General features: G+C 48.7%; 1 protein-coding gene across 1 annotated transcript; it reads left to right on the forward strand.

Annotated features, from left to right (window-relative positions):
• The first annotated feature begins 24,436 nt into the window (after positions 1–24,436).
• OPRD1 (opioid receptor delta 1) lies at positions 24,437–60,738 on the forward strand. Its single transcript, XM_065898188.1, has 3 exons — positions 24,437–24,787; positions 57,375–57,724; positions 60,197–60,738. Exons 1-3 carry the CDS (start codon positions 24,573–24,575, stop codon positions 60,736–60,738), a joined length of 1,107 nt encoding a protein of 368 aa, XP_065754260.1. The 5' UTR covers positions 24,437–24,572.
• Positions 60,739–60,948: the final 210 nt, after the last annotated feature.

A 60,948-nucleotide genomic window follows, 5' to 3' on the forward strand; every position in this document is an offset into this window, starting at 1 on the left:
GACCCAACGCAGCCAAAAATAAAATAAATACATACTAAAAAAAAAAAAAAAGACTTCGCCTTCCAATGCAGAGGGTGTGGGTTCGATCCCTGGTTGGGGAGCTAAGATCCCACGTGCCTCATGGCCAAAAACCCAAAACATAAAACAGAAGCATTATTGTAACAAATTCAATAGAGACTTTAAAAATGGTCCACGTGAAAAAAATCTTAAAAAAAAAGGAAAGCTTTCATGTGCAAAGTGATAAAAGTTATTAAAAAAAAAATCAAAAAAAAAAAAATCGAGACTCAAAAACTTGTTGAATGAAAGAAGCTAGGAGCAAAAGAGTCCATACCACATGATTCTATTTTTGTGAAGTTCTAGAACTGGTGATGGAGAGCAGAAGCATGATTCCCACTGGGGTACTGGCTGGGAAAGGCATGAGGGAGCTTTCTGGAAATGTTCTGTCTTGATCTGGGTAGTGGATGCCTGGGCGTATGCAAAATATGTAAAAATTCATCCAACAGTACACTTAAGATTTGTGGAAATCTCTTTTTTTAAAAAAAATTATTTATTTTATTTATTTATTTGGCTGCCCCAGGTCTTAGCTGAGGCATGCGGGCTCCTCGTTGCCGTGTGCGGGATCTTCAGTTGCGGCACGCGGGATCTAGTTCCCTGACCAGGGATCGAACCCGGGCCTGCTGCACTGAGAGCGTGGAGTCTTAACCACTGGACCACCAGGGAAGTCCCAAGATTTGTGGAAATCTTACATACAGTAAACTGTATGTAAATTATATTTTTAAAAATTGCACCAGAGGAGTTTAGAGGAGGGAGCGATTTCTTCCAGCTAAGTGGACAAGGCAGGCTGCATGGCCTGGAGAAGGAACTGCAAGGGGGGAAACGGCCACTTTCTCTCTCGGTGGCTCAATAACAGAGCATCTAAACAAAGCACTTAAATGGAGTCCAGAATCGTCAGTAAGTAGTTGTGGAGATTATATACTCTCTGTTTACTCTGAAAAAAAACAGTTTGGGATTATATATTGCAAAAGTCATAGGGAGGTAATTATCAAGTGTAACATGAGTGTTCGATCTATTTTTGGCCTCATTGCTAGCTCTTCTGGCTCTTCATTCCCTTTGGCTAATGTGATTGAGAGTTGTTTTGCTGGTTCTCTTCTATCAGAGGTGGCTGGATGGTGGGAGGGAACAGACAGGGGAACACAGAGGGGAATGATAAATCACATCTCTGCTGGGCTTCCCTGTTCACAAAGCACCTGTGTGCACAGCGTCTCACTTGATGACAGCAGTCTAGGAGGGAGGTAGGGTATCAGTCACGATTATTGATGGCAAGCAACAGAAACCAATTCTGGGCAGCTTAAGCAGAGGACCAGCGTATTGGAAGGTTATCAAATAGCTCACAGAATCAAAGGAGAACTGGAGAACTAGGGTCAGAAAACAGGCGGGAATCAAGGGAGGCTCATTCAAGCCTGTGTATTTGAGGGTGTCTTTGTTTCAGCAGTTTAACTATCACAGTTACATTTGGGAATGATTGAGACAGATTTTCAAGGAAGCGGTAGTGTGGACATGGTAAGTAATTTGACCAGCAGAGGAGGGAGTTTCCAGGAGGGAATCACTGGATGAGCAAAGGCAGGGTAGTAGGAAAGAATGGTGAAGGTATGCTTGGGGGACGCAGTTTGTTGCAAGGGAGCAGTGAGTTAAAGCTGGGAAGGGAGGTGGAAGGTGTGCCGTGGAGAGCCTTGCATGTCTGGGAGATGAGCTGGTACTTGAACCAGCAGACAGTAAGGATCCTTGGAGGTTTTTGAGCAAGGGAACAAGGGGTTCTCTTTCCACTTTAGGAAGAATAACCCAGTACCCACAAGAGGACTGTGTGAAATGAAGCAGGAAGTCTGGACCTAGGCCAGCTGACATAGTAAGTAACACTGTCACCTCCTCCCAAGAGACAGAGGATGAGGACCCAGAGAGGGCTCTGGTACCTGGATCATTGGGAACCACGGAGAAGGCAGTTTCAGGAGTGTGGTCAGGCCAGTGTCGGGGACTGAGTGAGCATGAGGATGTGGGGTTTCAGGCGGATGAGAGCACAGGCCCCAAGTCCAAGCTCTCTACCGCCTGCCCCAGCCCACCACTGGCCTCGGCTCCGCTGGGCGTCCCACTCCTCCTAACTTCCCCTGCCTCAGAGCTGAGTCCTTCTGGATTTTGCTCTTCTCTTCTGTTCCCCCAGCTTGACAGAGAATCTTAGCATCTGAAGAGACCTTAGATGGACAAGCAGAGGCTTGGGGAAGGGAAGGGACTAGACAAGACATGGCCAGGAATAGGCAGAGCCAGTAGTGAAACTCCATCTCCTCTGCCCTGTTCAGGGCCCTGACTAGACACGTCTCTACTGAGATGCCGTCCCTGACTGAGCCCCGTCATTCGGTTATTTCATAGCCTTGTGGTGGCATGTATTCAGTTTGCATTGCGTATTCTGTGGGTGATTTAAAACTCCTCCTTTCGTGTGTCTTCCAGTGAGACCCTACAGAGGCCTATTTCCTCGTCCTTGGCATCTCCTCCAGAACAAGTCCAGGACTCTTCATGAGGTGCTCCTGGCCCCTGGGGTTGAGGCCTTCTTTGCCTCTCAAGCTGGGGAGATTGCTGAGCACAGACCCTGCAGCCTTCAGTCTGATCCCCAAAGACAGTGCCCAGTGTGAGACCATTAAATTAGCAGGAGGCCCTGACGGAAGGCTTGAGCCATCCTTCTGCTCCTTGGAAGTCCCTCTAGGGACCCCTTCACCCTCCAGGGGAAGTCTAGCACTGCCCCCAGGCTGTACAGGCCTGGGATGAAGGAGTGTCCCTCCAGAGTATCCTTAGGGGCCCAGGACACATTTTATGTTAATTCTTCAGCTTGTGATTCCAAGATCATGTGGGTAGTGTAAAGTCAAACTATAAACATGGGTTTGGGGAATTCTCTGGCGGTCTAGTGATTAGGGCTCCGCGCTTTCACTGCCGAGGGCCCAGGTTCAATCCCTCGTTGGAGAACTAAGATCCCACAAGTCACGTGGTGCGTCCAAAAAAACCGAAAACCAAACAAACCAACCTACGCTTGGATTATAAATTCTCAGGGAAATACCCACCTTCCTACTCTAACGCAGGCCGAGACATACACATTTCCTTGTTTTCCTGTGCCAGAGGAGAGATTTTTCCTCATCTCCTCTTCCACCGAGGGTGTAGTCCTTGGAGGGTCCTCCTTATCCTGTATCATTAGAACCTGGACCCAGCTATCCCTTGCTATCTCTTAACTCATCTCCCCACCCTGGCAATCTTTTTTTTTTCCCCTAATATTTATTTGGCTGCACCAGGTCTTAGTTGTGGCATGCAGGATCTTCATTGCGGCACGCATGCTCCTTTAGTTGCGGCATGCAGGATCTAGTTCCCTGACCAGGGATCAAACCTGGGCCCCCTGCATTGTGAACGTGCAGTCTTAACCGCTGGACCACCAGGGAAGTCCCCCTACCCTGGGAATCCTCCCCTGCTATTCTTCAACTTCACCCTGAATGAACCTTAGTAAAGCGTGGTTCTGATCATGCCCAAGAACCTTCAGTGGCTCCCCATGGATTAGAAATGTAACATGTCATTAACTAAGTAGCATTTCAGGCCTCGATAGCAGGGCCTCAACCCACCTTCACAGTCTCATCCCCGGTTACTCCCAACAGAGAGGCCACCAGGCAGGCAGAGCAGTAACTCAGGGGGCACCAGGGAAAAGTGCCTGCCACTTGTGGCTGGGCACTTGGGGCCACTTGCCTGGCAAAACGATGCCCCCTTCCCACCCTCTGTCACTCACATTCTCCTCAGACTTTGCCCACTTTATTCATAACATAGCAGGGATGGGGAAAATTGCTATTTTTAAAAAGCTGCCTGGAATGGTAAATTTTATGTTATGTATATTCAACAAGAAAAAAAAAAAAGCTGCCAGATTTCATTTCTTCTTGGTGGAAGACTACCTTATATATTTATTCATTTATTTAACGTTTCAGTCACATTCACATTTACTTTTCGCTTTTAGTGTGCTCACAGAAAATTAGGATACCTTAAGCAGTTTAACAGCAATTTTCATAAGCAAAGTTGCATTCCATCTCTAAGTCAAATTGGTCAAAGCTCCGGTATTTACAAAACATGACAGACAAGATGCTACACAAAACCATTGCATCTGAAGATCTTTTCTTTTGTTCTCAAAGATCACTGGAAAAGAAAGCATGGTCTGCTGAAGACTACCTTTTCTGGGACAATATTCCTACTTGGCCTCCCATGGTGCCAAGCGGGCCTCAGGATGAATGGGGAGAGAGAAGCTGAGACCAAAAGGGCTAAATACTTTGCACCAGGAGATAAAAGGCGAGTCTTCTGGCTGGTTGTTTTGTTGTTGCTGTTGTTTGCTTTTGTGTGGTTATAGATGCTGTTCTGGTTCTTTCTCTGGAGGACCCAAGAAATGGGTGTGGGGCACAGTTTGGACACAGAAAAGAAAGGGCAGGGACGGAAGGGCTTAATATGAGCAGGGAAGGCCCCACTAACGTGGCAGGGGCTGGAGGGGAGGCTGAGGGACCAGAGGGGCATGGCTGAGAAGCCTGAAGATGCCCCTCCTTTGAGTTTTCTGGTAGGACATCAGTCTCCAGTTTTCATTGACTGAATTGCTATTTCCTTATGACTTATACAAGCCGTCAGCAAGACTTGTTAGCGCCACAACTAGCCTGGGGCTGGTGTTCCCTTGCAGGATGAAGGGAAGAACAGAGGCTCTCTCTGGGTGGAGGCGATTGGGAGGGTGGCAGCAGCCTGAAAAAGTGATTACAAGGCAGCCTGGAATGATTAGGAAGCAACCAGAGCTGCTGGGCTGATTACGCGGAAACAAGACCTGTGACTATGGTTTGGTTTCAGAGAGCCGGGTTTTGATTCCTGGGTGTACCTTACAAGCTGTGTGACCTTGAGCAATTTAACTAACCTCCTTGAGCCTCCATTTTACTCTTTGTTAAATGAGAAAAACAGTCCCTACCTCACAGGACTGTCATGGGGATTAAATGAGATACAGCAGTCCCCCCTCAACCGTGGTTTCATTTTCTGAGGTTTCAGTTACCCATGGTCAATCATGGTCTGAAAATATTAAATGGAAAATTCCAGAATAAACAATTCATAAGTCGTAAATTGTGCACTGTTCTGAGTTGCATGATGAAATCTCGTGCGGTCCAGCTCCGTCCTACTCGTGAATCATCCCTCTGTCCAGCGCATCCTGCCCGTTACTCACTCGGTAGCTGCCTCGGTTATCAGATTGACTGTCGAGGTGTCCCAGTGCTTGTGTTAAGTAACCCTTATTTTACTTAATAATGGCCCCAAAGCTCAAGAGTTGTGATGCTGGCACTTCAGATATGCTAAAGAGAAGCCATAAAGTGCTTCTTTTAAGTGAAAGTTGAAAGTTCTAAACTTAAGGAAAGAAAAAAAAATCGTATGCTGAGGTTGCTAAGACCTACAGTAAGAACGAATCTTCTATCCATGAAATTGTGAAGAAGGAAAAAGGAATTTGTGCTACCTTTATTTATTTATTTATTTTATTTTTTTGCGGTACGCGGGCCTCTCACTGTTGTGGCCTCTCCTGTTGCGGAGCACAGGTTCCGGACGTGCAGGCTCAGCGGCCATGGCTCACGGGCCCAGCCGCTCCGCGGCATGTGGGATCCTCCTGGACCGGGGCACGAACCCATGTCCCCTGCATCAGAAGGAGGACTCTCAACCACTGTGCCACCAGGGAAGCCCATGTGCTGCTACCTTTTAAAAAATATATATATATATATTTATTTATTTGGCTGAGTCGGGTGTTAGATGCAGCACGCGGGATCTTCGTTGCCGCATGTGGCATGCTGGCTCTTTTAGTTGCGGCATGCTTGCGGGCTCTAGTTCCCTGACCAGGGATCATATCCGGCCCCCCTGCATTGGGAGCGTGGAGTCTTAACCACTGGACCACCAGGAAAGTCCCCAAATTTGTGCTACCTTTGCTGTTGCACCTCAAACTGCAAAAGTTGTGGTCACAATGTATGATAAGTGTTTAGTTAAGATGAAAAAAAGCATTAAATTTGTACAATAAGATATTTTGAGAGAGATAGACCACATTCACCTAACTTTTATTGCAAAATGTCATCATAATTGTTCTATTATTGTTGTTAATTTTTTTTTGTTGGTTTGTGTTTTGAATTTTATTTTGTTATTTTATACAGCACGTTCTTCTTAGTCATCAATTTTATACACATCAGTGTATACCTGTCAATCCCAGTCTCCCAGTTCATCACATCACCATCCCCTCCCCCCGCCCCCCCTGCCCCGCGGCTTTCCCCGCTTGGTGTCCATACGTTTGTTCTCTACATCTGTGTCTCAATTTCTGCCCTGCAAATTGGTTCATCTGTATCATTTTTCTAGGTTCCACATACATGCGTTAATTTTTTTAAAAAAATATTTATTTATTTAATTTATTTTCCTTATTTTTTTTGGCTGCGTCGGGTCTTAGTTGCGGCACACAGGATCTTTGTTGAGGCATGCGGGATCTTTTTTTCCTTATGGCACGCAGTCTCTTTGCGGCGTGCTGGCTTCCCTCTAGTTGCAGTGCTTGGGCTTCTCTCTAGTTGTGGCGTGCGGGTTTTCTCTCTCTAGTTGTGGCGCGCAGGCACCAGGGCGTGTGGGCTCTGTAGTTTGCGGCATGCGGGCTCTAGTTGAGGTGTGCCAGCTCAGTAGTTGTGGCGTGTGGGCTTAGTTGCCCCGCAGAGTGTGGGATCTTAGTTCCCTGACCAGGGATTGAACCTGCGTCCCTTGCATTGGAAGGTGGATACTTTACCACTGTTAATTTCTTACTATGCCTAATTTGTTTACTTTTTTGTTTGTTTGTTTTGGCTGCACGAGCTCTTTTTTGCGGGCTTCTCTCTAATTGCGGTGGGCGGGCTTCTCTAGTTATGGCCTGAGGGTTTCTCTGTAGTTGCGGCAGGCGGGTTCAGTTGCCCCGCGGCATGTGGGATCTTAGTTCCCTGACCTGGGATTGAATCTGCGTCCCCTGCACTGGAAGGCAGACTTTTAACCACTGGACCACCTGGGAAGTCCCACTATGCCTAATTCATAAATTAAACTTTATCATAAGTATGTATATATAGGAGAAAACATAGTATATATCTGGTTTGGTACTATCCTCAGTTTCAAGCATCCACTAGGGGTATTGGAACGTACCTCCCAAGGACAAGCGGGGACTGCTGTGCCGTATGTATAACGCGTGTCATGTAGACTTCAATTCAACCATATGAAATTGCTGTTTTGTGTTCAAATATGGTTGAGAGGTAAATTCATATGGTTTGACCTAATAAGGACCCAACAAACACAGGACATTGTTTTTATTGTTGTTGGTATTATTATTATTAAGTACCTCCTCTACAGAAATATCGGCGAGAAGACTGGAGTTCTTGCAGTTGTTCAGAAGGAGAGATGGAACAATTTGGATGTGATATTAAAGGGAAGGGGAGGGCTTCCCTGCTGACGCAGTGGTTAAGAGTCCACATGCCAATGCAGGGGACACGGGTTCGAGCCCTGATCCTGGAAGATCCCACATGCCACGGAGCAGCTAAGCCCGTGCACCACAACTACTGAGCCTGTGAGCCACAACTACTGAGCCCACACGCCTACAGCCCCCGCTCCGCAGCAAGAGAAGCCACCACAATGAGAAACCTGCACACCGCAATGAAGAGTAGCCCCTGCTCACTGCAACTAGAGAAACCCCGCGTGCAGCAACCAAGACCCAACACAGCCAGAAATAAATAAATAAAATATATTAAAAAAAAAAAAAGTGAAGGGGAGCCAGGCATATGGGAAAACGGGACTCTCAGGTGACAACTGTTACCATCTTGATAACAATTTCTCTCACTTGGACCATTCACTAAATGTACCTTGGCCTTTAGGTTCTTCTAACCTGTGTTTCCCTTTCAAATCCCTAGCCCCTCTGCAGATTCTACCTGGACCATAATCTGATGAGGGGGCTAGTGGAAGCAGGTGAGGAAGAGTCTGGGCTGTAGAGAGGAACCAGGGCGGGGTCCGGGTGGGGTCTCCAGGAGACAGGTGGGAGACGCCTGGCTTCCTCTGGCCGCAGCTCTCCCTGACAGCAGGGCCGGTGGGTGTAAAGGGCTGGGGGCTTCAGGAGGGCACTGGAGGCTGCAGAGGGAGGAGGCCTTTTCCGGGATGCAGGCAAAGGGCCAGGAGCCAGCCCTCTGGAGAGCAGCACGGTCAGGTCCCTCTCACTCTCACTGTGGAAAGAGAGAAGAGAGAGATGGCAACTTGCGAGGCTCCTTGGGAGCTCTGTGTTCGTTTTCGCAGACACTTGAAGAGCAAGATGAGTCTCGTTTCCAAGTGCAGTGGAGGAAGGGCACCCAGCCTACATCCTCCCAGCCCCTCTCCATGTCCCCTACTGGTGTCTCGGCTGATTTCTAAGAAAAGGAAAATAGCTTTGTTGGATTTTTTCTGCTTATTATAAAAGATTTAGACAGCTGCATAAAGATTATCTATCTATCTATCTATCATCTATCTATCTATCATCATTTATCTATAAAGTAAACAAGATCATGGCATCATTCCATCATCCAGATATAGCCCCCGTTAGCATTTTGGTGGCAAGATTTTCACACTTTGTTTTCTTATGCTTTCATATCCAGGTGACCCAGAAGTCAGCTGGGGTCTTAAGATGAAGATAAGGTGGGCTTGAACCCTTCCTCCCATGCCCATGGGAAATTCCAATTCCCTCCTCAGAACTGAGTTACCCCAGGGAGCCTACACGAGCCCAGTCACATCTGGATCCTACCTTGCCAACTCCACCGAAATTCTTTTATTATTATTATTATTTTTAATGTATTTATTTATTTTTGGCTGCGTTGGGTCTTCGTTGCTGCGCCCGGGCTTTCTCTAGTTGCGGCGAGCGGGGGCTATTCTTCGTTGCGGTGCATGGGCTTCTCATTGCGGTGGCTTCTCTTGTTGCGGAGCACGGGCTCTAGGCGCACCGGCTCAGTAGCTGTGGCTTGCGGGTTTAGTTGCTCCCCTGCATGTGGGATATTCCTGGACCAGGGCTTGAACCCGTGTCGCCTGCATTGGCAGGTGGATCCTTAACCACTGCGCCACGAGGGAAGCCCTCCACCGGAAATCTTAGTCTCTGCTCTGTATCCTTTTGGCTGTTCTCGTGTGTAACTCCTGGGGCAACAGGACCAGATGGTGACTGAGACCTGGAATTTAGCTCCTTTCCTCCATTTCCAGAAACACTCCCTTCATAAGAAGCCAGGTATATACATATGGCAAACATTACTAAGGTAGGAAGGACAATCATGGGGAATACAACCATTTAAAATTGAATGTTGGGAACTTCCCTGGTGTCCAGTGGCTAGGACTCTGTGCTCCCAATGCAGGGGTCCTGGGTTCAATCCCTGGTCAGGGAACTAGATCCCACATGCATACCACAACTAAGAGTTCACATGTCGCAACTTAAGATCCTGCATGCTGCAACCAAAGATTCCGCATAGCTCCCACATGCCGCAATGAAGATCCCACACGTGGTAACGAAGATTCTGCGTGCTGTAGCTAAGACCCAGTGCAGCCAAATAAATAAATATTTAAAAAAATACAAATAAAATCGAGTGTTGACAAGCTGTTAAGAAAAGTCCTTGGATCCTCTCTCAGGGCGCCCATCCCACCCTCCTTCCTTTCCTTGTTCCTTCCACAGTTCATGTTGTTCTTGTTTTTTTTAAAATAAATTTGTTTATTTATTTATTAATTTAATTTTTGGCTGTGTTGGGTCTTTGTTGCTGCGCGTGGGCTTTCTCTAGTTGTGGCGAGTGGGGGCTACTCTTCGTTGCGGTGCATGGGCTTCTCATTGTGGTGGCTTCTCTTGTTGCGGAGCACGGGCTCCAGGCGCGCAAGCTCAGTAGTTGCAGCATGCGGGCCCTAGAGCGCAGGCTCAGGAGTTGTGGCGCATGGGCTTAGTTGCTCCGCGACATGTGGGATATTCCTGAACCAGGGCTTGAACCCGTGTCCCCTGCACTGGCAGGTGGATTCTTAACCACTGCGCCACCAGGGAAGTCCCTCCCTCATGTTGTTCTTAATGCATCTCTCTCACAGGCTGGTCTGAGAGTTAATGCCCTTGGGTGCACACTTTCCTCCTCAAGTGGTTTATCAAAGTGTGATCTTAAAGAGAGACAATTCTCTCCCCAAGGAACCTGCTGCCATCTGTTAAGATGACAATTCTTTCCATCCTGCTAGACACATCTCTTTTTTTTTTTTTTTTTTTTAACAAAAATGAGCTCATTCTATACATCCTCTATGACAACGGAACTGATAGTTTTTCCTCCATTTTACAAAAGAGGAAACTGAAATGAGTCTTGCCTGTTGCCTAAAAGCTGCTCTACCCAGCTCTTCACCTGGGCAGGGAGAGCTATGCCCTGGGGTTGTACACACTTGTAAACATCTCTAATTAATGTGCTTAATATTGCATTTCTTTTTTAAAATATTTATTTATTTATTTATATTTGGTTGCATCGGGTCCTAGTTGCGGCAGGCGGGGCTCCTTAGTTGCGGCTTGTGGGCTCCTTAATTGTGGCATGTGAACTCTTAGTTGTGGCAGGCATGTAGGATCTAGTTTCCTGACCAGGGATTGAACCCAGGCCCCGTGCATTGGGAGTGTGGAGTCTTAACCACTGTGCCACCAGGGAAGTCCCTTTTGTTTCTCATTAGTTTCATCTTCCCTTCAGAATGTAAACTCAGTGAGGTCACAGGCTGTGCATTTTGCTCACTGCTCTATCTTCAGAACTAAGCACAGAATAGGCTGTTTCTTCAGAGAAATGGAGTCAACAGGATGTGTATATGTAGAGAGAAATAGTTATTTTAAGGAATTAGCTCAGGTGATTATGAGGGCTGGCAAGTCGAAACCCTTGGGTTGGGCTGGCAGGCTGGAGACCCAGGGGAGAGCAGTTCGAGTCTGAAGTCTGCCAAGTTGGAGAATTCCTTTTTTGCTTAGGGGAGGTTAGTCTTCTGTTCAGTTCAGTCCTTCAACTGATTGGATGAGACCCACTCACATTATGGAGGGCAATCTACTTTACCCAAAGTCTGCCAACTTAAATGTTAATCTCATCCAAAAACACCCTCAGAGAAACATCTGGAATAAAGTTTGACCAAATATCTTTGAACTGTGCCCCGCCTAGTTGACACATAAAATTAACCATCACGATATACACATGATAACTATTTGTTGAATGAGTGGCAGAGTGAATGGTTGAATGAACGAATGAACTTCAGGAGGGTGAGAGTCTTGCCAGGGTCACACAGCTGGCAAAAAGAAGACCCGGGTCTTCAGAACTCAATGCAGGCAGCTGTTCTTTCCACCCTACCACAAGGCGTCTTGGAATGGTGACCAGAGCCAGCCTTGTGTGGTTCCTAGGGCTGTTGTCAGAGCACAGAAGACATTCTCCTGCAAGCATTTTACATTCCACAAAGGTCTTTGCTCATGTCTGGCATCATTACAAAATGCTCCTGTCTGACATTATTACAAAATGTCTCTTTTGATAGAAATTGCCACTACCTACGTGACCTGAAGCAACCAAGAACTTATTCTTTTACACAAAGGAGAGCCTCACCTAAAATCTTCTCCTGCAGGCATGAATAAGCTAAGAGCTGAACACTCTGGTGTGAAGATCTGACCCTAACCCACTAACCTACTCATCAAATCCTTGCATGCTTCCCTTTGCGCTCCCTACTCTCCAGCCAGACTAAGCTACTTCCTGTTCAAGGTACAGAACCTGCAGTTAATTCTCTCTGTTGTGTTTCACCTGGTGCTGTTATCACACCTGGAATGTACCTCCCCCTCCTCTACATTTTATCCATCTATTTATTCAACAAAAATTTCTTAAGCACCTACAACAGGGCATGTAGTGGGACTTAGCACTGGGGACACAGTGATGAACGGAGAGATAAGGTGTCTGCCCTTCTGGAGTGCACATGCTAGTATTGGGAAAAAACTCCAGCCAGCAAATTGAAGAAGATAATTTCAGGTGGTGATAAGCTCTGGGAAGAAAACCAGGAAGTAATAACTGTTTGCAAGAGGCTGACGTGAAAGATAGTGATGTGGGGGAGGAATGTAATTTAGATTGGAGCTCAGGGCTGCTGTTTGAGGTGAGACCCCAGCCACGTGGGGAGTGGGGGAAGAACATTCTAGGTAGAAGGAACAGTTAAGTGTAAAGAAAAATCTTGTACCTATTATGTAGTTTCTGTCAGACATGTGCTAGGCTCTGGGAATACAAAGATAAATAGGGTATGGTCCTTTTCCCTAAAGAGTTCCTTATTTGGAGGGAAGACAGAAATGACAGCTGACACCCTCCGGGAGATCTATCCGGACCAGCAACCAATGACCTCACCCCTGGCAGCCATATCTGTACTCTGCGGTTATGGCTGATTGATTGGGGGGGGAGGTCACCTGACTTAAGCAGGACCAATCAGGTTTCCTTCCCTCAGGACCACTGAATAGGGGTTCAGACACTTCCCTTGCTTGTAGCTGGCACTAGAACCTTTATGAACTTAGTATGTCTTGAGCAGCTATCGTCAGGGTGACTAACCCTCCTGATTTTCCCAGGACTGAGAGGTTGCCGTGGAAAAACTAAGAGAGTCCCGGGATGGTTGGTTGCCCTATTTGCTGGGTTCCAGGCTGAGTGTTAAACCTGAGAATTTAGGAGCTGCGGGTGGTCAGACCCATCACTTTGGCTGGAGCTGCAGAAGAAGCTGGTCTGTAGATAGAGAAGAATGGGGCGAGGTGAGAAACAGAGATTGAGTTCCTGGGATTCTATTCTTGGTCCCAGGACTTTGCAGAGCCAGTCTACATCCCTGACGATGTATTCTCTGACACCCCGTTCCCGTACAATAAATCTCCTTTGTCGGCTTAAGTTAGCTGCAGTGGGTTTCTGTTACTTGCAACCAGAGAGACAATGGCTGTAAACAACTATAACTCAGGAGGCGTATGCTTAACAGAGGTGTCTGCAGTCCGGGGTACAGTGAGGATGCGGCCTCCCTACTTGGCTACATCCCCAGGAAAGCCTTTCCCAACTCAAGCTATGGTCTCTGTCTCTCAACTCCCAACACCTCCATCTGACCCTTGCTCATAACACTTACTCCTCCCTTATAATGTCACCTTCTAGGCTGTAAAGATTCAGGTACTTTGAGAAGTCTTTGTACTTCTCCCCAAACATAGTGTCTAATGTGGCTTTTATATGGAAAGTGCTTGGTTCAGTTATTATATGCAATAAAGGGTCCTACACAGCCAGGGGAGTGTGAATATTCTTACTGGGTAATAATAGTATCTTGTACTTGTGCAGTGCTGCCCTATATAAAGCTTTTTTTTTTTTTTTGGCCGAGCTGTGTGTCATGCGGGATCTTAGTTATGTGAACCTGGGCCCTCTGCAGTGAGGGCACAGAGTCTTATCACTGGACCACCAGGAGATTCTCTATAAAGCATTTTCAAGTTCATTAGCTGATGGGCATCCAACTCTTCAAAATTTGAATATTAGTATTAATAATAGTAGCTGCTATTTATTTTGTGCATACTCTATGTGCTAGGTGGGAAAAAAACTTGAGGCTTAGAGAGAATAAGTGATTTGCCCAAGAGCCCCAAATTTATATGTCACGGATCTGGCCATAGAACCTGATTTTCAGGCTACAAATCCATGCGCTCTCTGCCCTGGCAGGATCTCTGGGGCAGAATGTAGGCTGCTGACCCCTCCCCTGGACAACCTGTGGTCTGACTCAAGTCCTTTGGGCTAGCCATGCCTCTGCCTTGACCCTCTCCAGTAGGGCAGGCCTCAGGTCACTCAGTTTGCCAGTCTGGCCAAGTCAGGTGAATTCGGCTCCCTGGAGCCGCTGTGGTTGCCATGGCACCATCCCTGGGCTCCTCTCAGTGTAAGCCTGGGGGCTAGCTGTTTTGAAGCAAATTCTCCCACGAATGTGGGCAACTAGCAAACAGCCTGCCTCTCCTTGGAGTTCTGTTTGATGCCTCGCAGGTGGGTCTTAGGGCCATGAAGTTCAACTCATCCATTTAACAGGTGAGGAAACTGAGGCCCAGGGTGCTTAGTGTTTCACAAAGAGGTTTTGTGCCGTGGCCAGGAGGGTCTCTGGAGTCAGAGAGACCTGGGTTGCAATCCAGCCCCTGCATGACATTGGGCAAGTTCCTGAACTGCTCTGAGCCTTGGATTCCTCGTCTGTAAACTGAGGATCATGACACTTCTTCCCTGAAAGAGTTAGGTGAAGGGTTAAACCACATCATATACATAAAAGTGCTTCCAAAGTGCCTGGTATGTGAAGAGATGCAGTTGCCCAAGGTCACCCTGCCTGGTGTGGGAGAAAGCACATTGTTACATGATTCAGGAGACATAGGTTCTGGTCTTGACTTTGCTACTAATTTGCTGCGTGTAAGTCCCTTCACCACTCTGGACCTCAGCATCTTTCTTTTTTTTTTTTAATTAATAAATTAATTAATTCCTGTGTTGGGTCTTCGTTTCTGTGTGAGGACTTTCTCTAGTTGCCGCGAGTGGGGGCCACTCTTCATCGCGGCGCGTGGGCCTCTCACTATCGCAGCCTCTCTTGTTGCGGGGCACAGGCTCCAGACGTGCAGGCTCAGTAGTTGTGGCTCACGGGCGCAGTCGCTCCGCGGCATGTGGGATCTTCCCAGACCAGGGCTTGAACCCGTGTCCCCTGCATCGGCAGGCAGACTCTCAACCACTGTGCCACCAGGGAAGCCCCTGGACCTCAGCATCTCTTTCTGTAAACGAAGGGAGGGTTGGATGAGACGATGCCTAAGTTTTTCTTCCCCAGTCCTACAGTTCTGTACATCTGGTGACAGAATGCTAGTCCCAGGGCTCCTAATGTTGTGTTTGTTCACCACACCACCCTGCCTCACCGCCAAAATGGCCCTGGGAGGCCAGCACCCTGAGCCCCAGGGCCCTTTGCAGGAGAGATGCCCCTGAAGGCAGGATCTCTCCACAAGGGCTGAGACTGTCGGCACTCAGTCTAGTCCCCCAGTGTCCTCCTCTGGTTCAGAATCCTGCCCAGGCTTTGGGGGGAGGACAGGGATGGGTGGAAAGGGGACGAAGGAGGCCAGGGACTTGCCGGTGGGGAATACCCATCTGATGAGGTCAACCAAAAGCAATTTCTAATACCGTCAAGTGTGGAGTGTGGAGGTGAGAGAAGCGCAACGTCAGTGCTACTGGAGAGTAATTACTGAGGTTAGACAAGGAGGAGAGATGGGAGTGGGTGGCATCAGGGATCCAGTGGAGGGAATGGGAATCCAAATTCGGGGCAGGAGGAGGTGAGTGGTGGGAAGGGGAACTGAAGGGAATGAGTGGAGAAGAAAGAGTAGAGAAAGGAAAGGGAAGAACTACTTTTTGTAGAAGGAAAATGACAGCCTGATAGAAAAAAACAGGAGACAGATGGAGCACGTTCACTTCCACCATCCTGTGGAGGCAGGCGGGGAGGTAGTGTGCACTGTCCTTGAGGGTAAGTCCGCGGAAGGCCCTTCTCCCCACTGTGCAACGCTTGCTGGGCTGGGCTGCTGGGGCCCCGGGCCTCCGAGGCCCCTCGCCTTCTGCCTGTAGCACCGAGGCCTCTATTCACGCAGAGGTAGTTGGCACTGAGCTGGGGAGCTCTGAGCCTGTCCCGTACTCTCCTCCCAGCCACTGTTCCTTCCCTGCTGCCGCTCACATATCTTTCAAGCCCAACCCCCCTTTTCTTTTAAAGATTGTTTTTTGACGTGGACCATTTTTAAAGTCTTTATTGAATTTGTTACAATATTGCTTCTGTTTATGTTTTGGTGTTTTGGCTGAGAGGCGCGTGGGATCTCAGCTCCCCGACCAGGGATGGCACCCCTTGCATTGGAAGGCAAAGTCTTTTTTTTTTTTCGCCACACTGCCCAGCATGCGGGATCTTAGTTCCCAGACCAGGGATCGAACCCATGCCCCTTGCATTGGGAGTGTGGAGTCTTAACCACTGGACCACCAGGGAAGTCCCTCAAGTCCCTTCTAATCCCTCCCCTCATCACCCCCCACTCTAAACAAACACATCCTGCAATTTGACACTTGGGGATGAACTCCAGGCAGGCCCCAGCACACTTACCCAACACTGGCTAAATGCCAGGGATGGATCCATCTAAATCTGGGACCACTTTGCCTCACAAGATTGAGAAAGGAAGTTTGATACAAACATGGGTTCTTGTTATTAATATTAGGCATGATTATTATAAGAATGGCACTACCTAAGACAAGAGCTTATTGAGGACCTCCCTGGTGGCACAGTGGTTAAGAATCCGCCTGCCATGGCAGGGCACACGGGTTCAATCCCTGGTCTGGGAAGATCCCACATGCCGCGGAACAACTAAGCCCACATGCCACAACTACTGAGCCTGTGCTCTAGAGTCCACGAGCCACAACTACTGAAGCCTGCGCACCTAGAGCCCGTGCTCCACAAGAGAAGCCACTGCAGTGAGAAACCCGTGCACTGCAACGAAGAGTAGACCCCGCTCACTGAAACTAGAGAAAGCCCATGCACAGCAACAAAGACCCAATGCAGCCAAAAATAAATAAATAAAATAAAATAAAATAAAAATTAAAAAAGAGCTTATTGAATGTGTCAGGCACTGCAACAAGTTCTGTGTTTGTATTACCTCATTTATCTCCTTCATAATCCTATAAAATATGTATTATTATCATTTCCTCTTAATAGATGAGGAAAGTGAGGCTTTGTGAAGTTGAGAACTTATCCAGAATCACATAACGAGCATGTGGCCAACCCAGTTTCAAACCATACTCTTAGAGAGTCCCACCTCCCAGTCTCCAAACAGAGTTGTAGTCATGCCAATAAACCGTGTCTACTTATTCTTGTGTCATTCTTCTTGGATGTTACCCACACACTGGTACCTCCTTTAGGAATGCTTTAAGCTACAAGTAACCAAAAAACCATGATTAGGAGTGGCTTAAACAAAAGGTCTTGGAGTCCAGAGCCGGGATACTTAGAGTTCAACAACATCACCAAATACCCAGGCTTATTCTGTCTTTCTACTGACAACCTCACCTACTGGTTTTTCATTCTTATGCTTATTGATCTGTAATTGCAGGATGGCTGCTATAGCTCCAGGCATCAAGGGGTTTGGGCAAACAGTTTTCTTCTGATGCGGCTTTACTTTTTATTCTGGAAAAAATGATGTCAAGCAGACTTCCCTAAACATCTCATTGGTTACATATCCATCCCCAGACCAATCACTGATGTAGGAAGTTATGTATCATGATGGCTCCTGCTTAACAGATCACACCAAAACCTAGGGACTGGAAATAAGCATTCATTGCTGCTATGAGTCTGTGGATCACTGAATAGTTCTGCTGATCTGAGCAAGGCCTGGCTGATCTTGGCTGGGCTTCCTCCTGGGCCTGAGGTCAGCTGTTGGGTTGGCTGGGAGTTGCCTGGTCTAGGACGGCCTTACTTCCTCACGTCTGGTGTTGGCTGGTTGCCAACTGGGGTGATGGGTGACTAGGTGTCTCATCCAGCAGGTTAGCCTAAGCTTGTTTCCATGGCAGTAATAGGGTTCCAAGAGATTGGGTGGAAGAGGGCAAGGCCTCCTGTGGCCTGGACTCTGGACTGGTCCACTGTCATTTCCATCGTATTCTTATGGGCAAAGCAAGTCACAAGTTGGGCCAGGTACACGGGTGGTGAAATAGATTCCATTGCTTGATGGGGAGAGCTGCATAGATGCAGAGAGTAACGAAGAATTGTGACCGTTTTGCAATCTACCACAGATTACCATGATTCATTTAGGCCAATTCATCCCCTGAGGCAGGGAAAGGGCTCCCTTACCCCAGATCAAGGGAATACCCCTACCTCCTGATCAGGTTACGGGTTGCAGGAAATAAAGGGAGGACATGGCTTGTGGGCAGACTTAACAGTGTCTGGACAGGGGGTTAATCCCAGGCACAAGGAGGAGGAGGGAGGTTTTGCAGCTTCAATTTCTCCAGGTCACCTTTCTTCTTCTGAAGAGGGTAATTTTCATCTGTCTTTTGTTGATGCCTGGTCTGGGCCTCAGGATGGTTCCTCTAACAGGCATATGCATTTCCTCCATGACACTCAGATGCAAAAAAAACAATTAAAAAATAAATAAATAAAATGAACTCTACCTCGGCCCCCATCCACTAGGGTTGTGGGAAAATCCAGTGTCAGTCACTGGAGGGCAGGCCAGGGGGTCATCTAGTCCTTCTGCCTGAGGTTTGCCTGATCTAGGAAACATGGGGCAAAGCCTTTGGCATTTGGTCCATTCAGGTTCCTTCTGAGGTGCTTTTGTCCAAGCCCCAGGGGTCCCTTCGAAAGCAAGAGACTCTATCTCTGCTCTCTTGACCCCGAACTTATTGCAAAATTTCCAGGCCCATGGGAATTCCCTGGTGGTCCAGTGGTTAGGACTCTGCACTTCCACTGCCAGTGGCCTGAGTTCAATCCCTGGCTGGGGAACTAAGATCCCCACGAAGCCGCAGTGCGGCCAAAAAGAAAAAGAAAAAGAAAATTTCTAGGCTCTTACTAACCATTAAAATCTTCACTCAAGGAACCTACGACCTCCTCTGTCCTTCCCTTCTCAAAGAATCAAACTGTATCCTGCCTTGGCCACCCTCTCTCTCCAGCTCCATTCCCTCCTCTTCCTGACAGACCAAGGCCTCCCGGCAACATCTGGGTGGAACAGTTTTCTAGGAACTCAGGACCTGACTATGCTTCTGGGAGGAAGATGAGCCCCAAGAGAACGGACGATATGTGATAGAAATTAATCTGAGGGAGGAGGGAAGAAAGCAATATCTCAGTTGAGACGGGGCGGGGGTGTAGGAGTAGGTTAGGTGACAAAGGGGCTTGGGAGCCTGGAGTAGAGTATTCCAGGCAGAGGCGCCATCGTCACAGTAATAGCTAACATACTGAGCACTGCCTACATGCCAGGTTCCATGAAGCAGGCGCTTTTGCTGTTCCACCGCATGAAACTTTCAGAAGAAGTTAAGGAACTTGCCCAAGGACGTGCAAATAGTGAGTTGCTGAGCTGGGATTTTCGATCCAACCAGTCTGACGCCAAAGCCCCACTCTTAACTACTTAGATGAACACAGATGTGAGAGAAGCAGGTTATTGGGAGAACCATAAGGAGTTTATTTTGGCTGGAACATAGCGTGTGAAGGGGAAGGTGGTACAAGAGGCTAGCAAGGCAGAGAGAGGTGCACGTGTGAAGAATCCTGCAGCCACGTTTCTGCTTGCAGGCAGTGAGCCTGGAAGCAGGGGCTCAATTTCAGTCTATTTCAATAATTTCAGCAAGAAATGATGATGCATAGACTAGGCAGACAGTAGTAAAAACAAAGAACAATGGCAGGATTCACGGTTTATTAGGAAGAATGCACAGGACTTGGTGATTACCTAGAGGTGGGGGTTTGGAGGAGGGAAGAGAGAGGGGTCAAGGGTGACCCTCAGGCTTCTGATTTGGGCAACTAGACGGAAGGTCCCAACGCTATGTCCTTCGCTGGCTTGCTATGAAATCATCTCACCCAGGCTCTCTAGCTATCTGTCATCCTAGCTATAAAATGAAGATAATGAAACCTGACCTTCCCATTATCCAGATGGGGTCAAGATAATATGAAGTCATCAATTTCGAAGCGCTCTGGAAAGTCAAAAGTACTTTGCAAATGCAAGTGGTTATTATTTTATGGTTCTTGCTACGGTCCTTCCTCCTCCTGGGGCTTGCAGATGGAGCCAGACTAAAGGCAACCCAGGGGAGCTGCTCGCTCGCTCACTCACTCACTTAGAGGCACCACACTATTTCCATCAGGCAGTGTCTCTTTGGCAGGTGGGAGCCACAGTCCCACGTACTAAATTGTTAATAGCTTCCCCGGGGAGTTCCTTTCTGCTCCGACTCCTTCAGAAAATTTCTGTTTCTCTACCACTGACGCCTTCTGATGCCCTGGGTTGGCCCAGGATTCCCCATCCATTTTTGTTTTTGTTCTAATCTGAAGTCAAGGATGGGGTCGAGGAAAATGGAATTGTTTGGCAGCCCAGGCATGGAGGGCTGCATCTTCTCTGCTCCACCAAGGGCAGGGACGGACTCAAGAATCCCCTGAGTTCACGTGACTCATCGCCCTCCACACGGGGAAACTGCTGAACAGAGACAGCAGCCATGGGTTCTGGTGTGTTTTGGGGTGATGACTTTCTAGGATCTGCTCTGAGAGGCAGTAGTGTGGTTGTCAGGAGTGGCTTTTGGGCGGGTCACACAGACCTGGCTTGGCATCCCTGCTGTGGTGTAGGCACGTAACCTAACCTCTGCAAAACGGAATAACAGTAGAAAGACCTCACACCTCTAGAGCTGCCGAGAATTAAATGAGATAAGCCACAGAACACTTGGCCCCGTGCGTGGCACACAGCAAGTTCTCTCTAAATGGTAACCAACAGGATTATTTATGAGTTGTGACCACAGAAATGAGACTGTCTTTTAAAGATAAATAGACTAGGGGCTTCCCTGGTGGCGCAGTGGTTCAGAGTCTACCTGCCGATGCAGGGGACACGGGTTCGTGCCCCGGTCCGGGAGGATCCCACATGCCGCAGAGCGGCTGGGCCCGTGAGCCATGGCCGCTGAGCCTGCGCGTCCGGAGCCTGTGCTCCGCAACGGGAGAGGCCACAACAGTGAGAGGCCCGCGTACCGCAAAAAAAAAAAAAAATTAAAAATAAAGATAAATAGACTAGAACACTCACATTCGGGTAAGGGTTGATCTCGTCAAAGTATTCATTTTGGGAGGCCATTGGGGAAACCCCTTTAGATGCCTTTCAAGTCTCCATGTGTCCTTCCAATGTCCTGGGTCGGGGGAGGAATTCAGCTCCTTAGTCATTTGGGGCTGCTATAACAAAGTACCATAATTGAGTGGCTTATCAACAACAGACATTTATTTCTCACAGTTCTGGAGGCTGGACGTCTCAGGGTGCCAGCAGGGTTGGGTTCTGGTGAGAAACCTCTTCCAGGCTGCAGACTGCTGCCTTTCGGCAAGCAAACTCTGAAGAAGCACAGCCCATGACAGCACGTGTGCTCTCTTAGCAATTATGTCGCTCTTTACTTGGTCATTTACATATCTGTCACAGCTTCTTGATTGCGAGCTCCTTTAAGATGCTCCAGGTTTCGTAACTCGTGCTCCTGCAGCCCTTTCTCCGCTGGAAGAGCATCTGTCGTTTCACCAGATCCTCACCCAAATCCTGCCCTTCTCTACTTTATGAATGATAAAACTAAGGCTCAGAGAAGTTAAGGGAAACTCTTTTTCTGTCATTTGCCTCCACCATAGCTATGGCTTTCCACCATAGCATTTCCTTACCCAGGAGGACTCAAAAATACAATGAAATGTAAATACAATGAAAAAAAATACAATAAAAAAAATTCTCTTCAGCCCAGTATGGCTGGGGTATGCGATTAGGGTGGGGTTAGGGGTGGAGTCAGAAGAGGGCGGCAATAAACCCTGGTTAGGACTAGACTGGGGAGGGCCCCAAATGCAACGCCAAGGGGTGAGGACATACTTGCTTGGTGACAGCCAGAAGCCAAGGGTGGGGGGTGGTGGAGCAGGGAACTAGTATAGATGGTCCCTGATTTACGGTGGTTCGATTTATGATCTTTTGACTTTACAATAGTGCAAAGCTGATACACATTCAGTAGAAACCATACTTTGAATTTTGATCCTTTCCAGGCTTGTGATATGCGGTATGGTTCTCTCCTGTGATGCTGGGCAGTGGCAGCGAGCCGCAGCTCCCAGTCAGACAGGCAATCCCAACAGCAAATAACCAGTTACAACATCCTGCACCCACACAACCGTGCTGGTTTTCAGTACGGTATCCAATAAATTATATGAGATAGTCAACACGTGCTTATAAAACAGGCTTGATGTTAGATGGTTTTGCCTGACCGTGGGCTAATGGAAGTGTCCTGAGCATGTTTAAGGTAGGCTAAGCTATGATGTTCGTTAGGTTGGGTGTATTAAATGCATTTTTGATTTACCATGATATTTTCAACTGACGTTAGGTTTATTGGGACGTAACCCCATTGTAATTGAGGAAGATCTGCACTCCAGTTCCAAATAAGATGTGATTGCAGAGTTGATGCAAAGGGTTTTAGTTGCTTAAAAGAATTCCTAGGTCCTATATGAAGCTATAAATGCAGTGTCTCCCTCATCAGAATGGCAGCTCACCAAAGTTGGAACTGAGCTTTCTGGTCAACCACGCATCAAGCACTAAGGTGGAGGTACGGAAGTGCACAAGACCTATTGTAGACGTGATGCACACAAATCCAATGATTGCCCAAATAAATATGTGGGGAATTCTGTAAGGAAGAGGTACGGGACGCTATGAGAATAACAAGGACACCTGGTCTAATTGCGTGTGTGTGTGTGTGTGTGGGGGGGGGCAGTCAGTGAAGCTTTCATGGAGGAAGTGGTATTTAAGCTGAAACTTGAAGGATGAATAGCACTTAGCCTGAGGAAATGGCCGAGCCTTCCAAGTGGAAGAAATAGAATATGCAAATGTCCTGAAGTTGGAAAAACTTTGGCTTGTTGGAGGGGTTGGGAGGGGGCCAGGACTCTAGTAAAATAGCTCTCCTTCTTCCTGTCTCAATGTCTCTCCCCTGGCACCAGAAGAGTCTCTGTGGATAGCAGCCCCTTTGGGACAAGGGAGAGAGTTTTGGCAGCATATGTGACCACAGAGCAAAAATCACCAGTCTGACGAGTCCTTAGATGATTGGGTGGGACAGCCTTGGGGTGGGGAGTCTGCTGTAGCTTGTAGAGGGGCTTGGACAGCAGCTGGGAGGGGCAAAGAGAATGGACAGAGGGTGAACTTGGGAATTCTGTCTTTGTTCTCTCTGGGAAAGGGTAAGAGCCTTGCACATGGACAGATGACTCAAGCCAGAGAGTGATGTGAATGAGGGGTCCTTGTCCAGCCACTCACAGGGCCAAGAGTGTCACCCCAGAGCCCAGGAGCCCCAATATTGTCCCATTCCATTCCCTTTGGGACTTTTATTCATCCAACAAGTATTTCCTGAGCACCCACTATGACCCCAGCCTTCCACTGGGTCCAGGGATCAATCAGGTCTGGTCTTCCGAAGGAGAAAACAAACTTGGATAGAAATAATTACCATATGGGGTGATTTAGTCTTCTCGTCTGTAAACTGGGGACACTAATAATAGAATCTACGCCAAAGTGTTGCTGCATGGATAAAGGGTTCAGCACAGCGCTGGAACAGTAGGGAGAATGTTCTGGGAAGGACAGGAGTCCCAAGAAGGAGGATGGCTCTGGGTCTGGGCTGGTCAGGTTAGGGAGAAGGTGTCAGAAATAGCCCCCTTCCATTTGCACCTACAGCAGCCAGAGTGATCTGTAAGGTGGTCTTTGAGACCCTGCCCACCACCTCATCCCCTTCTCCCCACACTCCCTTTCTGCCTTCTCCTCTTCCTGGCCTTTAAATCCCTCTGACCACAGGGTCCTTGCACACGTGGCTTCTTTGTCTGACATGCTCTTCCCTAGCTTTTCCCTAAGTCAGTCCCTCCTCACACTTCACATCTTACCTTAGGTGTCATTTCCTCAGGGAAGCTGTCCTGACCCCTGGGTTTTGTAGGTCCTGCCACAGGAATGCCTTGCTTTCTTTCACTTTTCCTCCGTGTGTAACTGTATCTTCATCAGTATGGTCCTGGGATTGACGTCTGTCTCCTCCAGTGGGCTGTAAGGAGGCAGGGGCCGCATCTGGTTTTATGCACTAGTGGCTCCCCAGTAGTACCTGGTTCTTATATTCGGCACCCAAAAAAGATCTGTTGAGCAAATGAATGGAGTAAAAGAAAGCCATGGATAGTAATGGTTAGTTACGGAGCATTTACTGTGTACCCGGCACTGAGCTAAGTTCTTTACCCGCATCATCTTACTAATCTCCCCAACAACCCTCTAAAGGAGGTGGTGCGATTATCCTCATTTTTCAGAAGAGAAAAATGAAGGTGAGAGAGGTTAAGTGACTTGCTCCAGGTCACTCTGTTAGTGCAGGAGTGGGAGGTGGGATTCATATAGAGGTCCTTCCAATCCCCAAGCGGCAGAGGATGCAGAAGTGAGTCCCAGCTGGGGTGGGGGCGCAACCGAGCCGGCAGAACATCCCCAGGGAGAGAGTGGGTAGCTTCCCTGGCTCCACTCCAAGTTGGTGGTGCAATGCCCGGCCCCCGGTAGCGGGCGCAGACTGGCTGCCGCCTCCGGGCCACGTGGTGCGCGCGGCGGGCGCGTCCGAGGAGCCCGCAGCGGCTCCTGGCTCAGAGCGGTCTGGGCTCGGAGAGCGGGCGGGAGCTGGGGGCCGGGCCGGTGCGGGCGGCGAGGCGGGCGGAGGGGGCGCGGAGATAGCCGGGCTGTCGGGGCGCAGCGGCCGGCGGCGTCGGGGCCGCGGCCTCGTCCCTTGGCGCGCCGCTCGCACCGGGTTTCTGCGCCCAGGGCGCACGGCGGGCAGGGACGCGGCGCCGGCCGCCTGTCCGCCATGGAACCGGCCCCCTCCCCCGACGCCGAGCTGCGGTCCTTGCTCCTCGCCAACGCGTCGGACTCCTTCCCTAGCGCGGGCGCCAATGCGTCGGGGCCGCCGGCAGCACGGAGCGCCTCGTCCCTCGCCCTGGCTATCGCCATCACCGCGCTCTACTCGGCAGTGTGCGCCGTGGGGCTGCTGGGCAACGTGCTCGTCATGTTCGGCATCGTCCGGTGAGTGCGCTGCGGGCTGGTGCGTCGGGCTATGCCCCGGGGTGGGGTGGGGACTACGGACCTGGGACCCTGACCTCAGACCCCGCACTCCCGGGGCCTCCGCACTTCCTGAAGGGGGCGCCCGGGGCTCAGCGGAAAGACCACTTCCATCTCGAGGGGGACGCTGGCGCGCGCGTGCGCGTGCGTGCGTGTGTGTGTGTGTGTGTGTGTGTGTGCGCGCTCCCGCGTTTAACTAATAACATTTGATCATCTGTTGGCATCCCCTATATCTCTATCAATCTATGTGGGACAGTTTGGCGACAGTTGTGTGTCTGTCACAGTTTGTGAGTGCGTGATTTTGTTTGTGACAGTACAGATGTGTGTTTGGACCTCCAAAAACCTGGTAGGGGTGGGCAGAGATGCCGGAAGTGCCATGGGCCTCTTGGGAGACAGCAGTGTGTGGGCTGACTGCATCGTGCTGAGGGGGCACTTATCAAGTCGTACTTGGGGATCTTCTGCTGGGGTCCCAGTGTTGGTGTGTGTGCTTGTCTCACACTGTCAGTTTGTGATTCTCTCTGTAGGAGCACGTGACAGTGTGACTTGTTTCTTGTCAGACCCCTGAAACCCTCGGAGGAGGAGAGCATCCAGAGTGGCTTTGGACACTTGTGTTTGTGCACCTGTGTGTGCGTTTGTTAAGGGGTAGCCATGGTTCCTGGGTACAGTGGGCCAGCTAGTCGCTCTCTGCTTCCTTCCCCAGTGGCCCTCTAGTCCATGGCTCTGGACGTGATTCAGAGAGACCTCAGATCCTCCTCACAAATGCTCCCTCTCACCTTCTCCTCCTCTCCTCTAACAGTCTTTTGTTTTCTGGAAAAGACAAAAGTGATTTGTTTGGGCTGGAGTGGAGTTTGTACTTTCATCTGAGGAAGTGAAGTTCGCTTCTTGGTATCTATGTTCAGTGCGGGGACCTTCTCAGAGAGTCTAAAACATCACTGGCTTGTCCAAAAGGAGCCTTTCTGACCCAGCTCTGTCAGTGCAGACACTGGCAAAAAGAATTGAAAGGAAACTCCTATCCTTATAACAACAAAGATGCCCGGGTATTTACTGTTAGTTGGAAATGGGTCATCCACGGTGGTTGACCAAGAGTACAACCCTGAACGTCTCTGGGCTCTGGTGTCACCAAGCCGGGCAGAAGGCACAGGGCAGATTGTGGATTCTGAGGTGGGAGATGTGAACTGTGGTCTTGGTGCAGTCACTGTTGCCTATCACATTGGGGGCCCATTCCCCCTGCCCCACCATCTGCCCCATCTGCCTCAGTTTCCCTGTCTGAGGGATAGAGACCCAATCTCCTCAGTTGGGAGTATGAATTCCAGAGTAAGGGGTCTCTGCCGGGCAGGGTGCAGTATATAGGAGAGTTGCGTTGGTGTGTGGGTGTTGAGGGAGCTTTGGCGTCGATGACTCCAGGGGAAGCTTTGCTCCCCCAGGAAGAGTGGAGGGCACAAGAACGTCCTGTGCTTTCAGTGACTCATCACCAGCCACAGTGGGAAAATTCCCCCAAGCACAGGCAGGATTGATCTTTGCTTCGCATTTTTGTCGGTGATGCTCCCCACTTTACCCTCGGAAGTAGTGTGGCCTGTAGACTTGGGTCAACCTGAGTGTTAATCCCAGCCACGAACTGGCTCTGTGACTTGGGTAAAACACTTAGTCTCTTTGAGCCTCAGTTTCTTCATCTATAGAATGGGGGAATAATAGAAGCTTCCTCGACAGGGTTTTTGTGAGGTGTCACTGAGCGAGCATATATAATGCAGCTGGCGTCGTGCCTGGACCCAATAAGTGGAAGCTGTGTGTATGATGCGGATGAGTAACTTTCCAGATTCTTCAGAATCCAGTGCCTACGACAGAGGAGAGTGAGGGGGCGCTTGTCCTAAGGTGGGCCTGGGAGTAGCTCTGATTCAGGGAGTCCCAGGTTCCTGCCACTTGCGCTCTCTAGGGGGGCTCTACGTGCTCTGATCTGGGGAAAGCTGAGTGTCAGTGTGTTCGGTTCCATCTCCGGTCTCTCACCTGGGGCCTCTGGCTGGTGGGCTGATGAGCACAGCTCCCGCACTACCACTGAGCCGGGGGAGGGCCTCTCACTTCTGAGGGTCCACTCAGGGCAGGCCCTGGGCTCTGCCTGCTAGGGTACTCCAGCCAAGCTTCCCCAAATCACATTGTCAAATGCATCTTGGAAGCAGCATAGCTGGCCCCTCAGGTCCCTGTGTTGCTAAGATATTTCCTGGGCCAGCCATCTATGTGATCACTGTATCTCTGGGCCCGACTGATTTAATCCTCACCTACAACCCTGTGGGATAGGTATTAGCATCCCCTTCATTGTCACCTCCATTCTACAGGTAAGGAGTCTGCAGTTCAGAGGGAGGCACGGTGGCCTGTCCCCCTTAGGTCCCACAGCTGGCTCCAGACCCAGAGTAGAACCCTGGTCTTGTCCAGAACTTTTTCCAGAGCTGCCTGGGATAGGGGACAAAGAATTGCATGGAAGGCGGGGGCAGGATCCTGTCCCTCCTCTTGTCCTAGGATTCTCAGAGAATGATGGAGACAAAAGGACGATGAGCCTACACATTACTCAGCACACGTATTTTAGGCCACCGTCCTTGGGGAGGGGAATGACGGGCCCCTGCACTTAGTCCTTCCCCACTGAAAGGGAGGCTAAGGACAGGGCAGCTGCCTGGGGCTTGGCTTCTGCTGGCAAAGTCCCAAGAGCAGTGCAGGGAGGGGAGCCAGGATGGAGAAAAGCCTCTGGTGTATCTGTGGTTCCCTGACACCCCATGCAGAGCCCAGCCCCACCAATAAGTGACTCAGTTGACTGGTTGAATGAATGAGTGATTGAATGAATGTCAGTCCTGAGCTGAACCTATCTGGGGAGCAGGGGAAGGTTTGCAAAGGAAGATCCAGAGGACCACTGAGGCAGAAAAGCAGGGAGGTGTAGTGGCAGAACTGGGGCTCTGAAGTCAGATGCATCAACGGGCAAATCCTGATTCAAAGCCACTTACTTGCTGTGTATTTGGACTAGTGACTTCACCTTTCGGAAGTTCACTTCTTCACCCGTAAAGTGGAAGTAACAGCAATGCATCTGGGGTTGTGGCGAGGATTAAATAACACGTTGTGTCTGAGCCTTTTAAGTCCTTTGAGAACAGGGAGGGTCTCTATGTGAAGGAATGAAAAGAATTAACTCATTCAAGAAAAATCCTATGGATGCGCTGTGCTAGATGCTGAGATATGATGGTGGGGAAGAAAATCCCCCGTCCCTGCCCTCATGGAGCTCAGGTCTGGGAGAAATAGACATTCATCGGCCGGCCAGCCAACGGATTTAAGTTTGTAGCCGTGGTGAGGGACGTGGAAGAGTATGAGGGAGCTGTGGGAAGCCCCCGAAGCGGGGAGGGTCTCACCCGGTCTGGAAGTTCAGGGAAGGCCTCTGAGGAGCTGAAGGATGAGGAGGGGGTAACTAAGTAAAAAGGTGAGGGAAGAGCCTGTGACGGGAAGCCTGACATGGATGAGGGGCTGAAAAAACAGAGCACGGGTATCTCAGAATCCCAGAGCACAAAGCACTCTCCGTTCCCTCCTCCCGCCGCGACTCTGACCCTCTCCTTGATCCACAGACCCGCCTGAGAAGCCCACTCATCCTTCTGGATACATGAGAGGGGCCTCTGGGATTTGCGCTCTGAGCAAACAGCCTGTGGTTCCTGAGGGTTCCGTGAAGTGTGAGCAGGAGTTTTGGGGATGTGTGGTCCCCAGGCAGACACTCCCTACTCCTGCAGGGTGAGTTCAGCCAGGGTGCTGACTTGGTGGGTCTTTAGAGCAGACACCCAACAACCCCTCCTTCTGGGTGCAGTCGTACCCTGAGCAGGGCTGGCATCTCAGAGTCCCCATTGGCGGCCCTCTAGGCAGGGTGGAGTGTGAAGGGCTTAAGGACCCCCGCATCTCTGATGGGTGACCCCATCTTCCCTCTACGTGGCTCAGGGCTTCCCAGTTTGCCTGTCCTGAATCCAGTAGGAGATTGGAGTCAATGCTTCTCCACCTGGTCTCTTGTCCGCCTGCCCTGACCCCGGCCTCCACCTCTCCCTGACCCTGGTTTCGGCAGGTTTGCACCTTGCTGTGTCTCTCACCACCCCCATCACCCCCGCCGGGCCTCCCTGCCTCTTACCAGCCCGGCCTGCCTCTTCATGGCTCTGTTTCAGACTATGCGTTTCTCTGCCCCTTGAGCTCTTCCTGGGCTGGCGTCTCTTCTGACTCTTGTATCAAATGTCAGCTCTGCCACCTGCCAAGATCCTTAGCAGGGTGGATGGCCACTCTGCACCGCAGTTTCTCTATTTATAAAATGTGGATCGTAGCACCTGCCTCAGAGGCACCTTCATCTTAAAGATGACAAGACGACGTTGGTAGAGCATCGTGTCTTCCCTCCCATCCCAGGTGACTGCAGCACAGAGCAGGGGTCGGAGGCTGGGCCTGGCAGCCTGGTGTGGGGCGGGGCTGTGACAGGTGAGTAAGGGTTCTGGGTGTCCCCTCTGTCTACTACCAAGGTGCCAGGGGTTGCTGGGACAAGTGCTCAGGGTGAGAGCTCTGAGTTCCCGTCCTGCTCTTGGGGACGCAGCGTGAAGCCCTTGCCTTCTTGTCTCCCTCCCCTCTCTTGTCCTGATTGGGGTCTGCGGACGCAGGGCTCCTGGGCCAGGAGAGATCCCAGTGAGGTGACACAGTGCAGTGGTGAAGGTTCATGGCTGGAGGTCAGGTCATGCTGGTCTCCATCCCCGCTCGACCATGTCCCAGTGTTGTGGCTTTGGGCAAACAGCTTAACTCCCCTGAGCCCCATTTCTGCATTTGCAAAACTGGGGTGATCAGAATACGTTATTGGGAGCATTAAGTGAGATCATGAATGTGAAGGTCATAGCACAGCACCTGGCACATAGTAGGCCTTCAGTATGTGTCAAATGCCGAGATTAACAGGCACCCCTGCAGCTGCTCCAGGCAGGCAGAGCTGGTGGCTATGAGACCTGATTGTCTACACTTTCCACCTTGGGTCCTTTCCTGTTTCCTGCATCGTCTGCATGTTCACTCATTCAACAAGCCTTTGCTGATGCTGACCCGTGGCAGGCCCGTCCAGCCTCAGCTCCCACTGACCAGACTCTCAGCTTAAGCCTCAGCGTGGCCTCTGGCTTCTGATGTACCCTCAGGACCCCCTAGTTAGTTACAGCTCCAGGGACATTTGCAGCTTCCTGGAGCTGAGGGAGTCCAGGGGGGCACCTGACCCAGCCAGAGCAGGTGTCTGTGCTGAGCCGTGAAGGGGGAGCAGTAGTTGGCTCCACGGAGAGGGGGGCAGAACATTCCAGGCAGAGGGAACAGCATAAGCAAAGAAAGCTTCAACAGATGATCGCATGGCAGAGCTGCAGAGGGCAGGGAAGTTCACCGTGGCAGAATGGAGAGAGCCAGGGGCTGGGCTGGCTGTGAGGCTGCAGAGGCCATAAGGACCAAAGCAGGGGAGGCCTTGCAGACAGGTGTCCTCCTCACCGTGGTTGTCAGCAGCGCCTGCTGTGTGTGGAGCTGCGGCCAGGCCCTGGGGCCAGTGATGCACCCACCAACCTTCCAGAATTCCTGGGGGAGGGTGCAAATATTAGAGGAACTCCATGGACCAGCCCCAGGGAATTGGAGGGAGTCATTCTGGTGAGGGAGGGTGGGGAGGGAGGGCGGAGGAGGGGCCTGGAGTCCGGCCCAGCGTGGCTGTGTTAGGGGCCAGAGGCCGTGCTGTGGCTCGAGTTGTGCTAGACAGGTTCTTGGGGCCCATGGTAAGGCAGCCATGCTGGGAAATGAAGGAGCTTTTGGTCACAGGCCATGGGGAAGAGGACTTTGGAGCAGTCTGTGCAGAATGGAGTTCAAGAGGACGAATTTGCTGTGGGTGGGCTTGGGGTGGATTGGAAGGGGTCAGCTCAGGGTGATGGATGAGAGCTGGGTGACCTGGGACAGGCCCCAGAAACCCTGGCCTTGGTTGTTCCTTTCTAAGCCGGAGCGCTGTGGGACCTGCAGAAGGCAGGAGGCTGGGCCAGATGAGCTCTGGCGAGGCGAGTGGGGAGGGCAGCAGCCCTGGATGGTGTCCCCGAGCCTCCTGGCCCTGCCCCAGGGCCTAGCTTCCCAGGTCTTGGGTTCATTCCCTGGGGAACATGTGTGACTCACAGACACACCGGGGAGAATCCAGAGGAGTCACTCCCGCGCTCCTGCCACGTGCCAGAGGCTCCTCCAAGCTGCGTGACAGGCCTGCGAGGGTATGAGTGATGAGGGCGGGAAGGCTCCGAGGGAGCCTCTCACAGCCAGAAGGAGGCACACCCAGGTCCTTCTGACTCCCAAACCCCTCCACATCCTCTCTGCCGCTGCCATCCATGGGACACATGGGGAATGGAGGCGAGAGCTGGGGCTGTCTAGTTAGAGGAGGGAGGACCAGGGCTGGGGAGGAGGGCAGATTGCTGTCTGCAAACCTCCGAGGCCTCTGTGTGGGGTGACAGCACTTGGGAGTCTGGAAATCATAGCCAGACTGACCTGGGATCACATTTACTAAGAGAGTGAGCTTGGGAGATACATACATAACCTCTCTGAGCCTCAGTTTTCTCATCTGTGAAATGGGAGTAGCAGTAGACCCTCATAGGGTGGTTATGAGAAGTTCATGAAGTTTATGTGAAGGACTTCAGCACAGAGCCAGGAACTTGGTAAGTATTCTCTAAATATTTTCTATTATCATGTCTGTTTAGAAGAGGAGTGAGACTTGCTTCTCACTCATTTGATCGACATTTATTGAGCCCCAGAGGAACTAGAATTATTGGGTGGATGCTACAGGGAAACTTTGTCAGCTCAATACTAGACATTTTTTTTTTTTACAATAAACACAGTATCATAAATCACCACAAGTAACACTGTAGTTATTTCAGAAAATACTGAGACGATTAGGCAGCGACAAACATTACCCATAATCCTACCATAAAGAGAAAAGCTTTGTCGTTTTGGTGTATTTCCTTCCCATCTCTTTCTGTGTCTCTCGCTCTGTGTTTGTTTGTATGTGTGTGTGTGTGTGTGTGTGTGTGTGTGTTTTAATGACATCTATATCATACTACATTGAAATAATGATCACATCATATATAATATTTTGTAAGCTGCCTTTTCATATACCATTATGAGTGTATTCTCATGTTATCAAACATTCTTTGAAGACATGATTTTTGACAGCTGCATTGTATGTATGTCTTCTATATGGGGGGACTTACATCGTTTCTCATATCATGCCAGTCTAAATAATATGTCTGTGAACGTTCTTGAACCCATATGTTTGTGCACATCTCATATTATTTCTAGAAGAAAGTTTCTAACAGTCAGAGCTCTTCAGGAAGGTATGGGCTGCTGTGTAATATAGGGAGTTTCCTGTCCCTGAAGCTATGCAAGAGGGCACTGGCAAACCACTGTGTGGAGGTTTGGCGATGGAGATTTGGGTGGAGAAAAGGTAGACATACATAATTTCAGGCTCCTTTCCCCACAGCTGAGACTGGAGCAAGAATGCTTCTCAGATTCTGTGATCTCAGATTTCCCTTCTCCCCTTCCTGGCAGATGATGCCTGAACTTTAGAGGACGGGGGCTGTGCAAGGGCAAGGCATGATTTCATTAACCTCGGAGTCCTGGGACCTCGAAATCTAATTGGCTACCCAGACATCATAATATGCACAGGAAGAGGGATAATCGTGGCATAGAGCAGAAAGCCCGGCTTAAATTAGCAGTTTATCATCTTGCAGGCTGCAGAGGCCCCAGTACCATCTGGGAGGCATCGGGTGGGGTGGGGTGTCTGCGTTGTGTTCTATTGATTTAGAGCTCCCAGTTCAGCTGCAGAAATCAGCAGCTTTGTCTCTGGCCGGGGTGGGTGTGTGCAGCAAGAATGTTTTCTTCTGTAGCTTCCCAAGTCTTTCTTGATAAGTGGAAGGAACTCAAACTTCAGAGTCCTGTGAGGTCAAAGAGTCCCATTCGATAAACATGACACAGGGAGAGGTAGAAATGGCCTCACTCCCCTCCCCTGCCGAAGTAACGTTTTCACCAGGGCGTAGAATGTTGAATCACGGGTGATTATTCTCTTCATTGCACGTTTATTTTGTGCCAGGCACTCTGCTTAGAGATGTATACATGTTATCCTATTTAACCCTCACAGACCTCTATTAGGTGAGTGCAGTTGCCCTTATTTTCTAGATGAGGAAACTCGAGGCTCAGAGAATGTTTGATATAACATGCTCAAAGTCCTGGAGTCGGATTGAAGTCAGGTTATTCTGATCGCAGAGCCTGCACTTTTTTTTTTTTTAATTGAAGTATAGTCGATTTAAAATGTTGTGTTGGGGCTTCCCCGGTGGCGCAGTGGTTGAGGGTCCGCCTGCCGATGCAGGGGACGCGGGTTCGTGCCCTGGTCCGGGAAGATCCCACATGCCGCGGAGCGACTGGGCCCGTGAGCCATGGCCGCTGAGCCTGCGCGTCCGGAGCCTGTGCTCCGCAACGGGAGAGGCCACAACAGTGAGAGGCCCGCGTACCGCAAAAAAAAAAAAAATAAAAAAATAAAATGTTGTGTTAATTTCTGCTGTCCAGCAAAGTGATTCAGTTATACATATATATACATTCTTTTTAATATTCTTTTCCATTATGGTTTATCTCAGGATATTGAATGTAGTTCCCGGTACTATACAGTAGGACCTTGTTGTTTATCCATTCTATATATAATAGTTTGCATCTGCTAATCCCAAACTCCCAATCCATCCCTCCCCCACCCCCCTCCTCCTTGGCAACCACAAGTCTGTTCTTTATGTCTGTGAGTCTGTTCTTTTTTTTTGGCGAGGGGGTGGTATAGTTGTTTTACAATGTTGTGTTAGTTTCTACTGTACAGCAAAGTGGAGTTCCCTGTGCTATACAGCAGATTCTTATTAGTTCTCTATTTTATACACATCAGTGTATACATGTCAATCCCAATCTCCCAATTCATCACACCCCCCACCCCCACCCCCACTTTCCTCCCTTGGTATCCATATGTTTGTTCTTTATATCTGTGTCTCTATTTCTGCCTTGTAAACTGGTTCGTCTACCATTTTTCTAGATTCCACATGTATGCATTAATATACGATATTTGTTTTTCTCTTTCTGACTTACTTCACTCTGTATGACAGTTTCTAGATGCATCCATGTCTCAACAAATGACCCAATTTTGTTCCTTTCTGTGGCTGAGTAATAATCCATTGTATATATGTACCACATCTTTATCCATTCGTCTGTCGATGGGCATTTAGGTTGCTTCCATGACCTGGCGATTGTAAATAGTGCTGCAGTGAACTTTGGGGTGCATGTGTCTTTTTGAATTATGGTTTTCTCTGGGTAAATGCCCAGTAGTGGGATTGCTGGGTCATATGGTAATTCTATTTTTAGTTCTTTAAGGAACCTCTATACTGTTCTCCATAGTGGCTGTATCAATTTACATTCCCACCAACAGTGCAAGAGGGTTCCCTTTTCTCCACACCCTCTCCAGCATTTGTTGTTTGTAGATTTTCTGATGATGCCCATTCTAACGGGTGTGAGGTGATACCTCATTGTAGTTTTGATTTGCATTTCTCTAATAATTAGTGATGTTGAGCAGCTTTTCATGTGCTCCTTGGCCATCTGTATGTCTTCTTTGGAGAAATGTCTATTTAGGTCTTCTGCCCATTTTTTGATTAGGTTGTTTTTTTTTTTTTAATGTTGAGCTGCATGAGCTGTTTATATATTTTGGAGATTAATCCTTTGTCCTTCGATTCATTTGCAGATTTTTTCTCCCATTCTGAGGGTTGTCTTTTCATCTTGTTTATGGTTTCCTTTGCTGTGCAAAAGCTTTTAAGTTTCAATAGGTCCTATTTGTTTATTTTTGTTTTTATTTCCATTACTCTAGGAGGTGGATCAAAAAAGATCTTGCTGTAGTTTATGTCAAAGAGTCCTCTTCCTATGTTTTCCTCTAAGAGTTTTATAGTGTTCGGTCTTACATTTAGGTCTTTAATCCATTTTGAGTTTATTTTTGTGTATTGTGTTAGGGACTGTTCTAATTTCATTCTTTTACATGTAGCTGTCCAGTTTTCTCAGCGCCACTTATTGAAGAGACTCTTTTCTCCATTGTATATACTTGCCTCCTTTGTCATAGATTGGTTGACCATAGGTGCATGATCCATTCATCTGTCGATGTACGTTTAGGTTGTTTCTGGGCTTTCTATCCTGTTCCATTGATCTATATTTCTGTTTTTGTGCCAGTACCATATTGTCTTGATTACTGTAGTTTTGTAGTATAGTCTGAAGTCAGGGAGTCTGATTCCTCCAGCTCCGTTTTTTTTTCTCAAGATTGCTTTGGCTCTTTGGGGTCTTTTGTGTCTCCATACAAATTTTAAGATTTTTTGTTCTAGTTTTGTAAAACATGCCATGGTAATTTGATAGGGAGTGTATTAAATCTGTAGATTGCTTTGGGTAGTATAGTCATTTTCACAATATTGATTCTTCCAATCCATGAACATGGTATATCTCTCCATCTGTTTGTGTCATCTTTGATTTCTTTTATCAGTGTCTTTTTTTTTTTTTTGCGGTACGCGGGCCTCTCACTGTTGTGGCCTCTCCCATGTGGAGCACAGGCTCCGGACGCGCAGGCTCAGTGGCCATGGCTCACGGGCCCAGCCGCTCTGCAGCATGTGGGATCTTCCCGGACCGGGGCACGAACCCATGTCCCCTGCATCGGCAGGCGGACTCTCAACCACTGCACCACCAGGGAAGCCCTTATCACTGTCTTATAGTTTTCTGAGTACAGGTCTTTTACCTCCTTATGTAGGTTTATTCCTAGATATTTTATTCTTTTTGTTGCAGTGGTGAATGGGATTGTTTCTTTAATTTCTCTTTCTGATCTTTCATTGTTAGTGTATAGGAATACAAGAGATTTCTGTGCATTAATTTTATATCCTGCAACTTTACCAAATTCATTGATTAGCTCCAGTAGTTTTCTGGTGGCATCTTCAGGATTTTCTATGTATAGTATCATGTGAGTCTGTTTCATAGATGGGTTCATTTGTCATATTTTATTTTTGGTTTTTTTTTTGTGGTACGTGGGCCTCTCACTGTTGTGGCCTCTCCCGTTGCGGAGCACAGGATCCGGACACGCAGGCTCAGCGGCCATGGCTCATGGGCCCAGCCACTCCGTGGCATGTGGGATCTTCCAGGACCGGGGCATGAACCCGTGTCCCCTGCATCTGCAGGCGGACTCTCAACCACTGCGCCACCAGGGAAGCCCTGTGTCATATTTTAGATTCTACATATAAGTGATATCATATAGTATTTGTCTTTCTCTCTCTGATTTACTTCACTTAGTATGATAATCTCTAGTTGCACCCATGTTTCTGCAAGTGGCATTATTTCATTCTTTTTTATGGCTGAGTAGTATTCCATTGTATTTATGTACCATGTCTTCTTTATCCATTCATCTGTCGATGGATGTTTAGGTTGTTTCTATGTCTTGGCTGGCTATTGTAAATAGTAGAGCTCGCACTTTTAACCATTGCCCTGACCTCTGCCATCTTGTATATCAAGTTTAGCCCCTCTGATTTACAAATTAGTAAACTGAGGCCTGGAGAAATTCTGTGCCTTTTGAGTCAGTGGCCAAGGCAGGACTGGAACTTGCCTTTCCTAACCCCTTGCCTTCTCTTGCATCTGTTTCCATGCTTGGGATTACCTGGGCTAAGGGAGAGCCAAAGGGTGGCTGGGAATAGGAGTAGCTGGGAGCATGAGACGTTAGTTCCTACACAAGGCAGTCCAGCTTGGGGACCACTGACAACACCTAAGAGGCCCAACGAACCCAAGTTCCCTGGGGCAAGGCCAGCAGCTAGTGAAGCAGCCATATCCTTCAGAGATTGGATTCCAATCCAGGTCTGCTTCTTGCTGGCTTTCCACCCTTAGGCTCACCTCACAGAGCCTGTTTTCTTATCTGTGAAATAGGGATGATAGAAAAACACCTACATTGCAGGTAAACATACATTCAGCAACTCTTCCTAAGTATCAGGCAGAGTTCTAGGTGCTAGGTATGCAACAATGATCGAGACACAGTCCCTGTCCTCATGGGGCTGACATTCCAGTGGGGAAAAGATAGACAATAAAGAAATAGATGTAAGGCCTATAGGCAATGAAGTCATCTGAAACAGGCATGGTGACAGAGTGGCGGGGCTGCAGATGTAGGTGGGGAGGTTGGGGAGGAGGAGACAATTGAGCAGAGGTCAGTTGCTAGGAGGAAGTGTTTTAGCAGGGGGAGCAGTGAGGGCAAAAGTTAAGGGAGATGGTGTATGGCCTTAGCACAGGGCCTGGCCCATAACAGGAAATTGTTGGTGATAATGATGCCTTTTGGCTGGTTGCCTAGGACTTGGGAACAGGGGCAAGGATTAAGCCAAGGGAAAGAAACTGCTTCTGCCGGCCAGGCCAGATGCCCCTGCAGGACAGATGGAGGTAATTTGTTTCCCTTGGTTACAAAAACTCATCTTCCTGAAGTGCTAGGAAATGCCCCACATCTAGTGATTTTCCATTCCTCCCAGTGAAGAGGGAGCAGAACCCACACGTGGTCAGAGGGCTGTCCTGCTGGGAGGGGCAGGTGGCCACAAGACGCTTCCTCCACAGGCTCAGGCCTGGTCATCCCAGGTACGAGAGAGGTCAAGAGCAAAGAATGGCATATTGACTTGTCGGACTTAATACCAAAAATAGCACTGCTGACCTTTCTTGAGGGCTGACAAGGTGGGCAGCTCTGTGCCGAGTGCCTCACATAAATGATCTCATTTAATTCTCCCAATTCTTTGAGCTTGGTACCATGTTTCTCTCCATTTGACAGATGAGGCCACTGAGGCTCAGAGGTGATAATTCACCTGCTGAGGGCAGAATCAGCCTTGGGTAAATGGCAGAATCAGCTTTGAACTGAGGCGCCTTGATTCCCGGAGCCCACTCATGCAGTGTCCAAGAAGGAACGTCCGTGAGGAAGGTCAAACTCATGACACCCTCTGATCCCAAATGTGGAAGAATGACTTTGTCATATACCCAGGGATTGGGAGAGGCCATGGAGCAGGACTGATTTATTGTTATTAAAATACTGAATTATTGGGCTTCCCTGGTGGCGCAGTGGTTGAGAGTCCGCCTGCCGAGGCAGAGGACACGGGTTCGTGCCCCAGTCCGGGAAGATCCCACATGCTGCGGAGCAGCTGGGCCCGTGAGCCATGGCCGCTGAGCCTGTGCTCCGCAGCGGGAGAGGCCACAACAGTGAGAGGCCCGCGTACCGCAAAATATAAAAAAATAAATAAAATAAAATACTGAATTATTAATTAATAAAACAAAAGTGAAACTCTATTGTGTGTCAGGCAGAAGGAAGTATAAGTGATGCCCAGCATGGCCAAAGGCCTAGAGGTGGGAAGCCTGGGCTTTTCAGAACACATGACTTTAGACCGTGGTTCTGTCCACCCTGTGCTTCTGGACAAGCACCTCTTCTCTTTGGGCTATAGGTTTCTTCTGTGAACGAAATGGGAATGTATTGATACCCACTTTTCCCGGTGGGTGTGAGTCAAAGGAGAGAATGTGTGTGAAGCGGTCTGCATGGGGCCTGCCTTGCCCATTGTCCTCAAGGAGTGGCCCTGGTGGGTGAGGCGTGGGGCGGGGCGGGAGGGTACAGATTAGGCAAACTGTAGCATCCATATGAGGCCACTAAGAATGAAAAACTTGAGGGCAATTTTTTACATGGAATTATGGGATTGGAACATTTACTTGGCAACGGTAAGTACTCAAAGTAATTAAGAATTCACCAATTACAACTGTGGCAAAAATGAGCGTGCGTTTTTTCCTTTTTTTTAATACATTTATTTATTTATGTATTTATTTTTGGCTGCATTGGGTCTTCGTTGCTGTACGGGCTTTCTCTAGTTGAGGAGAGGGGGGGCTACTCTTCGCTGTGGTGTAAGGGCTTCTCATTGCAGTGGCTTCTCTTATTGCGGAGCACAGGCTCTAGGCACATGGGCTTCAGTAGGTTTGTTTTTTTTTTACCTTTTTTAAATATAAAAGTTTTATTGAGATATAATTCACATACCATACAATTCACCCATTTAAAGTATAGCAACAGAGTTGTGTAACCATCATCACAACCAATTTTAGTACATTTTCATCACCTCAAAAAGAAACCCCATAACCACAAATAGTCACTCCCTTACCACACCCTACCCCAGGCCTGGGTAACCACCAATCTACTTTCTGTCTCTGTAGATTTGCCAAACCTGGACATTTAATATAAATGAAATCATACAATACGTTGGGCTTCAGTAGTTGTGGCATGTGGGCCCAGTAGCTGTGGCTCGCAGGCTCTAGAGTACAGGCTCAGTAGTTGTGGCGCACGGGCTTAGTTGCTCCGTGGCATGTGGGATCTTCCTGAACCAGGGCTCGAACCTGTGTCCCCTGCACTGGCAGGCGGATTCTTAACCACTGCGCCACCAGGGAAGTCCCAAGCATCCGTTTTGGCCCTATTACCATGCTCCATACAGGAGACCGTCCATGCAAAATCTCACTTAATCTTCACGACACTTCTGTGAGGTAGGAACCATCTGCCTATTTTACAGATGAGGAAGCTGAGGCTCAGGGATATAAGACTTTTGCCCAAGGACACCAAGGTTAGTAAGTGATTGCAGGGCCTGCCCTCTCCATTGGATCACGCTGCCTCTCATCACACTGGACCCCTGAAACAACCCAGCGTGGTGGCAGTTGTCATTGTCCTTTTCCAGGTGAGGAGATGGTGCGGCTTCCTGGTACCATCCTTAGCCTAGAGCATGGCTTTCGGGTCTGTATCCGTCAAGGTCCTACCAGAAAAGAAAAAAGACCAGTAAGATATATTTTGAGGAGTCGGCTGATGCGATTGTGGGGTCTGGCTAGGCAAGTCTGAAATTTGTAGGGCGGGCTGGCAGGCTGGCAACTCTCAGGCAGGAGGAATTTCTTCTTCTTCTGGGAAACCTCAGTTTTGCTCTTAAGGCAGACCCTCATTATGATGGATAATCTCCTTCAAGTCAACTGATTGCAGATGTTAATGACATCTACAACATCCCTTCACAGCAACACCTCGATTAGTGTTTGATTAAATAACTGGGTACTATAGCCCAGCCACTTTGACACATAAAATGAATTACCATCACAGGGTCCAACAGACCTGAGCTTGAGTCCTGGTCCTACAACCTATAGGCTGTGTGACCTTGGGCAAGTTTATCTGCCTCTCTGAGCCTCAGAGTCCCCTTGTCTGCCAAATGCAGTGATAGTGCTTACTACCATCATTTGTTGTGAGGATTAAGTGCAATGATGTAAATCAAGTACTTTCATCCAGTGCCTGTCATATAGGAAGAGGGGAGATGCACACAAACATTGATGGTCTTGAAATGGATGTTTTCTAGTTGTAGTGTAATTGCTTGTTCCTGTGTTTGACTTCCATTTTAGACTGTGGCTCCTGGAGGGCAGGAACTGTATCCCCTTCATCTTCTTTCCTGTTTCCTAGCCCGATCCCTGACTCTAAGGAGGCATCACTGAGTGTTTCTTAAATACCTAGTTGGCACTTTGTTAATGAAATTCCCTCTGTGGGGTTCTTGGGATCTATAATAAAAATCCCCCAACTACAAGAGGGAAAGCAGACATGTAGGAACCTCAGGCCTCTGTTTCCTCTAGAGAAACCCCTTACTTTTCGGCTTAGTAAGTCTTTCCTCCAGGGAGCCTTCTCTGATGCCTCCTCTGTGTTCCCACAGTGTCCTATGTGTCCCCCATCAGAGACCATACACTTTTCAAAACGCTGATCGCTCATTTCTCTCTCTCTCTCCCCGAGTGAGGGGGTGTGGGGTGGAGCGAGCATCCTTGGTTTGTAGCTGGAACCCCAGCCCAGGGTCTGGCACTCATGCAGCATGTCAGTACACGTTTGTAGGAGGGACATGTCCTATTTCAGAGACCCATGGGCCGACGTGCCACACTTAAGGAAATCTGCTTTTCCAGGGCTTCCGTTGTGCCTGGCTGCCCCACGCCCTGGTCCAGCCATTCTTATGCCGGAAGCAGAGCCTGGGTGATGGAGAAGAACTTCTCTTCCCTGCATCCCATGAGCATGTTGTGGTTCTTGAACTGAACCGAACAAGGTGTCTGCCCTGTTTATTGCTGAGTGCGCCCTGGTCGGCCTCCCCGCTCATGTGCGGCTCAGGAGCTCTGTATAGCCACGTTCCAGTCCTTAATCTTCTCTTGGTGACACACTCGCTGGGCCTCGTTATAATTAAGCACTTTCCTTCCTCAGGGTTTGCCAAAACTGAGATGGCTAATTCATTTCTGGCCTCTCGCCACTCCCATGGAATGGTGGGCAGGGTTGTAGCTCCCAACGCTTGCTGCCCAGCCCTGCTTGTTTTGCCAGCCAGAAGAGCAGCCACTCTTTGTCTACAAATAGAGGGAGCCCCAGCTGGACCCAGTTTTATTTAAACTGCTTATCCCCTAGCGTGGGCAGAGCCTTTGGGATCACTGCTGTAGCTCTGCCTTGGTTTCCTCATTTGTAAAACAAAGGGGTTGAACTTGACAGACAGGGAGAAGATGGGGTAGAAGTCAGGACTCTGGGTTCTGGAGTCAACCCAGGCCTAACCTAGGCCCTGCCGCTCCCAGCTGCGGGACTTTGGGTAAGTTACTTCATCCCTCTGAGCCTCAACATTGCTCACCTGTAAAATGGGGAGAGTAATGCTTACCTCCTGTGATGGTTGTGTAGATTCAGTGGGATAGTGAACACCCATATGACCCTTAGCAGGGCAGCTGGCACATAGTAAATGCTCAGTAAATACTCTCATCAGCCATCTTTCCTTTCAGTGCCAACAATCTGTATTCCTGATGAAAAAAGTTGTTATGTTGGGAGAGCTGTGGAGTGGAGCAATTTTAACAGACATTGCTTTTGTGTTTTAGGCCATGGCTGGCAAGATGATTAACCCCTCTGTATCAGTTTCCTAGGGCTGTCATAACAAATTACCATAAACTAGGTGGTTTAAAACAACAGAAACCTTTTCTTTATAGTTCAGGAGGCTGAAGAAGTCAGAAATCAACAGGGCCATGCTCCCTCTGAAGGCTCTGGGGAAGAATCCTTCCTCGCCAAGCTTCTGGTGGTTGCCGGCAATCCTTGGCATCCCTTGAGCTTGCAGCTGTATCACTCCAATTTTTGCCTCTGTTTTCACATGGCCATGTCCCTCTGTGTGTGTCTCTGCATCATATTGGATTTAGGGCCCACCCTAATCTAGTATGACCACATCTTAATGAATTATATCCGCAAAGACCCTAATTCCAAATAAGGTCACATTCTGAGGTTCTAAGTAGACATGAATTTTGACGGCAACTGTTCAACCCAGTATGCTCTCCAAGGCTCACTTTCCTCCTCTGTATGAAGATGATAATAGTAGCAATTTCATAAGGTTGCTGGAGTGATTGAATGAGATAATCTATGTAAATGTCATGGTAGGACACAATAGAATACATCAGGCCTGTGTAAGCACTGAGTCAGTGTAGCTGCTGTGATGGAGATGGTGGCAAAGATGATGACAGTAATGGGAACATTTCCATCCATGGACCCACCCTACATTGGTTAATCACTGGACACAGGGACATAGAAGGTAGGCCAGGGCCTTGTCAGGAATTCTGAAGCCTTGGATAGGAGCCCCTGTTTCTTTTTTGGCCTCAGCCACCTTGAATCCTCACCTGAGACTTAGCTCCTGGGAGGGCAGCTTGGAGAAGTAGAAAGACCTTGGGCTCTCAGAAGTCAGGGAAACCGATACCCTATGTAACATTGCACAATTGTCTTTCCCTCTCCAGGCCTCAGTTTCCCTATCTGTAAAGTGGGAGAGGAGGTTTGAACTCAGTGTTAGATCAGAGCCTCTTCTAGTATTGAAGTTCCAGCACAGGACTCTGTGTCCCACCCCAATGGTAGTAGGTTACCAAGGGCCAGGAAAGGAGTCAGGAGCCTGGGACCTCAGGGCAGCTCATCACAGGTCATTCTGGGCTCATTTTCCTCATCTGGACAAGAAGAGAAGACACTATGATATGAGTGTGCCAGGCAGTGTGCTAGGGACATCGTAGGCATGAGTTCATTCCACACTCACCACACCCTCAAGAAGTAGGATGCTTATACCCACTTCACAGAGGGGCGTACTGAGGCTCAGGGAAGTTAGAACTCACCCAAGGTCATACAGTGAGAGGTAGAGCTGGGGCTTAAACCTAGGTGTGTCTGGGGCCAAAGTCCATGCTTCTCCTTGGCTGCGCTTTTACTGTGTCAGTTTCCTAGAGCTGCTGTAACACATTAGCACGAACTTAATGGCTTAAGACAACAGAAGTTTACCCTCTTACAGTTCTGGAGGCCAGAAGTCCAAATAGTGTATTCAGGGCTGCACTCCCTCTGAAGGCCCTTGGGGCAAATCCTTCCTTTCCTCTTCAGCTTCTGGTGGCGCCAGCAGCCCTTGGCTTGTGACTGCATTGCTCTTATCTCTAATCTCTGCTTCCATCTTCACATGGCCATCTCTTCTCCCTGTGTGCTGTGTGTCTCTTACAAAGACACTTGTCATTAGAGTTAGGGCCCACCCATATAATCCAGGGTGGTCTCAAGATCCTTAACTTAATTACATATATAAAGATCCTTTTTCCAAATAAGACCACGTTCACAGGTTCTGGTGGTTGGGACGTGGACTTGTCTTTTAGGGGCCACCATTCAACCCACTACAGTTATTAAAGCCTTGGTGGTGACAGTATCTGCTGGAGGTGCAGGGAGTGGGGAATTTCTGGAACAGCTTAGAAGTAGAAAAGAGAGGGGTACTTCCCTGGTGGTCCAGTGGTTAAGACTCTGTGCTTCCACTGCAGGGGGTGCCAGTTTGATCCCTGGTCAGAGAACTAAGATCCTGCTTGCCGCTTGGTGCAAATAAAAAAAAAAGTAGGAGAGGAACAAAGTTGTGAGCTAGGGAGGCCAGTCTGGGGACCATGAGTGACAGGGGGTGTGGCTTAAGCTGGTGTTCCACCAGCAGTGATGTCAGTGAGGTAATAAATACACAAAAACCACATCTGAAAAAAAAAAAGAACCCTCCCTGCCACCCCCCATGCCACATCTGGGTATGGTGAATACAGCCAGCCATGGGGCGGAAACCTGAAAACTTGTCCAGAGAGGCCACACTTCCTATTGTGACATGTGTCTACATTAATGACTTTGAGGTTATAGATCCCACAGAAAATGGATTTGGCCTTCCTTACTTGCCTGGAGAGATGGGACAAGGCCTGGCCTGAGTGCCTGTGATGTGATTTACATGCATCATCTTGGGCCTTCCCTTAACCTAGAGGGTGGTATCATCTTTTTTTTTTTTAAATAAATTTATTTATTTATTAATTTAATTTTTGGCTGCGTTGGGTTTTTGTTGTTGTACACAGGCTTTATCTAGTTGTGGCGAGCGGGGGCTGCTCTTCGTTAAGGTGTGTGGCTTCTCACTGCAGTGGCTTCTCTTGTTGCAGAGCACAGGCTCTAGGCGCGTGGGCTTCAGCAGTTGTGGCACACGGGCTTCAGTAGTTATGGCACACAGGCTCAGTAGTTGTGGAGCCCGGGCTTAGTTGCTCCACCGCATGTGGGATCTTCCCGGACCAGGGCTCGAACCCGTGTCCCCTGCATTGGCAGGCGGATTCTTAACCACTTCGCCACCAGGGAAGTCCTGTGGTATCATCTTGACTCAGATAATCACACCCTTGAATGCATGAGGACCAACCGAGATGAGGGCTCCAAGGAATGACTACGTGGCTTGAGAAGGCAGCTCACCAACTGGCCAGAGCCCCTAACACATACTGAGCACCTGTACTAACTCAGTTCTCATCATAGCTAGGTGAAGTGTGTACAGTTTTTTTTTTTAAATAAATTATTTTATTTATTTATTTTTGGCTGCATTGGGTCTTGTTGCAGTGCACAGGCTTCTCATTGCGGTGGCTTCTCTCGTGGAGCACAGGCTCTAGGAGCGTGGGCTTCAGTAGTTGTGGCACACGGGCTCAGTAGTTGTGGCTCACGGGCTCTAGAGCACAGGCTAGGTAGTTGTGGCGCACGGGCTTAGCTGCTCCGTGGCATGTGGGATCTTCCCGGACCAGGGATCGAACCCGTGTCCCCTGCAATGGCAGACGGATTCTCAACCACTGTGTCACCAGGGAAGCCCCTGTGTACTGTTAATATCTTTATTTTCCAAGACGTGGAAGGGAGAAGGGTTAGGTTTAGATTCTGTGATTCTGTGAGCAGAACCAGGAAAAATGGTGCCAGGTGAGAAGGAGGCAGTTTTCAGCTCAAATAAAACAAAGAACTTGTTATCCTGTGAGTGGTCCCAACAATAGGATGGACTGTGCCTACAGGTGGTGAGTTCCCTGTCTCTGGATATACTCAAGCAGAAGCTGCGTAGCCGTTTGTCTGGAGTGCCACAGAGGGAATGCCCTCACTATGAAGTTTCCTTCTATCTCTGAGATTCTAGGAATTTTCCCCGAGGAAACCATCAGATATCTGTGTACACAAAGATGTTTATCACACTATTATTTATAATAACAAAAAGGCAGAGACAACCTACGTGTCTTTTAAAGGGGGATTTATTAAGTAACTGTATTCAGGAGCTTTAGTGTCTATAAGTGAGACTAGCTCTAGCCTGTAGTCTGTTTTTGTATGGTCCTTGGGCTAAAGATGGTTTTTACACTTTTAAAGGCTTGTAAAAAAAAAAAAAAAAGAACAAAAGCAAGAAACAGAAGAATATGCATCTAGGCCTACCAAATATTTAGGCCTCCCAAGCCTAAAATATTTACTCTCTGGCTCTTTACAGAAAAGGCCTGTTGACCTCTAGACTAGAATAACAATCGGTCACCAAAAATTATATTAATTTGTATCTGCGGATATAGAAAGATGGTCACAGCATATTTTTGAGAAGAAAGAAACAGGTTATTTAATAATGTTAGAACCAGATCCCATTTATATAAAACAGGGCCTGTGTGTTTGCCTGTTGTCTGTTAATGATAGTCTGTACTATTGATGTTGGTTTTTAAATTTTCTTTATGAAGTGATTCTGTATTGTTTGGACCTTTTATAGTGAGCAGATGTTATTTCTGAGATCTCACAAAGCATTGGGGAATAAAATTAACTCTAAATGCTCCAGCAGTCCACGCTGTTTGGGACCAAATGAGTTTTGATGTAGGCTCAAGCATTTTGTTTGATTTGGTTCCTAAGGTGCCATAAGGTCGGTCAGACAGAGGGTTGGTGCTCTTAGCTTGTTGCTGTTGCTGTTATTGTTTTTAGGTCTCTTTCCCTGGCTTTGACTCCCATGAGCTCTTGTGCCTAAGGGAAAAAAAAAATACCCCTCAGTTTAGTTAAAAACAAATTAGCTGCTTTGGGTAAATGATCTGACAACATTTCCCTTTGCAGTGGCAGAGCTGAGTCACTGCAGATTCAGGGCAGACAGGGTCAGGCCCAGGTGTCCTTCAGGGGACCTGGGTTGGTCCAGGTTAAGGATAGAAGGGAGGAGGGGAGGAAGGGAGAGAGGGGGGAGGCGGGAGGAAGAGCTGTCCTAATTTGTCCCAAAGCTCTTGGGTCTGTGGCTGGTTACTTCCAAGAATCAGGGCTCCTGACTCTCTGTCCCACAGGGAGTCCTCCAGTAACCACTATGTCCCCTCTGCACAGCATGAAGGGGACACGGTTCCTGCCTGCAGGACGTCCCAGTCTAGTGTGGAGGACAGACATGTCGATGTTCATTCACTCAACAGATGTGGTTTTTTTTGGTTTGTTTTCTGTTTTTTTGGTTTTTTGGCTGCGCCTGTAGGATCTTAGTTCCCCAACCAGGGATTGAACCTGGGCCCCAGCAGTGAAAGTGCCAAGTCCTAACCACTGGACCACCAGGGAATTCCCTAACAGATGTGTTTTGAGCGCCTGCTCTGAGCTGGGCGCTGCTGGAAGTCCCAGGAACATAGTGGTGACCAAGACAATGCCATGCCTTCGGTACCTTATGTTTTCCTTGTCAAAGAGAATACGTGGGCTTCCCTGGTGGCGCAGTGGGTGAGAGTCCGCCTGCCGATGCAGGGGACACGGGTTCGTGCCCCGGTCCGGGAAGATCCCACGTGCCATGGAGCGGCTGGGCCCGTGAGCCATGGCCGCTGAGCCTGCGCGTCCAGAGCCTGTGCTCCGCAACGGGAGAGGCCACAACAGTGAGAGGCCTGCGTACCGCAAAAAAAAAAAAAAAAAAAAAAAAAAAGGAGAGAATACGTGAGGGGCACACAATTTGGGTCCTCAGGGGAGAAGCTGAAACTGAAGTCCAGAGGAAGGCACCAGGGTCTCGGGGAAGAGCACAGGGTTTGAATCTCTGCTCAGCCTCTGACTGCAACCGTGGACAAGTTCCTTTACTGCTCTCTATAAATCGGGAATGATAAATACTGTCTACCCTGTAGGGGTGCTAGGAAGATTAAATGATGTAAAATGCTTTCCCAGTGCCTGGCAAAGAGTCAATGTCCAACAACTGTTTATTATCCATTAAAAAAACAAAACACAGGTGTAAGAAGTACATAAAATCATGCCTGAGAAAGACCTGGCACGTGGTTGTTGTACCACAATACTGGTTGCCACCCCCTTGTGACCAAAGGTGTACGTTTTGTTCTGAATTGACCTCTCCTCCTTGCCCCACTGAGCCCTGTCACGGTGCCTGTGACATTGTTCTGTTGTTTATAAGTCTGTCTCTCCCCCACCCTGCCTGGGCTGTGAGCAGATTTTCTCCAAACCCTCGCGGGGTTGAGGAATGTGTGAAAACAGGCAAAGGCTCTGGAGGCAGCCCACCTCTGGACCAGTTCCCTCCCTTTGGTCCCAGCCTCCAGACTGGCCCCCTCCCCATGGCCAACGTGTGATAAGCTAGCGCAGGTGGCAGGTGGCGGCGGGACAGTGAACAGACTCGAGTGGTTATAAGTGTGGGCTCTGGAAACCAAGTCTGAGTTTGAATGCTGCCATTGTCACTTCCTAGCCGCATGTCTTTGTATGAGCCGTCTAACTTAGCTCCTCTGTAGAATGGGGACGTTCCATGCATGGTCTTAACACTCAGGGTTGCAGTGACGATGAAATGAAATCATGCATTCACTGCTTTTGGCATAGTGCCTGGTACATGAAAGAAAAGACAGAGAATATTGCTTAAAGAAAACAAACGACCCGCCCAAAGCTGTTAGACCAGTCCCTGGTCTAACAGGGACTGTTAGAAAGGAGAGACCGTTTCAACCTTCTTCTGGGCACCAGGCATTAAGATGTCAGCACGCTGCCCTGGCTTTGCCTGGGGGAGGAAATTCTTACTAGGAGCTTCCTCGTCGGTTGAGAAGCCCAGCTCTCCAGAGACCCAGCAGCGTGTGTGGATTTAATATGGCCCAGGTTGTATGTCAGTCAGAGAACATGCCCGGTCGCCATCAAATTGAAGGGAAATGGATAGAGGTGGTTGTGTTCCTTCCTGCCAGGGGGGCCTGTTTGACAGATGACGGACTGGATTTAGGGCTCTGAAACCAACATGGTTGGCCACTTGGTGTTTCATATAAGGGTAGCCTCCGTGGGGTCTGAAAAGGATGGATGGGAGCAAATTCCCCAGCAGCTATGGAATTCAAGATGAGCTTAAAGGGGATTTTGATCTAGAAGAAAACCAAAGAGCTTCCCAAGGCATTGCAAAGGCAGTAGAGTTCACCCCCAGGGTTAGGTCCAATCCATAGAGGATTGAATTCTATGAGAAAAAAAAGCAAAAATTATCAGGGGAAATAAACGCAAAAGGGTTGCTAATTCTTGTTTGTGTGCTGGCTAGTAAGCTAGACACTTTCACATGCGTTGGCTCCTAAAAAGCATGAGTACACTGAAATTACCAATGAGGGAAACAGCTTCAGAGAGGTGAAGTAATATATTCAAGATCACACAGCTAAGTATGCTGAGCTAAGATCCAAATGGCGCTAAAGGACTCCCTCACCAAACTCTCTAGCTTAGAAAGCCGACACAGTGCGAGCACTTGATTATAGCCACAGCTTCTTTTTTGATAGCGGTACAATACACATAACATAAACTTTACCGTTTTAACCGTTTTTAAGTGTACGGTTCACTGACGTTAAGTACATTCACATTGCTGTGCAGCCATCGCCACCATCCATCTCCAGAACATTCTTTTTCATCTTCTCAAACTGAGGCTCTGTACCCATTAAATAATGACTCCCCATTTCCCTTTTCCCCCAGCCCCTGGCAGCCACCATTCTACTTTCTGCTGCTATGACTAAGTACCTCATGTGAGTGGAATCATAGAGGTTTTTGTCTTTTTGTGGGTGGCTTATTTCACTTGGCCCAATGTCCTTAAGGCTCACCTACGTTGTAGCGTGTGTCAGAATTTCCTTCCTTTTTAAGGCTGAATAATGTTCCATTGCATGTATAGACCACATTTTGTTTATCCGTTCATTCGTCAATGGGTACCTTTTGGTTATTGTGAATGATGCTACTTTGAACATGGGTGTACAGATATCTCTTCAAGACCCTACTTTTAATTCTTTTGGATATATACCTGGAAGTGGAATTGCTGGACCATATAGCAATTCTATTTTCAATTTTTTGAGGAATTGCCATGCTATTTTTCACAGGGGCTGCACCATTTTACATTCCCCCAACAGTGCACAAGGGTTCTAATTTCTTCACATCCTCGTCAACAACTGTTATTTTCTGTTTTTGTTTTTTTTTTTAATAGTAGCCATCCTAAGTGGTATCTCATTGTGGTTTTGATTTGCATTTCTCTAATGATTAATGATGTTGAGTATCTTTTTTTAATAGTTTTTTAATATGATTTTTTAAAATTAATTAATTTTATTTATTTATTTTTGACTGTGGTGGGTCTTCGTTGCTGCTCACAGGCTTTCTCTAGTTGTGGCGAGCGGGGGCTACTCCGTTGCAGTGCGCGGGCTTCTCATTGTGGTGGCTTCTCTTGTCGCGGAGCATGGGCTCTAGGCACGCGGGCTTCCGTAGTTGTGGCTTGCGGGCTCTAGAGCACAGGCTCAGTAGTTGTGCCGCACGGGCTTCGTTGCTCTGTGGCATGTGAGAACTTCCCGGACCAGGGCTTGAACCCGTGTCCCCTGCATTGGCAGGTGGATTCTTAACCACTGCGCCACCAGGGAAGCCCGATGTTGAGTATCTTTTCATGTGCTTATTGGTCATTTGAATATCTTTAGAGAAATGTCTGTTCCAGTCCTTTACCCATATTTCAAATCTAGTTGTTTGCTTTTTTATTGTTGAGTTGTAGGAGTTCTTTATATATTCTAGATATTAACCCCTTATCAGATATGTAATTTGCAAATATTTTCTCCCATTCTGTGGATGGCCTTTTCACTCTGTTGATAGTGTCCTTTGATGCATAAGAACTTTGACTTTTTTATTTTAATAAATTTATTTATTTTATTATTTTATTTTATTTTATTTTTTGGCTGCGTTGGGTCTTTGTTGCTGCGCGTGGCTTTTCTCTGGTTGCAGTGAGTGGGGGCTACTCTTCGTTGAGGTGCGCAGGCTTCTCATTGTGGTGGCTTTTCTTGTGGCGGAGCATGGGCTCTAGGTGCATGGGCTTCAGTAGTTGTGGCATGCGGGCTCAGTAGTTGTGGCGCATGGGCTTAGTTGCTCTGTGGCATGTGGGATCTTCCTGGACCAGGGCTCGAACCCATGTCCCCTGCCTTGGCAGGTGGATTCTTAACCACTGCACCACCAGGGAAGCCCCAAGAGCTTTGACTTTTGATGTAGTCCAGTTTATCTATTTTTTCTTTTGTTGCCTGTGCTTTTGGTATCATACTCCAGAAGTCACTGCCAAATCCAGTGTCACGAAACTTTCCCTCTATGTTTTCTTCTAAGAGTTTTATTGTTTTAGCTCTTACATTTAGGTCTTATATCCATTTTGAGTTAATTTTTAAATATGGTATAATATAAGGGTCCAATGTCATATCTACAACTTTTTGAAATAGGAAAAAGAAAAAAGGAATTAGAGACCAACAGTAGGATTTTGAGATGTGGGGAAATAAATAATTTATCTTCCTAGGAAATTCATTCTCTCACCCATTCTTGCTCTGCCCTACAACTAGCCTCCACACAGTAGAGTCAGAATGATCTTTTGAGAAACACACGTAAATCAAACCACATCACTTCCCTGCCTAAAAAGTGTAGCAATTTGTTCAGTGTCTGCCCTCTCCCTGAGACCATAAATTTCAAGAAGTCAGACTGCCATCTTTACTCCTATATCCGTTACTCAGTGCCTGGCACATACCAGCTGCTCGATTAATACCTGTTGGATGAGTGAACAAACCTCAGCTTATAATAAGCTCACATTCCTTGACTTTTTGAAATATGGGGGACGAAGGAAGTGGAGGAGGAAGGAAGGTAAAAATCATGGAGGGGCAGAATAGCAAAGTCATTACCAGGTGTTGGCACTAGACTTCCTGAGTTAAATACCAGCTCTGCCACTTAATGGCCATGTGACCTTGGGCAAAATCACTTCATCTCTTGTGTCTCAGTTTATGTTCTTTAAGGTATGGCAACACATATTTGGATGATGAAAAGCAATTCAGAGAGGAGGAACAGGCTAAGAAGGGGTGAGATGTGGGGCTGAAAACAGGGGCAGGGAATTGATTACCTATAGAGAGAGCAGTGAGACCCTTAGTCCCCCATCCCTTGTACCCTGCATAGCCAGGTGGCCACCCCTCCACTCTGCAGGAGGTCAGGGTTTTTTCCTTGGAGAAGTTAACCTGGAGGAACTGAACTTGGGACCAGTAGACACAGAAAGGGTCAGAGTGAGGTACCAAAGGAAAAAATGGAGGTTTCCCAGACCCCTTCTCCAGCTCTGCTACCAGAATCCTGACAGCCAGAAGTGTGCTCCCCAGGCAGGAAATGGGAGGATTCTCTTCTGAAGGCCCCGAAGAAGAGACCTACAGACACTGATATTTAAATATTCCTAGTGTAAAAGCCAGATCTTCATTCAATCCCCGTAGAATGAAGCACACCAGTTGATAGCCCCCCACCCCAAGAGCTATCAATTAGTTAATTAGTGCTTCACTCAAAGACCAACCTTTAGTCACATATCACCGGATATTTGAAGGAAGTCTCCAGGATAAAAGAGGGAAGCCAAAGCAGACAAATAAAGAAAAATGTTCGAAGCAGATAGACAATGCAGAGAGCAGAAGAAAATACAAAACAAAAATTATTAGTATCCTCAGAGAGAGTAGAGAAGATATTATATCCATGAAATAAGATGCTACAAATGCTATATAAAAAGGAACAATAAGAGAAGAAAGTACACTGGGAAAATAAAACATGAGAGACAAAACAAAGTTTAAAAAAGTCAGTAGAAAGGTTGAGAGGTAATGAAAAGGAAATTTCCCAGAAGATGTACCAAAAAGATGGAAAATAAAAAAGATAAGAAAATTAGATGATCAATCCAGGGGACCCGATATCTGACTACCAGATTGTCCAGGGATTCCAGAGAAAGCAGAGGGGAGGAAGTGATCAAAGAAATGATGAGAGCATTGTATACTGAAGGGCATAAACCTGAGACTGAGAAGACCTAATAAAAATGAAAAAGAACCATCCTAAGGCACATCTTCACAAATGTCAGAATACTGGGAATAAAAAGAAGGTCCTAAAAATTTCAGGGGTGGGGAGGACAGATTACATACAAAACATCAGGAATCAGAATCGTTTCAGATACCTCGGTGACAACACTAGAAACTAGAAGATGAGGGAGCCATGCTTTCAATTTTCTGAGGGAAAATGATTTCCAATCTACTCTTTTATGTAGAATGAATGAAATCAGAAGTGAGGATAGAAGAAAGACATTTTCAGACATGCAAGGGTGTAAAATTTTTACTTCCTATGTGCCCTTTCTTAGGAAGTGACTAGAGGATATGCTCCACTAAAATAAGGGCAGAAACCAAGATAAAAAGACTTGTAACCCAGGAAACAGGTGTGCAGCTTGTCTAGAAAGCAACCAGTCCCAGATTGAAAGGGGAGGAGGGAAGCTCCAGGAAGTGGATTCACTAGAAAAACAAAAGGAACTGATAGATTATGTGACTGCATGGAAAAATGGACTGCAGGGAAAAATCAATTCCCTGCCCCTGTTTTCAGCCCCACATCTCACCCCTTTATGGATCTGCTGGAGTGTTTGAAGAGATTTATCGATATGTACCCAGAACTAAGCAAATGAAAAAAAGAAGCAATTATTAACTCCAGGAAAAACAAAAATCAGTACTAGAAAATAAATGTAACTATAGTATACCATTTGGCTCAGTGGACAGTATCTACAGAGTCATAAGAATGTAAACCCTGTGGGGCTTCCCTGGTGGCTCAGTGGTTAAGAATACACCTGTCAATGCAGGGGACATGGGTTCAAGCCCTGGTCGGGGAAGATCCCACATGCCGCAGAGCAACTAAGCCTGTGAGCCACGACTACTGAGCCTGCACTCTAGAGCCCGCGAGCCACAACTACTGAGTCCGTGAGCCACAACTACTGAAGCCCACACGCCTAGAGCCCGTGCTCCGCCACAAGAGAAGCCACCATAATGAGAAGCCTGTGCACCGCAAGGAAGAGCAGCCCCCACTCGCCGCAACTAGAGAAAGCCTGCACACAGCAACGAAGACCCAACACAGCCTAAAATAAAAATTAAAAAAAAAAAGCTTAAAAGAAAAAAAAAGTATAAACCCTGAAAAAAAGTAAACCTTGAATATCAATTTAACTAAAAATTTTTAAATTGTGGTAGAACTATATTGGGAGGATGGAGAGAGGAAGTTGTGTAGTGTAAGAGAGTTAATCGTCATCTACCATATTTAGAGAGTTGTGGAGGATCTTAGTAGTGTTCACTAATATTTGGTTCTCCCTCCTTCTGGGCACATGAAAGACTACTTCTCAGCCCCTTGCAATTGGGTGGGGCCATATGACTAGTTCTGGTCGGTCAGCTTCAGGTGAAAGTACTGTCTTGCAGCTAGAATGAAGCTTAGATGACCCTGCGGCTGTCACTTCTCCCTCTGTGGTGACCAAGGAGGCCTTGGGTTAAGATAGCAGAGCCACAAGGTTGAAGCAGGCTGGAAATGCCTCGTGGAATATGGTTGTGCTGGAGACACTGAATGGATTCTGCAAGGGTAAGAACTAAAGCTTTTTTGTGTGTTAAGCCACTGAGATTTTGGGATTGTCTGTTACTGCTGCAGAGCCTGGCTTGACCGAATACAAACTTCAACAGATACTGTCTAAAATAGATACATCAAGAAATAGACATTTAAGCATATTATTTAGAATTCTGGAGATAATCACTAGAAAAATAATTTAAAACATTAAAAGCGGTTGCCTCTGGTGAGCAGGACAGAGAAGTGAGGATGGGGTAGGGCAGAGGGGCAAGTGTTTCCATTATAGTACTGTAACACGAGGTAATTGTATTACATTGGCAGGAGCCACATCTATGCGGTTTGGAAGGATTCCTGCCAAACCATCACAGTGGCTGTCTCTTAGGAGGGAGGGCTTGCTAGAATAAACGAGCATCTGAGGGAACCACAGATGTGGCTGGATGTGATGGGCAGGCACAGTGGGAAAGGAGGCTACCCAGATGGAATGCCAGTGTGAGGAGTTTGGTTTTTATCCAGATGGCCGTGGGGAGCCATGGAAGGATTGTAAGCGGTAGAGTCGAATGTGCCTGCGAAAATCTACCTTTTCATGTGGAGGATGAAGTGTGGGGCAGGGAGCCTGCTGTGATGGTTCCCGTGAGAACTGAGGAGGCTTGGACTAAGACATCTGTACCACAAATGTCTACTGAGAGCCTGCTATTGGCCAGGTACCATTAGTAGGCCTGACGATGCAGCAGCGAACGAGATGGGCAAAGTGCCCTGCCTTCAGGGTGGTGGGTCGTGCTGTAAAGAATGAAGCAGCGTAAAGAGAGGGAAGAGAGGGTACTTAAGATAGAGAGGGTAGGGCAGCTTCTCTGAGGAGGAGGTATTTGAATAGAGTCCTGAATTAAGTGAAGGAACAAGCCAGGCAAAATTTGGAGGATGAGGGTTCCAGGCTGAGCGAGCAGCAGTCTGGAGGCCCTGAGGTGGGATGGGCTTGATGTGTCCAAGGAACAGCAGAGAGGCCGGGATGAGGGCTGGGGGGCACGTCCATCAGGGGGAAGGTTCTGGGAGCTGGGACCCAAGAGGTGGTCAGGGCCAGTTTGTGGAATGTGGAGGAACTCTGGAGGGCCCCTATGGGGCTGAGAGCCAGAGAGTGGCAGGATTTGTCTGAGGAGGTGAAGAGGACGGGTGAGCTGTGGGAGTGGTGGGGGGGCCTGTGACGGGAGGCCTCCCTCTCCCTCTGCTGGGGCCCCGCCTGCCAGAGTCGGCTATGCCTCAGCCCTGCCCGGACCAGCTACAGCAGCTTCATCACCCACTTCCCAGCGTCCCAGCCCCCTCTGGGAATTGAAGGATCTTTTCCAAATCAAAATAGCAGGCAAAGAACAGCCTCTGATTGTTCTGCGCAAAAGAAGTGAAATTAGACAAGTCAGCTGCGGGATTGAGGCGGCCTCCCACACAGCTGTTCCTGCACCCGCTGAAGGCGGACTTCCCGAGACTTGCAGTTCTGCTGTCTCCCAGCAAAACTTTTTGCTTCTCCAGCCCAGGGCAGATAGTTATTTTGGGAGGGAGTGGGACAGATGCTGGCCCTGGAGGACCATGAAGGAGCCAATTTTTTAACCAAAAAAATCAGTCACTTCATGAAGGAACAGCCTTAGCTGATATGAGTTTGCTCAGTCATTCAGAACACACTGGGTGTGCTCATCCTGGGTGCCCCGGGCTCGGCATGGTGTCAGGGTGATTCCGGCCCGGAGGAGTAGAGGCACACAGCGTGCTTCCACCCTTGGTGGAGGGTGGAGAGAGCACTGTCTGGGAGCCGGGAGGTCCAAGTTCTCACCTTGGTTCTGCCGCTGTCGCTCTGTGACCTTGGGTCAGTTTCCCGTCTCTCCCCCGTGTGGGCTTTAGGCTACATATTTTTTCTCAAACTAAACTCCGTGAGAATCGTGCGTGTATATGTGTGTGTGTGTGTGTGTGTGTGTGTGTGTGTGTGTGGTGTCTTGTTAAAGATAAAGATTCCCAGGCCTGAATTCCAGAGATTAAGATTGAGAAGGGGACTTCCCTGGTGGTCCAGTGGTTAATACTCTGCGCTTCCAATGCAGGGGGCATGGATTCGATTCCTGGTCGGGGAGCAAAGATCCCACATGCCGCGCATGGCCCCCCTCCAAAAAAAAATATTGAGAAGGTCTGGGGTGGGGTCCAAGAATTTGCACTTCTCACAGGCTCTTCCGGTAATTCCTTTGGGAGTCCTTGGACCACACGGTAGCAAAATCACCCCCCCTCAATCTCTCAGGGCTCTTCCTGCTCTGAAATTTGAGGAGTTGCTCATGCAACCCTTCCCTGGGTTTCTCAGATCATTCCAGGGGCATGAAAGGCATCCTTACCCCTGCCTCAGTGTGCATGTGTTTCTGTGATGCTCACACTGCATGGGGATGGTCTATTTCAGTGTATTTAGCCTCCGCCAGGCTATCCGGTGCCCAGCCCAGGCCCTGGTACAGAGGCGTTGTGATTATACATGTTGGCCTGACAAGGGGTCAGCAGGCAGCTGGGCGGCAGCGTAGAGCATGGAGGGATGTTGCAGAACGCTGGGTGCCCAGCTTGTTGCAGACATCTGGCTTGGACACTTGGGCTCACGCCCTGGGTCAGATGTGTGACTCTTGTCACTTGCTCCCCCTTCCCCACAGCTGGGTGAGTCCAGCTACCTGGGGATAAGATGGTCTGGATGGGACCATAGACTGGGAGCCCTGGTCTACCATGGAGAATATCCAGGCAGTGTAAGGCCCCAGCCAGTTTGCCCCGGCTTCCTTGGAGCTGGCTAGTCATATTCCCAAAAGGCCAGATCAGTGGCAGAGGCCAGAGGGTCAGGGCACTCTGGTCTAGCCCCCAGCTTCACTCTTATATATGAGGAATAATAACAGCTATCACATGCTGAGCACTTACCATGCTTTGAGCTCAGTGCTAAATGCTGTATCATCTCATTAAATTTTATAACAACCCTATGAGGTTGGTAAAAGTATCACCCTTTTTTTTACAGTTATGGACACTGAGGCTTAGAGAATTCAAGTTACTAGTCTAGAGTCACTCAGCTAATAAACAGTAGAGGCAGACTTAGGACCTAGACCTGTTTTCCTCTGAAGCCCAGCTTTATCTTTAACCATATTGCTTAGAACCCCTGGGAAGATAAGGGTTTTTCCTCCAGTACCTCCTGCCAAAGTTACCCCCTGCCAGAGAACTCCTTTTGCATCTGTTATAGTGGAAAGGAGCGATGCTGAATCAGCTAGTTCAGGGTTCTAGTCCCACTTCTGTCCCTGACCTTTTGTGTGATCTTTGGCAAGTCATTTCCCCTCCCTGAGTTTCATGTGAAACTGAAATCTGTGAAATGGAAAGATTACAAATGCACTTCCTTTTAAGGTACACTAAGATGAAGACGGCCACCAACATCTACATCTTCAACCTGGCCTTGGCAGACGCCCTGGCCACCAGCACACTGCCCTTCCAGAGTGCCAAGTACCTGATGGAGACGTGGCCCTTTGGGGAACTGCTCTGCAAGGCTGTGCTCTCCATTGACTACTACAACATGTTCACCAGCATCTTCACGCTCACCATGATGAGTGTCGACCGCTATATCGCCGTCTGCCACCCTGTCAAGGCCCTGGACTTACGCACACCTGCCAAGGCCAAGCTGATCAACATCTGCATCTGGGTCCTGGCCTCGGTTGTTGGTGTACCCATCATGGTCATGGCCGTGACCCGCCCCCGGGGTGAGTGAGGGAGGGAGCCTTGGTACAGGTCACTGACCACAGGAGGCAGCTCACGGGCCTCCGTGGGTTTGCAGGCCACTTACCAGGGTGGGTGTAAGTGGCTCACCAATGGAAGTATGGATTGCCGATCAATGAAAGTGTGGATGGCTGGCCAGTGGGACTGTGAATAGGCAACCAATGGGAACGTGAATGGTGGACTGTTGTGAGGATGAATGACTGGTCGGTGGTCATATGGGTAGCTGGCCAAAGGGAGTTTATAAATGGGATTACAGATGGCTAGATGTGTGGATGACTGACCTTTAGGGAGATGGATGGATAGCCGGTGGGGTGAGGGTGTCACTGACCAGTGAGCAGTGCGGGCCACAAGATCTGCAATCCCGTCCCAAATTCCCTTCCACCCCGTTGACCCAGATGACCAAAGCAAGGCCTAGAGAATGGCCTGCACAGAATGACAGGTGCATTTTCTCAGAGTAAAATGGCAATTAGTACAGTAACCGCCTGTATCAGTCAGGATGGCTGCTGTAACAATCTCCAAAGCTCCAAGGCTTAACACAGTAGAAGTTTCTCACTCAAATCACAATCCAATGTGAGTAAGCGGAGGAGGGGCTCTATTCCACACAGTCATTCAGGGATCCAGGCTCCAAATGATGGTTTTGGAAGCAGTGTGCTGGCATCTGGCCAGCAGATGAATATGGGAGTGGTGAGAAAGCACAACCACTTTTAAATGTCAGGGCACATCACTTCCTAGTGATGGCTGGTCACATGATCCCTACTTGATGTAAGTGGGAAAAGTAGTTTAGCAGGGTGCCAAAGACACTGGTCACTAACCTATCTGAGCCACACTCTATCATGGAGTGTTGAAAAGATTAAATGAGGTTATATGTGTAAAAGATTTAGGACAAGGCCTGGCTCATTGTCAAGGCCCAATAAGTAGCAGCTATCAGAATGATTAAGCCTGTGAGATAGACAAGGCAGGGACTCCTACTTCCATAGGACTGAAAGAAAACAGAATCAGAGAGGTCACGTGGTTTACTTAGGGTCACATAGCCAGACATTTGGTAGAATCTGGCCTAGAACCCAAGGTTCCTGCCCCCATATCTGTTGCTCCTTTTGGCTGCTGGGGTGAAGGTTTGTGTTGTGGTAGGAGAGGGAACAGGCTTGGTGGGAGGTTTCTTGGCCACCCTCCACTCTCACAAGGGTAGAGCTCCTGGTGCCTTATATAGTCTCTGTGTGATTAGACTTGACTCACCAGCTGGGCCCCGTTCCTCACTGTCAGCCTTCAGTTTACAGGCCATTAACTGCAGCCCTGCTGGGGCCAGGCCAGATGGGCCCCCTCATCCCCAACCCACCCCACACACACTCTTTTACACACACACACATACACTCCCCCAGTGTGTGTCATTGGCACTCAGTTCTGTAAGCCACTTGCTGTGTGACCTTGGACAAGTGCTGTTCCTCTCTGGGCCTGCTTCTGCCATCTGTACAATGAAGTCCTTGGGTTCAGTCATTGGTGGGGGTCCTGCCAGCCTGATGTCCTGTGGACCCACTCTGTCTGTGGATCCCAGCCCTTTTCTTACAACTCTCAGGCTCCAAGTCCACTGGGTGGGTCCTCAGATTCCAGAATCCCAAGAGGTCCTGGAAGTCCCCTGGATCAGCCTCAGCCCTGTATCTGAATCCTATAACATCCCCTGAGGTGCTCATCCAGCCCAAGCCCACACTCCTGGAACAGGGAGCTCATTCCATCCTAGGTGCCCCTCTTATCTTTGGACAAGTGTGGCAGTCAGAAAGTTCTTGACATTAAGCTGACATCTGCCTCCTTGGCCCTAGTTCTGACCCCCGGACTCCCACGCGTTTCTGTTCCTTGGCCCTGTGAGTGTACCAAGCGCTTGAACCCCACTGTGCTAAATGCTTTCCATGCCATGGCCCATTTAATCCTCACAACAACCCTATGAGTTTAGGTACTGTTGTTAGTCCCACTTTATGGGAGCTCTGATAGAGGTTCAGTAATTTGCCCAAGGCCACATCACACAGCGGGGCCTGAGTCCTGCTCTTAACTCATGCTCTCTAAGTCAATCCTAGCAATATTTTCCCCATTGGAGCTACTTTGGAAATGTGTGGGGGTATTTTCAGTTATCATAATGACCGTCATTTAGTGGGCTTGGGCTAAATTATATCATTATCATTATATCACTGCTGCCCATGTACATAGAGGCTGATAAAGGGACTGGGAGAGAATATAGAAAGCAGACCTCCTAGGTTAGGGCCAATCCTGCTGAGGTCTTGAAGGATGAGTAGGAGTTCACCAAGTGCAGAAGTGATGGAGGACATTCTGGGTAGAAGAATCACCTTGAGAAAAGGCCAGGAGGAGGCAGTGGGGCTTGACTAAGCCGAGAAGGGTGGGTGAGCAGGGAGACAAGGTCCTTAGGCCCACGAGCCCCTCACCCACTGTCTTTCCTTGTTTCCCCGGCCCAGACGGGGCAGTGGTGTGCATGCTCCAGTTCCCCAGCCCCAGCTGGTACTGGGACACGGTGACCAAGATCTGCGTGTTCCTCTTCGCCTTCGTTGTGCCCATCCTCGTCATCACCGTCTGCTACGGCCTCATGCTGCTGCGCCTGCGCAGCGTGCGCCTGCTCTCCGGCTCCAAGGAGAAGGACCGCAGTCTGCGGCGCATCACGCGCATGGTGCTGGTGGTGGTGGGCGCCTTCGTGGTGTGCTGGGCCCCCATCCACATCTTCGTCATCGTCTGGACGCTGGTGGACATCGACCGCCGCGACCCGCTCGTGGTGGCCGCGCTGCACCTGTGCATCGCGCTCGGTTACGCCAACAGCAGCCTCAACCCCGTGCTCTACGCCTTCCTTGACGAGAACTTCAAGCGCTGCTTCCGCCAGCTCTGCCGCACGCCCTGCGGCCGCCCGGAACCCGGCAGCTTCGCCCGCGCCCGCGAAGCTACGGCCCGCGATCGGGTCACCGCCTGCACCCTGTCCGACGGTCCCGGCGGCGGTGCCGCCGCCTGACCCCGCCGGGCCGGCCCGCCGCGCAGCCCTCCGGAGTGACCCGGCGGCGGTCATGCCAAGTTCTAATGGGGGCGGGGGCCACGACGCGGAGTGGGGCGGAAGGGGGCCGCTGGTCTGGAGATGGGGCCCCTGCAGTGGGGTGGACCTCTGGTCTGGGGAAGGCGGGGTGGGGGCGGGGTGGGGGGGAAGGATGGTGGGGCGGTGCCTCTA

Source organism: Phocoena phocoena, chromosome 1 (genome assembly GCF_963924675.1).
Source record: "Phocoena phocoena chromosome 1, mPhoPho1.1, whole genome shotgun sequence".
Taxonomy (NCBI): domain Eukaryota; kingdom Metazoa; phylum Chordata; class Mammalia; order Artiodactyla; family Phocoenidae; genus Phocoena; species Phocoena phocoena.

Coding starts and splice junctions, on each gene's coding strand:
- OPRD1 (XM_065898188.1), top strand. CDS start 24,573: ATGGAACCGGCCCCCTCCCCCGACGCCGAGCTGCGGTCCTTGCTCCTC. Junction 24,788..57,374: donor GTCATGTTCGGCATCGTCCG/GTGAGTGCGCTG, acceptor CTTCCTTTTAAG/GTACACTAAGATGAAGACGG. Junction 57,725..60,196: donor GGCCGTGACCCGCCCCCGGG/GTGAGTGAGGGA, acceptor TCCCCGGCCCAG/ACGGGGCAGTGGTGTGCATG.